The following is a 72,089-nucleotide window of genomic DNA, read 5'->3' on the forward strand; positions in this document are numbered from 1 at the left end:
AAAACTGAGCCCCTTTAGAGCACCAAACGTTTATGCACATTCACATATATGTCCTTATGCATGCAAAATAAGTGTTTTCATCAGGATTTTGGGGAACAATTATTTCAGCACTTAAAGCACCTATTGAGCACATCTTTCAGCACCATGGACAGCTCTATAATAACACTAGTAAACACAAAACACAATACTTGCCTTGTTATAATAAAACATATGTACAAATTGTCATATACCTTTTAAATCAAAACAACAGGTATGTCCACAAGTGCAGGCTGCTGGCTAAATGGCTGGCTGTGACACATTCTCTGGCATCAACGCTGGCATCATTAGACTCAGCAGAAAACGCTGGACATTTTTGATGTATGTCTATGATGTTTCTGTGGGGATCTGCCAGCAAGGTTGAACCTGATGTCAGAAGATTCCAAGGGTTCGTGGAGTCAGAAGTAGGGGTCAGATTCCTCCTGGCACCATTAGATTCAGCAGAACATGCTGATCATTTCGGTACATAATATGCATGTGTTTGATGTGAATTGGGTGCATAAATAACGAAAAACTGCGACCGTTTGGCAGCAAATGTTAAAAACCAAAATGTTTTAGTGTTTTACAGATATTTGTTGGGACTCAGGACACCCAGCTTGAAATGAGGACAATCTCAGGACAAACCGGGACGTCTGGTTGATGCAAGCTTAACACGGGAGTTTGCTTAGGTTTAGTGATCAAAACTACTTAGTTGAGGTTAGGGAAGGGTCATGAGAAACAAACACAGGAACTGAACAAACTAATAATGCTAATGTTAGCAGCTTTATGTTGTAAACGAGATGAACATTGGTCTCGCCTGAGACTGGATTTAAACTCGGGGTGACTGAGTCAAAGTGGTGTTGAGCCCGTCCAGCACTCTGCCTCCCTATGTTTTCACTCTTTATACTCCTGATGATTCACATCATGTAATGTGTTGCATATTCAAACATAAAATGTGCTTTAGAAGTCTTCCATCTGTCCAAACAACTTCTTTTTCAGATAATACTGCTCCTGCTGTGGATTAGTACACATTTACACCATGCTTTGGGTGAATACTCTTTTCTGACTGGCCAGCAGGTGTGCGTTAAAACCGTTAATTACACCCATTGCTCAGCTCAAGCTTATGGTTACCAACAGGTAACCATAGCAACATTAAAAAGTGCAGCTGTCAGAGGTTACTTGTTATCAACTGTGGCAGCGGTTATTACAAGGAAATCAACAATGGAATTTTTTTTTCTGTTGTTTCCTCCTCTTTCCTTTATGTTGTTGGTATAAGTGGGAAAATCATTGAGTAGGTGTGTGTGTAAATAGTTTTAAGGCACGACATGGAGTCAAAGACATGTAGCATTTAACACACACCTACGAATCTGATTATCCCTTACATACATCCCACAGATTCTCCTGTAGAAATCATTGATCAAATGCTATATCATGTAAAATATTGCAATAAAATGTCTCATTACAGTTCAGGTGGACAGTGTTTTAATCAAAGCTGGTTTGTCGGGACATGCACTGAAAAGAAAACAGACTTTTGAGGAAAGTCTTATGGGGGGAAACAACAGACACACAGTACAAGGCCTAGAGATGATAGTTCTTTCATCATAAAAACTGTGAACCGTGCGGTTTGATTCTCTGCTCCATGTGAGAACGCAGTGGGGTCCCCAGCTGTTCCTCATTTAACATCTAAAGTATGACATATGACATGTTTTATTGGATCATTGGCCTCCTGCCTCGGATCTAAAGAGCAGCACCGTCCTCCGAGGGCAGCAGACGCACGAGCCCTGTGATTGACGTTTGTTTTCAAAGCCTTTAGCCGCTAATCTTCACCGGTGCACTTTAGAAAAGGTCAGACACGGCTATGCTAAGTGATGTGTTTGTGTGTGTGTGTGCACGCGCGCATGTGTGCGTGTTGTTCGTGTGTGTTGTATGTTAATGTATGGTTCGTATTCTTTGTGCACCACATATTCTTGCCTGCCTCCTGAGACAGCCTGCCTGGTGGCAATATGAGACACAGAAGAGAGACATAAACATCATTATATATTTATGTCTTCACTTGTTTATTCATTTACAGTGAAATGAAATAACCTTCTCTTTCCCAACCTTGTGCTATACAGCAGAACCTGGCCAGTCTGAATTTCCATTTCAAACAGGTGAAATGTTCTGATGGTGGAAATACATTGGAAAATAGAGTGTCAGTACATATTCAAGACATGACGCATGCGCCGCCATGCCTGCAGGTCTGTACCGCTGTATCAGCGCCCCACTACAGTCTAGGTAGTGGTGTGCAGGCTTCAGCGAAAACATTAAAGGGCTATACAGCATTTGCCACAAATTTCATTCAATATGGCTGTCTGGTGAAGTCTTGTGGAAGATGTTAGAAGATGTTTGGATGAATTGAGTTCTATTACAGCATATATATACACTACAGTGACTAAAGCCTCCACAGATACAGCAAACAGCACAAAGATACAACTCAACAGAAACACAGAGACTTATCGACCAACACAAGGCACAGCTATTTAACGCCATCAGTAACTGAGTGAGCAGTGAAAAAATGAATGAATGAAGTAATGCACTGAGTGTTGAGCTCTTTGATCAGCTTACTGATGTTGCGGTGGCGAGACACTACAGGTGACGGCACAACCTTGTTCACAATACTCACTCAATGGTGGTAGATTACATCAAAAATTCACTAAACACGAGATACACAGAGGGGAAACTGCTACTGATCCTCTTTTTTTTTTGCACAAACCACAGTAACTTGATCAAAGGTCAACTTCTTTTCCAAAAAGTGTAAAAATTAATTTTTATTAATAAAATTACAATTTTCACAGCTGATATTCAAGATTCCTGACTTGATTCTGCTCTTTCATGGGACTCATTGTTCACTCATTTTCCACCAAAGTTGCTTATGGTGTTTTACTTGGCAGCCCTCAAAACAATGACGGTGAATGAAAAAGCAAGACTTTTATCGGTGTTAAGTAAGTGCGCAGGCTTGTGCTGCAAATGTTTAACTGAAGTTGAATCAGGGAGACTACCTGCACCATCTTCACAGCCTCACCCATTGCTTGTCCTCTCTCCACACTAGCCAATCACAGGCTGCCTCATTTTTGATGGGCTCTTTGTATCCTATCAAAGTCAGCTCGTTTCCCACAGCTTCTTTTTTTTCCAACTCCTTTTAAGGCACTCTTTAATATGATACTCTGTAGGATCAGCACTCTGCCTGTCAGTATGCATCATCTAATAAGATCACCTAGTTGTCTAGTTCATCTACTTGTCTTTCTGTATTTATACCTCAATCACTCTGAGCTCATGCTGTCATTTCAGCTGCGGTTCATTCCTTCACCCCACCACCACCATTACCACCAATCTAAAGGCTCCAGTGGGTTACACAGGGGGAAATTCAAATCGCTTTCCTCATGGGAATCGAACTCTCCACCTATTCAAACGGCATCACCGTCCGCAGAGGCCTGTCCCCCAACATCTCTCCTGTCAATAAATGCCCACTTTTATTCTGCAAGGTCTCATTTTGTTCATTCAATTAGTCTCCTGATTGAAATGCTGTGACGGGACTTGGTGATCTTGCCACCAGCATGAGAGGACTCCCTGTGAGTAAAGCGTGCAAGTGCTGATGATTCACTGATCCCATCTGGTTTTCATGAAAAGCAGTGAAAGTTAAAATAGTGACATGTGCAGTAAAAACACATCCACAAGTAATGTAATTACAGTACAGTATGTGGGCACACAGTATCACACACATAGACACACAAGGAAATAAAGGCATCACCCACGCACAGTTAGTGTATATACTGAACACACCTGCTACTGTCTGCAAACGTGTACACACTGCTCCTCGCTGTGTGTTCACACTGCAAACAACATGATCAACAAGCCACTGGAAGTTCACTCAAATGTCTCAAAGCCAGTAACTTTACTGGTTGGTTGGTCGAAGCTGTAAAATAGCATTGGGATGATGTCAATATTTCAATGCAACGTTAGCATCACTGTATATTTCACTCAGGGTGTCTAAAAACTATTTTCCATGTAATGCTGGCTAATCAGTCTCTGTGTGTATGAGATGTAATCTGTGGTTGATTAATCTGGTTTGTAGAGACAGAGCCAGTACCAGTTAGGTCCACCTATCCCAGGGGGGAAAACCAGTGATCAGTGACTGAAGTTGTTCTTCTGTGAACGTCTTAATGGTCTCCAAAAATGTTGTAGGCAAACCTTATCCAATGTAAATTTTGTATTATAACAACAATTATCTAAGAAAAAAAAGATAAATGCCTTTTAATTTTTATTACATTAATAAATTTATAATATGAATGGGAATCCCTGCATGCCAACAGGTATGCAGGCTGTATACAAGGCGTTTCTGGCTTCTACCTCTGAAACTATTGTTTAATCCATGCTAATAATCCATTGCGGGCACAAGGGTAAGAACAAAATTGGCTAGCGCGCATGTGTTGTGAATCTGGTGGTAAATTTTGCATACACAGTTTTGTATGCAAAATAAGAACATTTCTGCACAAACATTAATGAATGGGGCCCAATTCGTTCATGTGCACAGCCATAGACCTTTTTTTCACAGCCATTTTGACAGGAAATTGCATTATTGAGCTTTTGTAAATATAACTTTCTTTATTGTGGACTATGCGCAGACATGCAGACACTAGCTAGCAACAGGTGTTTCGATAGCAGTTGCATTGATTGGTATTGACTGTTTTCCCCTCCGGTGGGCATGGCAGGTGTGATGCATTGTGCTCTGTGTCTGTAATGTGATGGCTCTCTTTTCAACACTACGGATGCTGTCAAGCAGGACAGGTGCGACCTGACAAGCCAACTGATACTTACATATGTAACATTTCTGCATTAAATTGTCTAAAAAAAGACTGGACCTATTTTATATATTTTGTTGAGTGTCCATTGATGTTCGAACCCAGAGAAATTTTCATTTTGTTGCCTGTAAATGAGGGGTTGAGAGACCCCTAGCAGCATAAATTACATTACTGTGTGTTGTTCATAAGCAGAATATAGAGGGGGGCGGCGTCATGGCAAATCTGTGCCTGTTTTAGAGTTTCACCATACAAACCATACACATGGATATCACTGACATTATGTCCTTAATCAGACCAGAGTGGCATGTCAACAAGTTGTGTGCAGCGTGCACAAGCACAATCAACCATCAGCCATCATGAGTGTGTGTTTGCAGAAGCACTGTCTGTTACGCTAAACTACAAACACACACGCACACACACACACAGGTACAGTCCTCCTGGCATGTCAAAATGCAGCTGAATCCCGGTCACAGACGAACAAGGGAGAGACCATTCCCCCTCTGGTCCTCCGTAGCACTTCTTGTCTGCCAGATCCCAGGAAAGGTCCAGATTGTTTCTCATCTTTGTCAGACTCCTAAATGAAGAGTATGAGTCCCCGGCTCTCTTTGCTTCCCTCCGGGCCTTGAAGTGGCAGCTGTTGTGAAAATAGAGTGGGTGCACTGTGGCTCTCAGTGCATTTGGATGGCCTGTCTGTCTGCTTCCCACAGATCCAATGTTACAGCTGAGGTAAGCAGGCTTGTTGTGACTTAGCCTTCTCATGTTTTCCCGCGCTTTGATGGAAATGTCACGGATCAGAGGCCTCCACGGCAATGCAAACCCAACGTACGCATCACTCCTTGCACATGGTCACTGCTGTTGCACAGACACTTGGTTTGGATGATCGATTCCATCCCCTCATTCTCAATTTCCTACTTACTAGGGTGCTCCAGGATTTTTAAAGGGCGTTATCAAATACAAGAGGTTCCAGAAATAATCATAAGCTCTGTCTGCAATATTTACACAAACCCCTGGGACATTCGTATTTCAGTGTGTGAGCAGCATGACAGGACCACCTGTGGTTCACCAGATTGCCTTCATACTGGCATTTTGCAGAGTCTGGACTCACGGACAAGAAAAGTTCCACCAAAAAGGTGACGTTGCTGAAAAGCTGAAAAAGTTGGCACATTTGAGCAGGTTTAGAGGCAATAATGAAAGAGATTGTTCCTATACAGCTTACAACCCGTCAGTGTCAGACAGATTATTGGCATTCACTGTCAAAGGCAGTTAGAAGGCCAGGTTTACAGAAGTTTGTTTACTTCTTGCAATCAATAGTTGACCTAGCCTCAGAGGACATTCATCTGATTGGCTGGAACAACTGAGACACATTTGCACACTTTTCTCCATCTGGATTACAGACAGACAAAACCTGTGAATTCTATTAAAAGTAGGCCGGTATTGAATCCCCACTTTACCTTCTTAAGTATTTTCTTGGTGCTCATACCCTCTGATGATAATTAATTTTAAACACAAGAATTATACAGCCCAACATAGAAGCCACCAATTCATTAAGACTGTAATTAAGCAAAGGACAATGACAGATGTGTGTGTTATAGTACAGTAAATAAGATCATGGACATGATTTAGTTGCAGGCAGGCGCTACATTACATTAATATATGCAGCTGTTCAAAGAACGTGTGTCTCTGTGTTAGCACAATTCCTGTCCTTTTTGTTGCTACAGTTTGGTTTCTGAACTTTTGTGCATGCCAGTTCACATCAGCAGGGTCAGCTGTTCCATTGGCTGCTTGCACTTGACAATATTAGTGAGGTTAAACATGATTTCACACAGTGTTGGAAACTTGAAACTCACTCTCTATAGGTGTGTTGCACATTTCCCACCTAAAAACCCCCAAAGCTACATCAAAGCCAGGCTTGCACACACAGCAGCTGCTCATCTAAAACAGCACAAAAGATAGTTTCATCAGATCCGCTGGTGTGGTAAATGCATTTCCAGAGGCTATGAGCATGAAAATACTTTCAGAATCTAAAGTGATGTTTCAAAAATGTCCAGAGTGACACGTTTAAGACAAGAGGATCATTTACACTGTACAGTACCAGCCAAGTGTGTCTGGTTGGCTCATTAAAAGTAAAGATGTTCACATAAACTTGTACAGTAGTTACATGGCAACATCAGTTTTAACATACAGGATATTTCTTCTTTCTTCTCCAAACTGAGGTAATATGAAATGAACATGCAACAACAACACATAAAATGCGTCTTGGTGTGTTTTCACGTCCAGCTCTGAAACTGAATGTTTTCTGCGAGCTGATCCTGACTCATACTGACATCGACGGCGACGTTTACCCTGTCAGTGGGTAAAGCTGCGCCAATATCATGCCAATCTCCAACCGGCTGCAAGAATTTCCTTGAAGAAGCTGACCAGCGGGGAAGTGGGTTCATGACACAGTCCAGTTCCCGTCCAGCCGGTCAGTATGCTGTCTCCTTGATGATGTTGGTGGAGAGGGTGTGGTTGCTGGAGATGCTGATGGAGTGGCGGGTCAGGGTGCGGCGATGCCTCCTGGGTTTGTGGCGGCAGGGCAGGCAGAAGTAGCGGAGCGTGGAGAAGAAGATCTGGCGGTACGTGGCCGACACCAAGTTGTAGAGTACCGGGTTGATGGCCGAGCTCACATAAAACAGGACGTTGGTCAGCATGTAGAAGTAGTGGTAGAAGTCATACAGGCCGCTGGAGGAGAAATGAAAGACAAGGATCAGTTGTGATGCCCTGGTACCGGCAGCAAACAAATAACTATATCATGCCAGTTGTGTTGTTAGTGTTAATCAGACTACTAGAAACCATGTCTGGGTAGTAATTTCACAAATTGTAACTTGGATGTCACAGAATACTGTTCTGTTTTCCGAGGGGGTAGATTTGATTGGGATCTGGGTGAGATGCCTGATTGGCTTGTTGACAAATTCTCTGATGATGCCTTCACAGTGTGCGGTGAGAAGTAAACAAACACGGCAGCGGCCCTGAGGAGTTGAGATGTTACGGATGGCAAGCTAAATTTGGCTATTTCCTCTGTTCTTGAAAATTGTTACGGCTTCGATAAATTAAAAGAGGAACAATTAGCCAATGTAAAAGTTATGTCAGTGCCTGATGAGGCATTCAGTTAACCTTGTATGACTGGTTTAACTCCGTCCTTCAGCGTGCACTTACAGACACACACAGGCATACACAGCAACGTAACAGCAGAACTCGATGTGAAAAACTTTTCAGTTAATGGAAATAAAAATAAAACTACACTTTAGAAACTAACGAAAATGAACTGAAACGATATTGTGCACTTATAAAACTAACTAAATTCAAATAAAAATATACAGAAAATGTTAGTAGTTTTAGTTTTTGTCAGTTTGGTCAACACAATTTGTCGACGCAACCAGCATGAGGAAGCGTTGGTGCTGATTTTTATTGAGACTGGCACGTTGACATGACTGTGGCTTGACTGCCTTCCCAAAGAGATGTGTTTGGATTGGAGTGCCTATTTTCTGAACTTCTTCAATTTTGGCACTGAACACTCAAACTGATAAAAACTAAACTAAAACTAAACATTTTTAAACAATAAAAACTAAACTGAAATGAGCAAACCCACTCTGGAAACTAACAAACTAAACTGAATTGAAAACAAAAATTAAAAATGAAACAACAAACAAAAATGTAACAACACTGGCACACACACACACACACACACACACACACACACACACACACACACACACACACACACACACACACCTTTGATGTTATACGCTTGTTCAGCCTTTCAACATAGGAAATAATAAACAGTGATAAAAATACAAAGAAGATTAGGCTGGGAAGCGTCTTTGTAAGAGGAGCCGTGCGTGGAAGAGGCTTGAGATGAAGGGAGGTGAGCGGCCGTGTGTTTGTTTTCTAACAGAGAGGCACATGGGAACAGGGTGATCACAGATAAGATGAAAGAGCAAACAGGGATGGAAGAGGAAGCGTGTGGCCAACACAGGGGTTCGTCAAACTTATTCATGTTCGCTGACCCGCAAGCTGGATGTCATTAAGCCGCTGACCCCCATTTTTAGTAATGCTGCCCAGGGGACCCAGATAGGAAATGATATTTTGGTTTGTGCTAAGTGCAAAGTAGTTTAAATGTCATACTTGAATGCTGACAAATGCTTTCAAAGTGATGAGATTAAAATAATGTATTAAAAACAAAACACTTGTGATTATTACATATCTTCATGTACCTTACGTATTTGATGTTTTAATGTATTTTAATTTCGTTCAGGATACATTTTATCCTACTTGATCCTTCAGTTGTCTTTGTTTACATCTTTGTATTGTAAAGCTCTTTGTAACATGAAATGGGGCTGTAGAGATTAAACTTGACATGACCTTTTTTGCATTTTTTGTTCACAGTTGCTCTTGATTTAAATTAAAATGGAATTAAACTATTCCTCATTTTGCTGAGGACGCTCCGGAGGGCTCTTAACGACCCCACTTTAGAAACCGCTGCATGAACGCATCGCTGTGCATTTCATATGCAGGACAGCGAGCAGCGGGAGAGCATCAGGAACCTTGGAGTTGTGCTAATCGTAAACATTCGAGATGCACTCTGGATGTAAAATTGATGATGTGGTCTAAGCGACTCAGCACGCCTTTGCTTCCTCTCTGTGCATCTGTTTGCTCAACAGAGACAAAAATGCATGTCGGGCCGGAGGGGGTTCTTGTTTGCTTGGCTAAAACGGGAACATTTAAAAGGAAAAGGTCATTTGTTTTAAACTGTAGGAACTATATAATGAGATTGGAAATCATGTGTGTCCTCTAAGAAACGCTTGCCTCGCTCCACGCAGCGCCCCACAGGAGCAACTTTAATGTGAGAATTTACGTGTTGAGCAGCGCAGAGACTAAGCAGATTTGCTCAGCCATCCAGAGAGAGTGATGTATGTTGTGAAGAAAAGGTTGTTGACCACGGATTTTACACATACGCTCTTTTTTTGTCATTGCCTTTCTGGTCAATTACCAGTAAAATGTGAGAAGTGTCTTCAAGTTGGCATTGCAGCCTGTTCTTTCCTCATTAATGCTTAGAGGGAGGGAAGAGATAAACCACGTAACCTATGATGGATTTAAATGGCGCCTAAGTCTGACTTATGAAATCCTTGTGGTGCAGATCTAACCTCCAGCTGTGTCCAGTTTTCCCTGACGGCCATTAAAAAACCCTGTGCAACAAATACATTTTGTTCTTATGCAACAAGAACAGCTTCTAATCTGTGATCAGGAACTGCATTGTCTTTTATTTACATTGTATAAGTGAAATGAATTGAATTTCAAACATTTTGTGCAATTGATTGATATGAGAGTTCCCCTCAGGCTGCTGTAGAAGAGGATGAGGAAGAGAGAGATTAAGCCACACAGCAAGAAGGAGAGGGATCACCGGGGATATTACATGTTACATAACACGGGGCGGGATGTGAAGGGCGCGAGGAGAGAGTGGGGAAGACCAGGAGAGGGAGTTTCAGCTGGAGGAAGGACGAGGAGGAGGGTGAAAAATGAGGCTCTAACACTTCAATAGCGGTTGATGTCATTCTGATTAATGTAATGGAGAGAGAGAAAAGAATGGGAAAAGACAAATAACACCCATTGACAACAGATGCTATTCATAGTTGTCAAATACTATTCACACTCTGGGGATACTTCAACTCATCCATCAAGCGGTGAGCTCAAAATCATTCATGTGTCACCTGCAGATCACTTGATGTGCAGCGCGCTCTTCTCAAAAATGAGAAAATGAGAACGTGGAGTGGCTCTAAAGCCGAACGGGAATTATTCCTAAATGATATGTGTGGCAGCTGAGATAGGCTCCAGCGCCCGTGAACATGAATAGAAAACAAGTGGGTATAGAAACTGGATGGATGTTTGGCAGTGTTATGTAGTTAACTGGCAAAATGTCCACAAAATGCTGCATGCAATAAAAATGGCATGATTTGAGCTAGCAGAGTCTGCTTTACCACAGAAAATAAATATTGCTCCTATTATGTTCAAATGTATTAATATATTTAATGTTTGGGGTCAGTTTGACCCCAGCAGTTTAAACCTCCACAAAATTATTATAATTAAAATTGTTACCAAAGTTTGTGTCAGGTACTTGTGCTTCTTTGTTGATGACCTAAATAGCCCTGTGAAGTTTACCCGGTAGTACCCATTAAATTAGGAAAAGTCATTAAATATGTAGCAAAAAAAAAGTGATGTTAATCATTTATTTAGAGACATTAAACATTGAATGGGGTCAAATTGACCCCAAACATAATAGGAGGGTTAAAGGAATGGTTCACCCAATACACAAAAATTATATATCCATGGTGCAGTCCAGCCAGCCAGATAGTTTCTGTGCAATTTGGCAAGATTTCCAATCTGCAATCACCCAAATAAAATGGAGCTGGAGGTTTTTAGTGTAGTTTTGTTTTATTGTGGAGCTCAAACCCCTGTATAATTCACACTCTTTGGAGGCAGACAGATATAATTTCCTTGCTAACGTGCCAGCGATCAGGGAAGATAGAAGCAAACTGGAAACCACGCCAAATTACACAGAAGCTATCTGCATACACAGACTGCACTGAGATTTAGTGGAAAATGTGACCCGAAAGGTAAAAGCCACTCTTGCACCTGTGGGTGACCATGGTGCCTGCTTGTGTTCATTGCTTGACAAATAATTTGGTGATCAGGCGAATTTTCTGAAACTCTCAAGCGGGACAAGCAGAGCAATGATCAAAGAAACTGAACAAGCAGTGAGACTCTGACATGAGGACAGGATAAACAATTATCACGTAAACTAACCGACAACTGACAAACAAGGGCTCGGGTTAGACAGCAGCATGGGGGAGAACATCGATATGTTGTGTCACCGTCTCAATTACAAAATCTGCCAGCAGATCGATCCGTTTAGGGTGGATGAGGATCACTGAAGTGTGCTAGAAGGAAGTCAACTGTATCAGGATGTGTGTGTGTGTGTGTGTGTGTGTGTGTGCATTGCGATGTCTGTCATGTCTCCACACTTGTTAACCCTTACAGATGAGGGAGCATACAATTGAGCAGGACAACAGGGATGGTAGACTGACACGACCTTTTCATTTTATCGACTCAGGTAATGTTGTGTCACATTCCTCCTGCATCCCTCCCCCGCTACACACACACACACACTGACACCTTTTTGTGCACAAACTGGACAGTCTGTGTATTATTCAACGTCAGGCCAAATCAATACACACACATAATACATTGTAGGAGTACAGAGTTAGTCCAGTGGAAAAGTCTTTCTGCTGATAAATAGCAACAGGATGTTACTTTAATCACACACAGTCCGGAAGCAGGCAAGGCAGGAAGACCTGTCACTATAAATCTTCCTTTTTTTGGTTTCAACTCCACCCACCCGCTCCCATGTCATAAATGCCTGACAGAATTGATAGCCTGATGATATCTCGGCAGCAAAGTGGGACAAAGAAAATTGTGAACCCATTCTTATATCCTCATCTTTGAGCGAGAGATCTCATTTTGTTTTGCACCAGATTCAAATCTGCCTTTGAGCATGCAGATCAAACTGTTTTCTAAAATTGCGCCCCCTCTACATCTGAAGTAGGCTTAGCGAAAGTCAGGGATTCTGCCCTTCTATGAGGGCTGAGGAATTGTTTTCTGTTTTTATTATGCCAGATAGTGATGCTACGCTTTGGTGCCTCAGGTGCCTCTAGCAGAAACCTATCAAGAGAATAGCCAAAGACTCAGTTGGTGGCAAAGCCCTCCACTATCCAGCACCGCTGCTGCGAAACAGTCCAATCTGCAATAGTCTCAAATATGATGTTCAATTAAATCCCAAGTCCTTGTGACTTCCTAACCTTACCTAAAGTAGGTAAGTAAATAAATGCATACATACATACATACATACATACATACATACATAAATACACCACCAATATACTATGAAAATATGGCATAAATCACTTATTTTAAAGATGAGTGTTTGCATGCTTATCATTGTAATGAGTAAATTCATTCATTTTGTTGCCTTTTTTTTGTAAATACTGAACTGAAGCTGAATTTTCCTAAACAGTAATTCTTCATGATGAGCATCCTGTTGGCAGGGCATGTAATCATGGCCGTGCTGAATGTAGCAGATGGGTCTATTGTCACTGCCGTGTGCTTGTCAGAGTGACATCTTGGACAGGTTTTCTCCGATTTGGATCAAACTTTGGAGGTTGGTCAGGGCTCGGATCAGAACCTTCCTGTCTCAGTTTGGACAATAGCGAGGACACATTATTGAGCGGGAGGAGAGAATGACAAATAAAGAAAAACAAAAAGTTCAGTTTGGAGGGCCATCTCCTTGCGCAGACCTGTGAGTTTCCTCCCATCTCTAAGCTCCACCAGCTCATTCCTGTCCACATCCAATCACAACCTAACAAGCTCACCTTTAGCCAATCACTTGTATCAGTCAATCAAACTGTAACAGTGATCTCTCCTCCGTCATACAGCTGTCATCTCAGAACCGTGGCCATTTCATGACCCATCTTCACTCCTTCACCACCTCATCTGTGGACACTGGATCCCTCGCCAATCCAGCCAGAGGAATCCATCATGGAGCGCTCCACTCCTCATCAAGATTCAAGATTCCTTTACTGCCATTGCACAAGGTACAATGCCCTGGTCAAAGTGCCAAAGTCAATTTACTCCTTTTTACAATCAATTGAATCGACTTCAAATTCCTCATTCTCTTTCATTCCTATAGTACACCTATAATAATTTTATAATACACCTCTCCTGCTTGAAATACCAATGAGTTACATGCATTATTTCTGAGGAACAAGCCCATCACTGCTCACGACACTAAAGGCCATCCAGAAACTGTGCCTGTGGTGTTTTGATGCCAAGTGGCACAATGGCTCAGTAGACAAAGAGGGGACATCCCTGAATTCAAGCTCGTCTTTCTGATTGATTACACGGGCAAGGAGTTTACAATAGCCTTCATTACTGAGGTAGTTTGGCTTTCTCCTCCTGCGGTTAAATAAAGTTTTTAATACCATTCATTGTGGGAGGAAGAAAGAGGCCTTCCAAGCAACATTCATTTTACTGAAATGGTGTGTTTGATTTAATAAGGGAAACGCGGTGTATAGCTATGCAGGGGCTAATCACTGGAGGAGGAAGACACACAATGAGAGATGGAGGGAGGGAAAGGACGAGAATGAAAAACGAAGGCCAATCTAATCAGGAAGATTTATCTGTCCTGCTCCTTAGTGTCAGACGTGCTTAACGGATGACCCTCTAAACGATGACTTTCGCCAATATTTGTGTGTGTGTGTGTGTGTGTCTTAGCGTGCATATGTGTGTCTGCATGCGTGTCTGAATGCATGTGTGCATATAGCTCGGTGTGTTTCCATCCAGTGGGTGTAAGCCAACTTTAAAAGCCAACTGAAGGTCTTCTGCATGAGACTAGCGTTGAAGAAGAATCGTCACTCACTCAGACCAGTCGCTGACGTAGCAGAACATGAGGCGGCGGGCGTGGTAGGGCAGCCAGCAGACGACGAAGGCGATGACCACTGCTCCTAAAGGAGAGGGGAGGAAGAGATGGCGTCAGAAACATCAACAGAAGCATCAGCGGGGGAAGAAATAAACTGAAAATTACAGCGGGAAATTGTTTTTCCATCGTCTTGAGCCGTCTGCTTTGCCGATTTCCACATAGCATTATGTGTGCCGTGAGCGTAGCACTTAACAAATAAACTGAAACGGATTCAGCCAAATACAGCGAAACACAGTGATCGAGAAAACTGAAGCAAATGTCAACAGGGGAAATTAACGGCTCAGTTTCAAAACAATTTAATGTTGCAGATCCTCCAAACAAGGCACAGTGAGTCATCTGTGGTAAAGCTATCACGCAGCACAATCTGAGTTTTGTTCAAAGCTGTGTGTTGCATTTTAATAGCAAGATGAATTCTCTTCTCTTCCGAGCTTTTGATTTCCTGGTCGTGTCTAACATGGATTTCTCTGAGTCTGACAAGCGCACCACTGAGGACCTGAGCATCATTTCCATATGATGCAACTAACAACTCACAACCAGTTATACAGTTACTTTGGCTCATTAACTTTCTTCAGCATGTAGTCTAAACTCTGCTGTAAACTCTCCTATAAATTACACTCTTATAAGTAACATTCTCTATTACGTTTCCTTGGAAAATTATTGATTTCATTTGTATTACAAAAACCGCTGGGTCAATAAACATGACGTCCACTCAGGAGGAGTGAGTGAAAGTCCTGTGTCAAGTGACAGTTGCTTTTGTTGCTGTTGTTGTTGTTGTTTTTTTGCCACTGAGCACGCTCACATCACTGTCAGAGCATCATCATTTATTCATTGTCAGTGGAGGCTGTCAAAACAAAACATGGACAGCAGCAGCAATGACAGGGAGACGGGAGGCTGCAAATTTAACAGATACATGGGAGGATATCCAAGTCCTTTTTTTTTGCCTTCTGGCCCTCAGCCTTGAGCCGACCAACTGGCACCAATTCCACTGATCTCCACTTCCATCTTCCATTGATGAGGAAGGCTGAATATTGTGGCGCTGATCAAATGAATTAGACACTTTTGAGTTCGAGCAAACAAAAGTAGTTTTCTTGTGAAATATTATCTTGTTATCCCAAGAAATCGTCCTTTTGTTTTCTCGAGATACAGAGATAAATAACCCATTATCACAAGAAAACAAGCTTTGTCATTTCAAGACAATGAAACAATGAAATAATGTAATCCTTATTTTGAAATAACCACATTCCAAAAATAATTGAATGTATGGCCTCTTAGGGTCATACATTCAATATGTGTATATGTCTACCTATGTCTACATCTACATCTATATCTATATCTATATCTACAGATAGATAGATAGGTAGATAGATAATATATGTATATGTTGTATTAACATCACTACAGAAAAAAGAAGAACTGGAAAGCGTGCTTTGTCATCAAATGAAATACTGAAGTGTCATTCTGACCCTGGTATCGATCACCCTTGTATTGATTAGTTCGAACACCTCTGTATTTGGATCCTTGTTATGATTGGATTATACATGACTTCGATGTGACGATGCACTGCCCGTGGAAAGGAGTGAAACTCCTCTGGCAATGAAATTTCAACACCACTTCCAGCCTCTTCTGGCCTGCAGTGTCCAATATATTTTCCTCTGCAAGATTGGATTGAAATTATCTTTGGAAGCACGGGTTCGAGCCACTCTGATGTTCAGATTGATATTCTTTCTGAAATGTAAATCTTTGAAACCTCAGCAGCGGTGGTGTGAAATGTGTTGTTTTTGATTATTTTTGTTCTCTATTGATTGTCCTTTTCCTGTATGTGGTCCGTTGCTATTTAACAAGCAAGGAACTGTTAACACCCATGAGGATGCTGAGTGGATGGATAATGAGTGTGTCAATGCAAGCATCACTGAACGGCCTTACATTGTGTACGACAGAGAATGGAGGACGCTGTCACAGACCCACAGACCAGATGGGGCCCAGTCGATGCGTTCATGTCCTCTGTAGTGGACACTATAGATTTGGAGCGGCATCTTCCAGACTGCCTGCAGACTGCGCTTACTCAGTTGCTTTTGGTTAAATGCTTGATTATAGCATATAATCAAGTAATGGCTACATTTGCAATGCCTCGGGATCTGTTGGTGTTTTCACATGTCTGATGGAAGAGATTCAAGTTTTAGACCTGAAAAATTTATTAAAATATCAAACTTGCAATATGGCCGAGTGCAATATCTAAAACTGCAATTTTGTGATAAAGTTCAAATGTATGAGAACATGCTATTCAAATCAAGTATTATGATGCCACAGAGATGTCCTGGCTGACAGATTGTATTCACCAGACATAAGAAAACATATTGGTAGATTCCCCAGCAAAAAAACTCATCGTCAGTTTAAAAGTCTTTTTTTTTTTTTTTTTTTTTCAGTGAAACTGCAATGTGATTTTTTTAAATTTTAATTTATTTATTTATTTTCAGTACTGTTCAGTTTTAGCTAAATGATGAAAGGCCACATGAAAGTCAGCGGAACAAGGATGTAAGCCTTTTGCACAGTGCACACGTTAGGTTTTAGTAGTTAAAATGAGAGAATGTGCAGAATAAACCAGAAGAAGAATGAGACCAAGAGGGGAATACTCGTCCTGGTCAGCTATTTTCTAAGTCCATTAGACTAAAGTGCTCAGTATTTCTGTGCATTCACCTTGCACCTTATTATACAAATCATTATTATCATTGTTGTCATCATTTTTAAAGTTGAATGGTCTGATGATCAGACAATGCTGTACAGATAAACCTGATGCCTGGTGCAAGTAAGAAGTTGCTGCCTGCACCGTTGGATTAAAGTCCCTTGAGTTTGGTCTTTCCACATCTGTGGCTACTTACCTTCTGTTCTGGCCACTGTCCCCTGCCAATGTAGTACAATTATGCAGCTTACTTATGAACATCACATCGCCTGTTTCCTTCTGTGTCCTTCTCTCTGCACCATCCTTGCCGTCAGTGTAGCAGCACAACAACAGAGGCATTTAAACTGTCAACAGATTGTTAACGGAAATGTTTGCCGCATAATATATACTGTTTTCCATTGAGCTTCATCTCAATACTGGCATACATCGCTCACTGGGGGTATTCTTTGGCGCACAACCCCCAAATCCTGCAGGGCAGCGGCTTATTGGCTAACAGTTGAAGTCTGTGATTGTATCGGGCAGCTCCAAGGTCTAAATGTGAGTTAGTGTGAATGCTAAGCAGGATTTGACTTTTGAAAAAAAAAAAAAAAAAAAGGAAAAAAAGGCATTCATTACCCAACTTAACAAAAACAACAACAAATTAACAAGTGATCTTTCCTGTAATGTCTGCAATGCATTTCATTTTTGGCATCATCGGTTAATTGGATTGCAGTGTCACAGTACAGAGGAAACATGTTAAACTTATGGAAGAGCAACAGCTCAAATATTTGACACAGTGTCAGGGTCTTGTTGTCAACATGACAATTTCCTCCCCACTGCTGCAGGCTCAAATTTAATGAAGACCACAGCTTAGTTAAATAAACTGCTTCCTGACCATAGTCTTGAATGGATCTTAACTGGGAAGCAAACAACCAAAGGCATAGTTTATGTTGTTGTTAAACCTAGGGATACAGTGAAATATATAGGTTTAAATTGAGGATTAAAACTAAGACTGAGTTTGGATGTAAGCAGCCACAGGGGATGGCGGGAGGATGTTGAGGGGCAAATGACCAAGGTCACCTTTTATGTGAATAACAGGATAACCTCATTGGCCCCTTGAGGCACTGCAGCTAATGATATCTAATATTTTTCCACATACCCCGCCATTTGCAGAGACTGAACCAACAAACTTTTGGCTGCACAGAAACTTTTTGAAGTTTGAGACCAATCAGACAGGCTTTTGAAAAGATATTCAGCGATGTCTGTGGCTGGCTGCAGGCAAAACCCACGACTCCAACGTTGCCACAGGCCTGTTCTCAGACTCTAAGGAGATATTATAATAATAATAATGAAAAAAAAATCGTCATTCTCTTGGATTTTTGCTATTTTGAGTCTTTTTTCAGTCTTACAGGAAGCTTATCCGGTGCAACTTGGAAAGGAGCAGTCACTGCATGATAAGCCGGTTACACAACGGTTATCTAACAGATGCTTGAGTGCTAATTTGTATGCCTGTCAGGCCAGATTACATCGAGCTCTCACTTCTTAGATTCTTGATAACATCCTCTTCACGTCTCTCTTCATTACTGCTAAGGTAGTCTTCAAGAGACACTTGGAAATGCTGCTCTCAGTCCCTGTCATCACCAAAGTTCACAACAGTTTACTGAGTAAATGTCAACTACACTTAGTGCCTCTCATTTTCCCCTCTGTGTGTGACACATAGCTCTCACTAACATGACTGAACATTGGCTCTCCGATGGTCTGTCTGTTTAGTACCTTGAACTGTAAATCTCATCAACACACAAACACAAACTGCAAGAAGTAATCAAGAGAGAGAGGATGGGTCCAGAATACTAATGTTCCTGATGTGTTTAAGGACCATCCCTGTGATCTTGTGTGTTTGGATCATTTACTACAATTTACTCACATTTTACACAGCAACATTTTGCAAATTATGTTGGAATCCTAAAGATTTCAGAACATGTAATGAAAATCCCTTGATTTTCAAATATGAGTTTTTGGTTGTAATGTTTCCCCAGGGACTATTTTATGGGCTAGGGACCATATCATTCCACCCAATTTCAAGTCATCAAAACACAACAGTGAAGTTTGAATTTGAATTTGAAGTTTGAATTCAAATTCAAACCTCACTTTTGTGTTTTGATGACTTGAAGTTTCAATGCCTTTATTGTCATTGCATTGAAAAACAATGAGATTGGAGCGCTCCAGTGAGGTGCTTCATGCAACCACATCCATACCATTAAAATACAATAAGACACATTCACATGATCAGATTAACACCATCACACAGTCACACACTGCTTTTAGGAAAATAATGTGTGCGACTTCATTACAGTGAAGAATGTGTGAAGTCTCCAAAAGTTAATTTTCATGTCGTAGTGGAATGAGGGGCAACCAATGACTTTATAAAAGGTTGGAAAAATGATGTAAAATACGAGTGCATGCTTTGGGGAAAGATATTATGCTAAACATGCCAAATCACTGGTATGGTCCTTTAACAGGTGTGTGTGTGTATGTGTGTGTGTGCACGCGTCCATGTGTGTGTGGCGGTAGAGTGCTTGCACGACTCCCACGCAGTCCATCATTAGGCCAGTGGCAGAAAGGGATCTCATTTGTCTGGAGTGTGCTCCAGCATGGCAGCTCTCTCCTCAGCTCTCTGGCCATCGCAATCTATCACTGTCAGTCAGTCCCATGCTGCACCCTCACGCTGACCACCCTGATCAACGCGCGCGCACATGCACACACACTTAAGCGTACACCTTGGCCATTTATCAAAAAGACTTCTGCAAAACCATCGCCACAGCCTTCCACCGTCACCTCTCTTGAAGATGTATGGCTTTAATATGTCTTATCATGGACTTCTAGTAATGACTGAAACCCAGCACAGTCTGAACTCCACCTGCAAACTTTGCCGTGTCATTTTCTAATAAAACATTTGGTACCGTCCCACGGTGCAGCGCAATGGCAAGCAGCTCTGTCTCAATGCAAAAAGGAAGATTGAGGGGGCTAGAGAATTTCAGTGTCCCCACAACCTCCCTCCCCCTGCCTCTGCAAGGTCAAAGCACTTGATCGCTGTGGTTTAAAGTTAACGTTTTGATTCATTTTTTCCTGTATGTGGAGAAGAGCTCCTACCAGTAATCACACTTGACACCCAGACTCATTTCATTTGGGCAAATGGAGTGAGTCCACAGGGTCCTACAGTAATTAAGGAGGATGAAGCACTCCTCTCTTTGGCAGTCTCCCTGTATGATTATAGCTGTTGAAAAAAAAGGGTATGTTTTTACTCAGAAGCCGGCTTTAAATTTTCACAGTATATTCACTTTTCATCCTCACGCTGCTTAGTGTAAAACAGACGTTTTGTTTCCTCAAGAGGTGTAAAACGGTGATGAAGTTTGATAGTGCAACCTACCAACTGTGAGACTTCAGTAATCTCCTAAATTTTATTGCAGGCCACACTGCGACACGGGTCAAATAAACTTAGGTACAACATCAAGTCAAGTCAATGCACAAGAAAACATCATCAGTGTGCGTAATCCATCGCCACTGTAGTAGCAAACTGAAGCTAAGCAAGAATGGAGCCCATCCAAAAGTGACATTGAGGTGTTTGGACAAAAACCAAAGAAGAAGTGGAAGAGGAGAGTGTGGACTCGTCATTTTATTATTTGTTGGAAACCCAAACATTTCATTCTGCTCATTTTACTAGTGGGCGGTTAGTAGATGTGCTGTAGGTTGTAGCAACATTTATCAAACTGTCCAATTTTTTTCCGAGGCTGTCTTTGGTCTCAAGTCCAGGACAGCAGCCCCTCTCACAGAGCGATGCAGGACTGCTGTTTTGGAGCCATGACCAAAGACATCACCAGGTTTCTTTCAATACTGGTCATCATCTGGGACAACCAAAAATCATACTGTCGAGCTGGCTATAGAGGAGTGAAAAGTGTCACTGTTGACTGTGATGACAAGAAAACCCTTGGTGATAAAGGCAGCAATTATCTCTTGAAATACCTAGCTGTTTACAAGAAACAGACTCTGTCATGAGACTGTGTTTTTTTGGACATTTGTGCTTTCCTTGCGGACTCATGTTTATATTTTCTGTTTCCCGACTGTGTCTTATATCAAAGTGCTCTGTTTTAATGATCTAAGTGTATGGTCTGAAGAGCATGGTGCAAGTGCATTCAGGGCATGTCCACGTTCACTTTTGCTATTTTAACAGTGAAAAAAGGGGGGCGGCACCAGGCGCATGGTTCAAAAGGGCTGTATTTAGTCTTAGTCTGTGTTTAGGGTGTAACATGTAATAAACCAAACAGAGTGCCGTCTCTCATTCCCTTAAAAAGCCAAGTGTTCTTGCACCTTGGTGGATTGCGATTATAATGGCACATTTGCCAGGAAAGTAGGAAGTCCCGGGACAAATTGCCAGTTAGTGAGTAACATGAGGCACACCTGGGTCTAACTCCCCCCTCTTATCACAGGGAGTAGTAATAGTTCAATGCCTCTAGTCTCCTGCCTCTCTGTTTGAGCAGGACGCAAAGCAATGGGAATATTTACTTTGGTCTTATTCTTTTATGGTCCAGCACTGTGGAGTAATTATTGTTCTCAAACAGGAGTGAGAGTCCATTAAAGACTGTCCCAAGGCAGTCACAGCACAGCCCAGAGGGACTGCAGAGCCCCTTGTTACAAGGTGGTGTTTCATGTGCTCAAAGGTATTTTGCTTTTTTGCATTATTTTTTACATCATGTTGTAAGTCTTTTAAGACGTCCCTTTGAAGGTGTGCCACGTGTTGTTTTGCCTTTGTTATAATTTGGTTTAGTTTGGCCCCCTTTGCTCTGAGTTTAGGCTGAATTGGTTTAGAAACTGCTCCTTTGTAGGGAGGTAGTTTGGTGCCAAAACTTCAGCAGTTCCTACAGTATAATCTTTTTTGGGTTAGGGTTTGACTTTTTTGGTTGGACTTGGAGTCTTTACACTTACCTGTGTGCATAATGAAGTAGTACTGAGACTGCATTTCCTGGGGTGTAATTCCCTAAATGGCGTTCATATCCTACCCCTTGCAGGCCACACCACATTCAGTTATATTATATATATTCAAGCCTGTCTGCCCGGTCTCCAGTGTTCAGGCCCTCCTGCCCTGCTCCACAGGACAGACTCATTCGAGAGGTGATTAGTCTTGGCTATATCTCTATTGTGGGAAGGTGATGAATTGCAAAAATCCCATCTGACACCGAATTGCCAAATTAGGAAAAAGCTGCAAGACTGGCTGATTGTGAGAAACCTGGGCTCAAATTGGGGCCATTACAAGGGTGACACACGTACACACACAAGTGTAGCAGGAATATCTGAGAGAGAGAGAGAGAGAGAGAGAGGGAGGGAGGGAGGGAGGTGGAGAGAGGGCTGGAACGGGAATCTATGCTCCATTCTGGTCGCCGTCATGGTCTGCAGGGGACGTAATTGATGAATAGAAAACCTGAGGCTTATTATGCCTATACATCACATCTTGGTAATGTGGTGTGATCACAGTTAGAGTATTATTAGAAATCATTTTAAAGTCTTTTTCCATAATAGATTGAAATGGACTGGCATTATCAAAGCAATTGGATTGTCACAAAAGTGCAGCAGGACCGGCCTGGGTAACGACTGCCATGATTGCGGGGTATTAGAACCAAAACTGGACCCATCTGGTGACCACGCTCACCCTAATCCAATAAAGCCCTCCATTGAATCTGTGATATGATAACATAGGTCATTATAATGAACGCTGAATCATTACAAAAACGCATTTTGTGTTTTATTCGAAAACCATGAATGAATGCCAGTGTCAAGCAGAAAAAAAAAAACAACAACATAAAAATCTGGCGGCTACAGCTCTCGACTGTGCAGCAAAGCGTTTACAGTTAATAGGCAGTTTAAAGTGGGAGCTGCCTGATGTGGATGACTGAGTGACAGGGGGAGAAAAGCATAGATGTTACTATTGTTACTGCTATTAATAATCATTTAATCTAATGAGAAAAATGTTTCAAACCCACAGAGGTCAAACTGGCTTGGAGACTGAAACCTAAATGCAGAAAAAAAAAACAAAAAAAAACATCATTAGCCCTTTTCATATTTGCATGCCTTAGCCTCAGGTTAGCCTCACTTCATACTTACTGTTAATGCTTTGTTAAGGAGTCACACTGGAAAATCAAAGCGCACAGTCAATGTCCTGACATTAAAATGGCACTCTTTTGATTGGATAATGAACATTTGATTGCTTGTCAAAACTGTTCTATTCTTACAATGATCCACACTATGCACCTTAACCCTAATTTTTCAGGGATACAGGTCTATATCGTGAATCGGGAGTGGTGTATAGCAATCCCTGGGCTGCGAGCGGGGAAATCCCACATTCTAACGTCCATGTGTGAAACGACTGGTAGCCAAGGACTAATGGCGGTGTTAGCTCAGGGCTGCGCGGGGTGTGAAAAAGGTTATTTTTACCGTGAGTGATTACAGTTTCAAAGATAGATGTCCAAACACACTGACACATAGTAAATACATTACTCACCAGTGTACGTGTGGACAAACACACGTGTACACATTCATTCAGAACACATACGATGCACATGCACACACTCTCTCTTTCACACACACACACACACACATAATGGGCTCTCTTTGAATCAATCTATGTGAACCAGTGGTGCATATCACAAGTGGATACGGCTTGGAAACTGATTTCTGGTCATTTTGTGGCTAGCGGTGGGCGGTGTGCCAGTTGAAAAAAGGGAGGAATTACAGTGCACTCGAAGGGTTTCACAGATTAGACGATTAGTGTGTCGGTGTCATCTACCTGTAATTTTAGCTCTGTGCAGCAATGAATTGACTGATTGTCATGGTTTGTTTCAATGAACGGATGAATCTGTAAACATGCAACCTGTGGACATTCATGTTTACCTGTGAGTGCGCACTATTTAAATCCAAATGCTTGTAAGAGGCTGTTTGGAGGGTCGCTCTATCAAACGAAGCTGTGCAGATCAAATGTGAGCCAAGATTCAGTGACCGCATTGTTGACTCGCCTTGAGTGTTTTGAGAGACATATGGCGGTGCACCATGGAAAAATCATACAACTCATGACTGAGACAGCATTTTCTTTCAACTGGAAAACGAAGAAGTGACTGGCCACCGTGTCACAATGTGTCTATCCAATCTTCCATGTTGACAAGCCGGAGAGCAACTAGCGGTCATAATGGACAAAGCAGCCCATTCTTAAACCAGAGCTCTTGGGGTTTCCAACACGTCTTAATGTGTTTGCCAGGTGGTGCTGGTGTGTGGTCACTTTCGGGAGGAATTCATTCTCAGTAGGTGTGGTGGATCAAAACCAATCAAATCAGAGAAATGCACTCTGCACCGTGGCACTCCAACAATTTCATGATGTCCAGACAGAAGAGCTACTCCCAAAGAGGAAGCTGATGTCCTTGGGCAGGTGATTCAGAACATAGAGCACCTTAAATTCAATTAGCTTGGGAGGAGAAAACACATTTCATCACTCTGGCACTAGGAGAGCTGTTACCCAGCATGAAATGTTTCAGTGACGTCAGATCAAGAGTCAAACACAAGTCAGGGAAAGTTTGGCTGAAGGAGTGATGATCTTGTAACGACTGCCACGTGTGCATGTAAAGGTAGAATGAATGAAAAAAAAAATTGGATTTTATTTTTTAGTTGTGAAGAACCTCTATGAAACACACTCATACGATCAAAGTTAGCCACAAATGTGCTACATGCTTTCCACTTTTTCTAAGGAGTGTGTGCAGAGCTGTGGCAGTTACTGGCTTTTACTCCAATTATGTGACTGTAGCTGTGAAAACAAGCACAATGCAATAACAACTTGGAGTCAGTCACCTCATGAAATGAAATACTTTGTGTCCAGGAAATAATGTAATACCTATAATAACTCTGATTAACGAGTAAAATGCTTTGTAAGTCGCATCACATGAATTGACCTTGGACACATCAGTAGGCTGCTGGTACATTTAGAAATATTTTTTTTAGTTTATACCTAAATTACAAAAGGTTTTCACTCTGTGGTTAGTAGTGTGTGCAGTTTGTGGTTAAATAAGCCATATTTCCTGGAGTAAATCAGGTGCAAGGAGCTATTATAATAATTAGAATAAACTCCTCCTTCATCTCTCTTGCGGACACATCTCAAAATGCATGTTTGCACACCGCTGATTAATCAGAAGTGTTACTTTTTATGTCCAAAAAAGCCATTGGCACCACCATTTAGCAAATCAAAGGGTGTGTGTCCTCGTTGTAGGTTGTACCTCTCCTCCCAGTCAAGTTCGCCAAAGGCTGTCGCCAAAATAGAGCCCTAAGTCCTCTTAGTTACGCTCCGTGACTCACTTTCAAATATGGCCAGGGATGTAGATTATTTACCGAATAACCATCAGTCTAGTTTTTCATTATATGAAATTTTCAGTTAATTATATTGTATTACACTGATGTGAGAGGAGGATAAAGATCAAGTCTTTGTTAAGGTTATATTCTGTCATTTCTGCTTTATTGGAAAGTGACAGTAAAGACATAGGAAAAGACTTTGTGGCAAAGGGCCCGAGCTGGAATCAAACCCAAGGCACTGCAATAACAATATGTGGTACGTACTCTACCATGAGAGCCACTGGGGCACCCTGGTCAAGTCTTGTATGGAGAAAAAGATGGATTTTTTTCCCCTGGAAATAAATCTGTTCATTTTTATTAGTATTGATAATTATTTGGGCCTTTGATGATCATTGACAGGGTTTTTCCATCTTTTGAATCATCACTCTATCATTAAATATGGCTCTTAAACTAAAGCTCTGCCCTTGTGACTGAGGAGGGATGAAAGGATGGAGAGATATGGACAGACAGATGAATATGTCTGGGTGGAGAATTAACTTACTACTCTGGTGCTCAGCTGCAGCGGGAATCACAGATCACTGACAGCTTGATGGAGCGACTGAATAGATGTGTAAGGGCCCTCTTATCTTCAAAGTGTGTGTGTGTGTGTGTGTGTGTGTGTGTGTGTGTTCAAACACTTCAGCTATACTGAAAATGTAGTTTCTTAACAGAAGAGCTACAGCAGAGCTGCTCAAAAGGAAATAATTTCAGTTTTACAGCTGGAGTGAAGATACTGGTGTGATTTGAAACTGGACAACGTAAAGAATCTGCTGATGTCAAGTATGTCATGGGTTGTCAACAAAGATATCTGAATAAAAACGGGTTCTCTGGGCACCCACGGGTCTCACCTTTGCAGACGTGCCCACCTTAAAGTAAACCCATGCAATTTGGGGCACAGACCATGCAGTTTTTATATACAGTATAAATATGTTATTTTGTCCTGTTGTAAAATGGTGAATTTGTGCAGACTGGGGCCTAAACAGCCTTGGAGTTGCAAATATTGGATTTGGCTGGGAAGCTGAGACTCTGAGCCCAATTTTATTCATACGTGATGACTGTAGCCATGTCATTGTGGTGAAACCATTTTTCACCATTTTTTTATGCAATATTAAGTTCAATAAAAAATGTAAATGTATGTTTGATAAACTATATTTTATATTCAGTATTCCCTCAGGTGTCCTGAAGGTGTTTGTGCCTCTGGTTTGAATCTGTTGCTGTGGTCGCTGAGCGAGGGCTTTTGTTCATTATGACTGGGAGGCCAAGACAAAAATCAAGAAAAGGGATTAGTGAATGAAACGTAGCGGCGATACAGCAGAAAACGAGGGGAAAAAAGTGAAAAAGAAGCGAAAACAGAGCGGACAAAATATCATCAGTATGGCATTCCTGTTTCAGACACTGTGTGGTGCTGAGAACCATATTTGATCATCCATTATCTACTTTTAGCAAAGATTTAAGGGCCTTCTCTGTCTTATCATACACATCATTCTCATGTGGTCGCTTGGAGCTGAGTGCTGACGTGAATCTAATGTCAGCTGATGGTAGCTGAGCTTTGTTATCTTGATGGCCGGTGTTCCCCTGTGAGTTAAGCAAAGTTTGACAATCTGACTGATGGAATCCCCTCTGTGTTGGTGTGTGTGCAGACTGAACTTACGGAGAACCAGGACGCCGTGGCGCAGCGACTGAGCGCGGTTCGGCTCCACGGTGACGTTCAGCATGGTGGGGTTGCCTCCGACGATGCAGACGCGGTTGTCTTGCTCCGCCTCCCGGAACATTCGCAGCAGCTGATTGGCTATGACCCCGTTCAGCACCGATATGGCCGCCATGGGAACCACAAAGGACAGGAATGCGTTCACCTGTTTGGGCAGAAGGCAGAGGGCTGGTCAGGGCGGGCCGTTTCTCCTCTCAAGTGCATTCAGCTGCAACCTTTACAACCCCCCTTGATGCTGGTTTAGGATTTTCAGGCACTTTGAAATGGTAATCTCATTTTTTCAGCTTCTCATTTTGTTTGATGCCTTTTTGCCTTCTGCTGAACTTGATTTTGGGCGCCGCTTGTTGTCTGCTCTTGCCAGCCATGGTGGCTCCTGCTACTGCTTACCCAGTTGTTCTGTTTATTTGGAGAAAAATGATGTTCCCACTGAAATAATTCCTGTGAGTTTTTTCCCCAGGGAGGATATGTCTGGCTGCAGGTGTTTGGGACAGCAAATGTGATAGCTTTTGAACGGGGTTCAGGTGATTCGGTGTATGAAAATGTCACAAATTGTTACTTCAAGTGAACCAAAATGACAAATCATGGCAAGAGGGACAGGGAAAAGTGATTAGGGACGGACAGAGAGGGAGATGAAACTGGATATCAAGTGAGAGCTAGGGAAGGACCACAGATGAGGAGGAAAATGAGCCAGGTGGAAATCATGTGGAAAGAAGGGGAAGAGGAAATGAGGAGAATGGAGGTGGGAGAATATAGGCTGGGACAGAGCGAGGCGAGGCACATACAGAGAGAGAAGATTTAACAAGCGACTTAATGCAGCCGCTCTTTCATTACATGAACTCAGCGGACATACAGTACGAAGCATCTGTTCAAAGCCGTGATGAAAGATAGAACGACTTTGCGTTCTTTTTTTATGTAATTCAAAAGTTGCCCAGAAATATTCAGTGAAATTCCATTGTGCGAGTGCCAACTTTGATCATATTCTGAAGGGAAAATTTTGTCCTTATCATTTTCTTCACACTGAGCTGCCTCACTGTTGATAGAACATGAAAGAGAGGGGGAGGAAAGTGAGCAAAGGAGAGTAATGGGAGAGAAGAAAAGAAGAGAGAGAGACAAGGGAGGTGCTGCCGAGCTCCACTTGTGACAGATCACTACCGAACGGAGCTCCTGGATGCATGAAATATGACTGTGTGTATATCTGAGTGTATAGAGTGCGAGAGGCAGAGAGAGTGTGAGCTTGGTGAATGTGTGCACTGTTCATTTGAGGAGATATTTACTCAATTAATTTCACTGAAACAGCTTTTGCATCATTTCCCCCCAGCATTCTTTCTCCACCACCCTCGCACACACACACACACACACACACACACACACACAGGCATGCAGACACACACAGACACAGGCGTGCACAGACGCACAAAGCTGTTGTTATTTCGAGGGATAATCACAGATGAAAAATGTTAATGGATTTAATGAACAGGCTGGGTGACTTGTGAGGGTCCCCTGCCGGCGAGGCAATGATGACTGATTAAAGTTGAAAAGGAGCACAGAACAAAAAACAACAAGGCAAACCCCAGCACGGGTGAAAGATGAAATCCCATCTTGGGCGAAAACAAAACACAAATTAGAGAAAGCAAGCCAAGAACTTGCACAGTTAATGCGGATAATTAGAAGAGGAGTGCAGGGAGATTGAGAAAATGGAAGTGGAAAAGTAAAGTAGCCAACTTTAAAGTGGCTGATTTCGACATTTTATTGCACATTTCATTGCATGTTGCAGGTAAATTAATGTAAATCCCAGTAATTAAGGTCTGAATTGCCATTAGAAGTTTCACGTCACACCAATAAGGAGTACAGGATTTTGAGACACTCCCTTTTCTTATAACAGCTGCGAGCAGGGTTTTATCTGTGTACAGTGTAACACCCTCCTAATGCTGAGATCACACTGTTCTAATTTCACTTCGAGTCAAGCAGGATTTACAGCCACACGCTAAATCACCTGGTTTCTTAACCTGTGGGGTGGGACTGAAAATGGATGGTGGGTCTGTTCCTGATGGCTTCCCACCCTAATGAGAACACCGATATTTTTTAATGAGACTTTAATGAGATACCGCTTTTGCAAGCCAACAAAGCCTAACCTATAGAGTACACAGGCTGTTGAGGTTTAGAAACCTGTGGAGCATGCACAACATAAAACCAAGGCTAAGTTCAAATCCGCCCCAGACCCCTCGCTGCATGTCTCTCTCTGCCCTGTCCTTCTGCTCTTTCTCCACCGTGACTGTCTATTAAAGCAGAAATACCCCAAAAATAATCCTAAAAGAAAAGAATATTCTTGCTGCTCACTAACTGTGCCCAATAAGTAGAAAGTGTGCCTAATAGTGCTGGCCAAAAAATAGATCCTCTGAATCCACGCCATGGTTAAGCATATATAAATTCAATGGGGCATTCAAAATGTGGGTTGCCATGCTTGGTTGATTGCATGATATTTTTGTCACTTACTGCAAATGGTAGCGTTTTTTTATTTTTAGTGAGTCAGGCTCTGCTCTTTTCAGGAGCTTCTCAGGGAGCTTTGTGCACGAGGCCCTCTGCTGGGATCAATACTCCCCTGTATAGTCAATCATATGAACGATGGTGTACAGGATTCAGAGAAAGCAGTAGCATTGTGCTTGAACATAAATCATAGAGAGCCAGCACGAACCAGAGAAGCTTGAAAATGAGCAGGAGGATGTTGCCGTGATGGAGGAAGCCTCAGCAACCAACTCTGGTGTGATGATCGGCAGAGCGAGGACGCAAACTGACAGCTTGGAAAGACGGAGCGAGCTGGTCAGCCAGTGGCCAATCAGCCGACGGTCAGTGAGCCGCTGGTGCCAATCAGCTGATGATCAGTGAGCTGTGCCGATGCTGTCAGCTGAATGTGTGGAACAGCTGATAGCCGATCAGCCGTGATGCGTGCAAGAGTCCATTTCCTGCTTAATTTCACTTTGGCATTGTATTTACACAGCATTTCAACACGGGTCCAGGCTTTTGTATCAGCATCTGTTCAACATCAGAACCTTAGCTGGAGGACATTTCAGCGGCCGGATATTTCAGTGCTTGCCGACTTGAGCCTGGGTCTTCTCTTTGAATACAAAAAGGAAACAAAATGATTTGAAAGCAAAACCAATTTAGCGTCGTCGTCAGTGCCCTGAAATAAATATCATATCATACAGAATGTCAATTTACATTTTGCAATCACAAAAATACAGAGCTATAAAGGAATGTAATCCCTTCACAACAAAGCTTTTCACCCCTCTGTGACGTTAATTTACTCTTTCCTCTCCTTTTTCTGAGCCAGCATCTCATAGGAAAACAATTCAAATAGTTGCCATGTTCCCATGTGAGTGTGTGTGTGTGTGTGTGGACAAACTGTGCACTCTTTAAGGTTTCCATCATGCTGGTGTATGTGCATCAGCATGCTAGACGCACTTCCTCCCTGACACCAGATGATAATATTTTTTCACAGTGACTACATTTTACTTCATCACTGCTCCTCTTTTTGGTGAAATATAGCCACATTTATAACAAATTTGTTATAGGACTTAAAACTCGCATTTCTTTTTCTTTTCTTTTCTTTTCTTTTTTTTTTTAAGATAATTTTCCCGGCATTGCTGCTTTATTTTATGACAGTGACAGAGACAGTGAAGAGAGACAGGACATTTTTATCCTAACCTGTTTCTTGTCAATTTGGAACCGATTCAGGAGCAGCTCCTGAACAGTCCTAGTCCTAGAAAGTCAAATGACTTGCTTACCCCACAGTTATTGTCAGTTGACCTCACTTCAGTCGACTGCCAGCAATTACAGTGCAACTCTATGACACCCAAAGAGGCTTACAAGGCCATCCTATTGTGCCAAACACCAACATGTTTAATTTGCGTGCCCCCAAAAAGTGAGCAAAACATTTTTTTTTTCTTTCGAATTGCCAGCTAACAAGCCCTTTGACATTCACTTGGGCATTTGTTATTGCGGGCATTTCTATAACCGCATTAAAATTCAAGAGCTCATATTAGGTCCGTTGCTCTGGTTGGAAACCCCCAATTCATTCATGATGGCTGCTGTGTCACACTGGAGGCTGTAATGTGATGTATAAATGAGTGTCAGAGGCTATGAGTTTTTGGAGGACTGCCTGAATGCCAAGTGCATCCTCGTGCTGGCCAATGAGGCCTGACCATTAGTGCCACAGTATCATCATCATTACCACCATTAGAGATATTGTAGATGTCCTCTGGCTGTGACTCAGCTGCTGCAGCCAGTTCTGTGTATGTGTGTGTGTGTGTGTGTGTGTGTGTTGTGGTGTTCTTTGCTGCATTCGAACGGGCAAAATGGCAAAAGCCAGTATGATGTGACCCTGGTGGGAGTGCTGGAAGAGGTCAGGACATGAAAGCATATCACTTTTTTTCATTATTATTTTTTTTGTGTGTCAAGTGTGCCCTGACAGCAGCAGCTTTCTGCCTCACGAGTGACTCCGTGCTGGATGAAACTATGCAGAGTGAGGTAGAAAGTCCGGAAAACACAAAATGAAAAGAAATATGAGCTTGAACTCTACCCCTGCAGTAATATTTCACTGCAGAAGGCCTATCTGATGTGGTATGATGTAGTCGGAGTAAATATTCCAGTCTTGCTTTAAAGATTTATATTCATGCTCTGGTGGTCCGAACTTTCCACCAACGGGAAAAAAGCAACACTTGTGCTGGAGGCTGTGCTGGTCGAGTGGAGAGTGAAAATCTGTAACGATCTGAAGCTTATATGAAATCATATCCTGGAAAATAAGGATTTTTACTTTATTTTGTAATTAAAAAAATCAAAAAAGTTAAATAAATGCAAAATAGCAACAAAATAAATATTCAACCATCAGTCACCAAGTGTAAAACAATCAGTGTTCATCACTTTTGTTTTTCTAACGTGACTATGGGGACTATATGGAAATGTCATTGTTCATTCTCAGAATATCCTTTATCAACCTCAGAGCCAGATCACTATTTATTGATTTTAATATCAACATGTCCTTGTTCATTTTCCATATCCATATTGCAGCCAAGGGATCCACATCAGACCATATAGAAAAGACACTTGAGGGAGAGAAAGGGTGAAAAGGGGAGAAATCAAGCATCAGGTGTGAAGCTATTATATTTGAATATCAATGAAGCCACTACCTCCAGAATATTTTCCACCTATCTGCACAGTTAATGAGAATGTTAAATATCTATGACATAGATTCAGATTTGCTGCTGGATCTAGATTCATCCCCTTTTGAAATGTGTGAAATTTTAACATGGAATTGAACAGACACTGGTGGTTTTCCAAATGCGTGTTTCTGCACGCAAGTGTGACTGCAAACACACAGTAATAACACAGTTCAGTGACCACTGTGCAGTGTTTGATGACTAGTTTTACATGGTACTATGATGCTAATTCACTGTTTATTTGTGGCTAAAAGAACACTTCTCTGCAAAACTGTCAGAGAGGAGGCGCATTTAAATGGATTCAGTGTTAAGACGGCGCTAAACACAGATTTTAACTGGCGTGGGTGTGAAGCCAAAGAGTCGGCAACTTGAGACGTGAGCTGACTGCTGAGGGGGCATGTGAGGAGCGAAGAGCTTGCAGCAAACAAACAGGGGCGCTAATGCGGCGCTGAGTCACATGTCGAACCGCTGAGGTTGCCTGCCTGTGGTCATGAACGTTCACCTGGAGCATCTCTTTCACCACAGCAGCTAACTAGGAAAATAAAATCCTCCCTCACCTGGGTCCTCCGGCATAAGGAAACGCCCCAGAGGCTAATTCAGCACCAATAAAAATTCCTCTTGTGTCCTCATGTGCAGTAATACCTTCATAATAACATGCTTTGTCTTATGTTACACTAACAGCTCCTTTAGGAACTAAATAGCCCTCTACTCAATATATGCACACACACAAATGCTGCACACACACATTCTCATACATGCCCACGTATGCACACATGGCACAGACTCTCAGGCAGCGGCTCTTTTGCCAGACAGGGGCTTGAAAAATGAGGGGAAATGAGAAGTCTGATTAATAAATGTTGTTGTACAGTACGTAGCGGGGCAGATCACGCAGGAAGAGAACATGACCCAGGTGACTGGAGATAAATGAGCCTGTGCCAGAACAAGCAATTACTGGAGACATGGGCTAATAAGTTTGAGGTGTTCACGACCGTTCCCACCACAGCCTTCATGTGCGGCTGATTTTTCAATTTTTGTTTAATTTTTGTAATTTTTCTCCTTACATTGGACAGATGGCTGACAGGCAGGCTTAGTAAATGTTTGCATTTTCTTATGCGTGTCCTATTTCTATCAGTCAATCTGGCAGACATCAGGCCTTCTGAGCTATCAATGTTTCTCAGGCTTTCAGCTGGCATGCCATTACTTGCATATTGCGCATAGACGTGCCGGCATATTGCGTATACATGTGCATATGAAAACAGAAGCGCACACACACACACAGTACAAAAAATATCCTCATTATTCAGTGTGAAAAATCTTGTTTTTTCTTCAAACAAGCAAAAGCGGGATGAGATAATTCCCCTTGCTTCCAATGCTAATCAACTTATTATAAGGATTTTTCTTGAATCAAGTTTTACTCTGTTCATACTAGTGCGTTCATCTGTGTTAATGTGCCTTGTTTCAGCCTATTGATGTATTGGAAATGCATCATCTGATGTGCAATTTCACATAAGAAAAAAAAGATTTTAATGCTGAATATGAGACTTAGGATGGAGATTTGTCACAGCGCAAAGAGGCATGCATGTAAGCACACATGTAGACTTATGTGCACAGCTGACACACAAACACACACATGAAAAATGAGTAGAGGCCAAACGCCTCGTCATCCACCTGCACCTGCCTCTTTTGCTGTGTTGTGACCACGGAGCTTCACACCTTTCTCTCTGTCTTTCTTAGTCGCCCCCGCGGAGCTTAGCTTTCACTCTCAATCGCTTTGACGACTCTCACTAGAGATATTAGATGTCTGGTTCGGTGTGAAAAGACCAGCTTTCATGCCTGTGAGCTGTCAGGAGGGAACAGGCAGTGTAAATATTCATCAACCAGCTAGTCTGTGCTGAACTGTTTGCGAGTACCTTGTGTGAGGGGCAGGGGCGCCGTATATGGGGGAAAAGTTAGGACAATTCCAAGAGCCCTTGCCTGACAGGGGCCCCAAAAAATAGGTAAAAACTAATATAAAATTATTAAACCATCATCGAGTAAATATATATATATATATATATATATATATATATATATATATATATATATATATTTTTTTTTTTTTTTTTTTTTTTTTTTTTTTTCATGGGGCCCAAAATTCCTGGCGGCGCCCCTGGTGAGGGGCACCCAGTGACTTTTTATAGCCTGTAGTTGTGATAAATTGGCCACCATCATTAAATGTAATGTGATTAGACTACAATAACTTGCTGTCAGTGGGCGATTTGTTACTTTTTAAAGAACCATACCAGTGATTAAGCATGCTTAGAGTAAAACCGTGTTTTTTGCCGGAAAATAGTTGAAAAACATAGGAAACATTTGCTGAACATAACAAATAATCAGTTCTGAGCTTTAAGAATGGCGACAATTTTGTTTGCCACGGAAACAAAACATGATGGGTGTGGGTGTTTGAAAACGGAGGCATTTTCATTAAATGTTGTGAAATCTTTAGTACACACCATGATTGGAAAAATATAAAAATGTAAAATGTGGGTAAACTGTAGTAAATAGGCCAAACATTCAAAACCAGTGACTTATTATGCCTCTGACATGTGTCCTCCATGTAGGCCCACTTGTTTTGTAACATGACTCTCACACAGTGCAGGGATACAAAACAAGAAAATCTCGGGGAGAGTACCTAATATCTTACCAAAATCATCACTGATTGCAAGATAATTGCGGTTGGAGAGAGGAGGTGGCGAGTGCACAGTGGGGATGTTTTTTGGTTATTTTGCTAACAAGCGAGCTGGCATCTCCCTTCAAACTGCCTACTGCTCGTTATATTACTTTCACTATTGGTGAGTTGTGTTGTATTGTATTGTACTAACAATCTTATCTCCATGGCCCTCCATAGCAACAAGCAATATCGAAAATGGATGGATCAATGGATCAATGGATGGACTTGGGTCGCTTGATGCCTGTAAGCTTGCACTGGACATTCTGGAAAAACAAAATATTGATGTGTAGGCTAAATTATTGTGAATGCTGCTTAATGCTGAAAGCCACGGGCACTCAGAAATGATAGAGAAGAATCACACTGTAGCCGGGCTTGAGGATGAATAAGTGCACCACTCTCTAATGCACACAGTCATTATATTACCAGTTATGTAACTCGTTACCTCCAACAATGCAGAGCACAATAACCACAATACAATCCAGCCAACAACCATGTGCTGCCATCCTGTATATGGAAATAATTAGAGAGAAAAGAGAATTTTCTCCAGGAATAGTGCTGGCAGTGATGCTGGTGCAACACATGATGGCCAAGTGTTGCTGTTTTCCAATTATACTCAAGCACTTGTGACTCAGTTTCTCAATGTGTTGCTTACTGTTCTGACAAAGAACTCATTTGCCGGCCGCCTGCTGCTACTCATCATCATCCGACCAAGTGCAATACACAAAGCAACAGGGCTGTCCTGTTATTATCGTTATTATTATTTATTTATTTATTTATTTTGCACACACTCGCAAGGTCTGAGTGTGTTTTCTTTTTGCAACTGGCAGCAATGTTGTCTGCATGGGATCTTGCAGGATTTTGTCTTTTGAACTGACAAAGGTGAAACAATAAAATAAAAGTAAGAATGCTAATTTTACTAAGTAACTAATAAAAAGATGAAAAATCTTTACAGAAAGTAATATGGCTAGTTTCACATGTTTTGAAGTACCACCGTAACCCCGACACTGCTCCCAACTCCCATCTCCTTCCATAATTTGTCCTCCTTGTCCTCTCTCTCTCTCTCGCTCTCTCTCTCTCTCTCTCTCTCTCTCTCTCCCTCTCTCTCTCATATTTTTTTTTTTTTTTTGTGCGCCCCGGGCAGTTGTGGCGGCACATTATTACAGCTGGCTGTTTTAACTTAACTTCTCTCTGCCCGCAGCCAGAGTATATCGCCAATGCAACCCATTACAAACTTTATAAACTTTAGGTTTTATTACCTCAGTTTGAAGACAACATTTGTCCTGAGACTTTTGGTTCAAGTCTTGATGGGGAGAAATACAAAAAAAAAAGAAAAAAGAAAAAGTGCTTTAAAAGAAAAATTCATCGTAAAACTCAGCTCTAATATATCTGTGAGCTTGGGACAAACATAACTTGAAACAAGAAAGTTAAGAGTGTGTGACATCGAAACACTTTCTGGGGCCGTTCAGTTGACAATGAATGAAAGTTTGGGGTATGGTGTCCCTAAAAGGAACAGTTCACCCAAAACACAAAAAAGATAATGTCACATTGGAAGAAAACTGGCAAACTTTTTCTGTCCGCCACTGAGAAGTATGAATTCAGGATGAATAAATACAGTTGGCCAGGTATCCATGTCATTGTTTTTGGAATGAGCAGTTGCTGTTGAGTTTTTACATGTAAATCTTTGACAGTTTGAGCTCCACAAGACAACAGTCAACCAGCTCTGTTGTATTAGGATGAATGGAGACGGGGAGGATCGCTACAAACTGGAAATTACACTAGAGATAAGTTGTGATTTTTTTCCCTGTTTTTGTATTTTGGGTGCATTATTCCTATATGGCTTGACACAGAATCAAATTTAGATTACAGCCAAAATCCGGGACCAGAAAATGTATCTAAGCCCTGTTTCAACCCCAGGACCTTTCCCCAGGGACGAGGAACTTTTTGAGGAGCTGTCTGTGTTTCAACTGCAGGGACCAGCATCAAACTTTAGCAGAAGGTCCCTGCTTAGGGACATTGTACTTTCCAATAGCTCAGGAATTTTGGGGGCAGGGCTTGCAGGGATGACCGTCGCTGATTGGTCAAACACACAAAGTGCAGCTGCTTCACCTTGTGTACCCCTTCATAACACGAGGAAGTACTCTACTATCAATTTAGACCAGTTTACAATGAGGGGTGGACATTTCTTCATATCTTTGTTTGATAACATTAATGGTAAAGAGAGGCTTTGCTGTCAGCTTCCTGACTCATTTTATAAAGATGCCAAATTAAAAAAAAAAAAAGAGAGAGAGAGCGAGAGAGAGCTGGGGCGATCGAGCTGAGAGCAGACAGCGTGGTGTTGTGGTGCCAGTGAATGAGAGAAATAAAATGCTACTTTCTGACTGTCTGGGAGCAGTTACATTCTAAAACACAAATAAATCTCCATCAAACCCTCAGCAGATGATTTACTGTGGTGACAGACGCTCATGCTCTTACGAGAATCCCCGGTGGAGGCGAGACGTGGGCGGCGTGTAAGATTTCTGTCATCCAATCCATGCTGACTGTCTTCCAGTGAGGCCTAATCTGCACAGACAGCTGTTTAAATCACACAAATATCACACAAATCTATGTGTTTTGAACTTATTAGCGTGTCTGCATTGATTGATCATGGCTCCCAGTCTGTTTCATTACAGGGAGACTCCCCTCGCTCGCCACTGAAATAAAATCAATGAATCAGTACATACAAACACCGCTGATTTCTTCACATGGAGCCGACACGGAAACATTCTTGGTTCATTAAATTTCTGAGATTTAACTGGTTATAGAGACACAAACACATTTGCTCGCTGGAGAAAAACACTGTAAAAAGTGTCAGTAATCGGTCAAAAAGAGGGTTAAAGTGGGTTAAAGATAAAGCAGCTTTTCATACGTCAGCCGGCTGATTTAGTTCCTTAAAAAGTAATCCCTGGGACGACTTTACGCAGGTAATTTGGGTGAAAAACTGCCTTATATGCCTAATAAAATCACTCTAGTGCTGCCTCACTATTTGCAAAATCATTTACTAAAAGTGATGCCAAAAAGCTGTAGAGGAATATATGTGAGCTCAGTATTGGAGTTATCTTTAGGGTTTATATCTTTTTAAATTTGTCAGTAAACTACAAAAGGAAAATACAAGTGTCCATAAGTATAGTTCTGCTTCTGCCCTGTTCTATAGTAACATTCAGCTGAAATATCTTTTTTATGATTAATGTTGTTTACCAAAAGCTCATATAGTATCCTGCTTAGACTGCCATTGCACATTTTGTCATCCTGTCACATTGTTTCTGGACTCTGTAACGCCACGGCGCGGTAACGCAATTTCAGTGACGGCAGCGATTTTTCTGCAAGACCATTAAACATGCTGAGAGCCCTTCAGGAATGCAGTATCCTGTTTATGTTTACGTTCATGTATCTGTACAAGATCTCCATGGTTACATAATTCGTAACACTGGCTCTCCATCTTCCATCTCGCTCTCTTTGTTGTCACTGCCGCCCTTCTCTTCCACTTGCGTGTGCACGTACAATCACTGCAATGGATGTGGCAAAGTAATAAAATGATTGTGCCAAACAGGGAGGTGCAGCATAAAGCCACTTTATCTGAAATGGAAGACGAAAAGCATTAGATTAACTAAAGTGGTGCCGCTGACATGTTCACTCCGCTTCAACCCGTTTTCTCACTGGCAATAATAGATATTCTCAGATCGCGTCGCGCTCCTTCAATTTCATCTCGCTGTCTGTATCTGTTACCGTGCAAATACATTTCCTGTCCGTCCTGTGTGTTCACACACTGCACCACGCCAGCTGAGCAGCACGCCGGCTCACCTCTGCTCTTATGTCCATGTCGATTTGCTTAAAATATTGCCTCTCTAAGATTAGAACGTCATTGATTAACACTAAGTCTAAAAGCATAAAAGGACTAGTGAAGGTGAGAGATATTAAGATTATTATTCAAAGTTTATTAGTGTCTTGATGATGAGTTTGGCCATTTTGAGAATCTCTTTTAAGTATGTGGATTTTGGCATCACTTTCTTTCATTCATCATCAGTGGCTGGAAACGCATGAAGCGTGGGGATTTTAATAATGTTTGCAGCCTTGCACACAATGAACATGAATTGTGATCCAGCAGCATTTATTTTGCATGTGTGCTTGTGTTTATTCTCCCAGCAAGAAGCAAAAAAAAGATTTTAAAAAATGAAATTAAATGTAATGCTGAACCCAAGAAGTCCTTTTTCATTTTGACTGGCACTTGAATGTTTCACTGGGGAACAAAAAATGTAAAACTGGTTGTTGATTGGACGTGAGGATCGTTTAGAAAAAACGAATAAGCACATAACTTATAAGTGAGTAAGCTGATGAGTATGTGTAGATTTAACCATCACATTTTCCTGCTTTTCATAACTCAGTTGTAATCAGGGTCTAAATGGTCCTCACTTCAACTGTCGCAAGACAATTTTACAAAATGCACCTTTAAACAACAAAGGGTTTTCTGATTGTAATCTAATTGTAATTTTTTCAAAAGGTTTAGGAAAAAAACAAAGGAAAAAGATGATGAGACTGGGAAGATGATGGACTGCATTCCCTCTTTTAAATATGTATTCAGTAGAAAAATATCAAAATGTCAAGTACCAATTACCATGACAAAGGATTAGAATTATAACTCTGAAATAATCATACAATAATAATACCATAACCCTCTGAAACCCACTGCTGACCTGCTGCTTTACTATTCATATCCACACAGACAGCGATGCTGCGTACTCCTGGGATTAATCCAAATATTTGCATCATTTGACATTGTTTGGACAAAGAGTTCTGCGCAAGCTGCATACCACATGATGTTTAATACCTGCATATGGCTGCAGAGAGACAATTACTAATACCGGCAGCAGTCTAGTTTCATGTTTGTGTCCACACACTTGGGGTATCTGAGTAAGGCTCTCAAGTGGCTTGGAACGTACATCTACTATTTAACAGGAATTCAACAGTGATTTAACACAGATCTGCTAAGCCTCTGCTAAAACCAAAATCCTCTCATTATGAGTCCCTACCTTTCAGATTCTCATCTTAAAGTAGTTACTGAGATTGTTGTTTTCTTTTTATTTTGGTGACATCTTTGGTGTTTTTTTGTTTGTTTGTTTGTTTTTTGTCACAGCACTGTGTGCCCAGCACTGTGACACTGTTTTTTCCCCTTAGATTTCCCATTGTACAACTTTCTCTAGGTGGCGCTCTTTCTTTTGTCTTTTCAGCCACTGTGAATGTTGCCTCAGATCATCTGTGTTGAGAATTACTCCACCTACAAGAATGTAAGGCCACCTCCAGGGGGCGATGTAGAGCTAAACAGAGTCAGATGAACAGCGGTCAAGGGGACCAGATGCTGGTCTGGTAATTTCACTGGAACTATTAAAAAGCGAGTTATGCAGCCAGTCAATGGCACATAGCTTCAGTGCTAGTGGAAATGTTCTCAAATTGTCATCATTTTACAACCATTAATTTCACATGTGCTTAAAATGATGTTGTCATTATAAATATTGGGCTGTGTAACATTTACAGTGATAGTACAATTACTGGTAAATATTTGGAATCCAATGTAGTGCTCATTTTATAGCGTTGACCCCCACTGACCACCATACAGTCTGCTCTTTTTGGCAAGTGCTCAGCACTGCCTCCGATGGACAAAAAACTGTACTGCACTCGTTTTGTCTGTCTCACAGAAACCGTGGCCACTGCTTGGCTTCGTCTCTGTATAGGTTTTGATATTGCTGCTCATGTTAACTACACAGCACAATTACGCACTGGCTCGATTGATGAAAATGTAAAACGCATCACTCTCTGTGTCTCAGAGGATTTTACACAGGAGAGACCTACCAGACGTGATCAGAACAGCAAATATAAAAGTGTTCATTAACTGGGTACAGATTGAATCACAACAGTGTTCCTTCAATCAGCAACAGACTGTGGCAAAAAGGCTCTGTATAATTACTTTAACGCCAAGCTCACCCTTGTCACTTGCAAAAGTGTAGAAGGAGAGAAAAAAGTCCTCAATTTCCTCATCTTCCTTTCCTTGAGAAGACATCTGGCACAAATGCACAAGCACACAAACTAATAGTTGCTTGTTTGGACCTGGTTCAACTCAGGTAAACTGGACTGGGCAAATCCAAGCTCCACACTCCTCCACTTGGTAATAACTAGGCTGGTAGGGATTTTGCCTCGGAGGCCCGAGCTCCATTTTTCACCTCCGTCCTTCTGCTGCTGCTGCGGGGATGTAAACATAAGAGAGGATCTGTCCTGTCTAGGAGCCAGCGGGGTCTGGATGTATTCCTTTGCAGACGATAGAGTGCACTGGATATAGCCTGGGGAGGATGTTTGAAACAGGCCTGAAAGTCTCTCCATGTGAATCCAGCTGAGACAGTTGCAAGTCAGATCAGTGGAAGGTAATGCTGGGTTTCAACAGAAGCTTCAAGACAACTGGACGCTATTTCAGACAATTATGTGCTGAGGTGAAGTTTCTTGCCAGATAGGGGGTACCTTTTTACGGCCATCTCCACACAATGTGTTTTCATTTACTCAGCGTGGGCTGGCTGCAGCTCCATCCTTCAGTGTGATGCAGTTAAACTTCCCTGCACAACCTTCATCCTCTCGCTGTTAACCAGTAGCAGACTGCACAAGGTCATCTGCTGGAAGTGGAGCTATCAAAAGAACGGAGACTGAATAGAGTGTCAAAAATTTTTTTTTTCTTTGTTTCGGTGATGTTCAATCCCTTATTTTTAGTGAAACAATGTGCATGTCATCCCCTCTCTTTGCTGCGTCGATCCTCTTTCTCTCTAAATAAATTCTCTCTGTATAAATTTCTCTCTACTAAAACAGAAACGCCCAAAAAATAATCTTTAGAAAAACATCAGTCAATCAATACCACAGTCTACTCTGAGACCTTTGTATAGCTTCTGCAAATAAACGAGACTGTAGCTGAAAAGATTTCCAGAGTCAGGGAAACCAGTGGATTGCGCTACAGCAGAAAGTTGAAAGATCGCTTTGCAGCACAAAAGAGAAAGAGCACACTGTTCTTCCAGCTTGAACAGCATGTATGATCTATTGGCTTTCTCAAGAGAGAGAAGACTGAGGACAAGAGAAAGTGGAAGAGAGAGGCTGATGGGAAAAAAAACATTTCCAACATGATTATTCTTCTCACGTGGTACTATGAAGTGAATTTCCTTCTTGAGTAATAAAGTTTAACTTGAACTGAAGTTTGAAGTAACAATACCACCGGCATGACACAGAGGCCATGAGCGGCCTTTAAAATAGTTAGACCAGAACCGGCCCAATTGTAATTTTTGTTACCAAGAACCACCACTTGCATTTTGAAGCTGGCCTGAGGATTGAAGGTGCCAAACAACTTGTACATTTTTAGTTGGTGAGGCAGTAAATGACTTAATTTACATGTAATTTACATGTAATTATCAATCATGTGTCCCTGCTGTGACTGTCCATCTGTCATGGTTTTAGCCAGCTGTGTTCCTGTCTCTCCTCTCCAGGAAAGCTCTGCTGCTACAACCACAGTGATAAGACAGAAAAACTGCAGTTCTGCTCATTTTAACACACAAACTTTGTAGAAAATGCAAATATTCGGCCTACTGTTACAAGTTTACATTGAATTTTCAGGCTCTCGCTCTCTCTCTCTCCTCTGCTTTGGCTTTGGTCAAGACTGTTTCTTGTCATTTTAGACTTACCTCTCCTCTCCGCAGCTGAAACGTTTTGCGTGGTTGTTTTCATCATTCTTTTAAAAAAAAAAAGTGCGTCACACAAGCTTGAGAGCTGAGAAGGTAGGCTGTACCCTCTAGCAGCAAGACAACAGAGACGGAGCTCGGGACGCCTCTCCATGCTCCAGACGCCACTCCTCGTTTGGTCGTTGCTGCAAAACCTCTCACCTCAGAGAGTCAGCGACTTGCCACACGTCAGTTTATAAAAAAAAAAAAAGTTAGCCCGGTACATGCGCCACAGTTCTTTGCTATCACAACAATAAAAATACACATTACAATGGAAGCTGCTACAACCATCCTGCTATCCTGCTATTCTACTCCATTTCATTTCTGTGGAAGAAACACATGGGAGAGGGCACGGTCACAAGGCTTGTCATAACAAGCACATTACCTCTGATACAGATGATCCACTCAGCCTGATGGTGGCACGACAGAGAAGGTCATGTGGCTCCAGTGGCTCTCAAACGTTTTAGCTCAAGACCCCTTGTCTCCGTGGGACGTCCCGACCTGGACTTTGTGAACCGCTGCTTCACCCAATGAGTACGCTGACACTAATTTCAGCTGTCACAACTACCACTATCACTGCTACAGCACATTGGCCTGCTGGTGACTCTGAGGCCACAAGGTCACCCAAACTGACAGACTTTATGCTCCCGGCCATGTGAGTGTTGGCACCAAATCCCATGGCTATCTACCACCCTGATGTGGTGATATTACGCTCTGGACCAACCAACAGACTGGCTGACACGGAGCCACACATGGGAGCCGGCGTGCACGGCGTGCCACTACGATGCAGCTGACCCTTCCTTCTTTACATCACGAGCGTGAACGTGATTTTTTGAAAGGTCATATTAAGCGCTGGATAAAAAAAAATATGCGGAGATAAAGTCCCGAAAGCCCAGATCAAACAAAGCTCCTGACACAAACTGCGATTATCTCTGCCGTGGTCTCATCAGTTTATGGTAATTACACCAAGGTGTTATAATGAATTTTCCATTGATTTGGTGTTGTTTGAAAATACTGCAGGTAGCTTTAAGCTGAAAATGAGCCTTGAAGTTGCGCCGCTCACAAGAATTCAAGAGGACAGGCATAAAAACAACAAACCTCTGAGGCAAGATGATGCCATAAGCGTGATCAAGAGGGCGAGGCATTATCTGAGACACCTTGTTCGCCTCATGCAGGTCAGCCACGTCAACCAGGCTGTTTCTCTTGTTTCTGAGCTCCAGGCCAAATACACACTCTCCATCCTTGAGCCACATGCTGCTGATATCCGTGAAGGAGGGAGCAGATAAAACACTCATGAAGCTTTTCCCAGCAGGAGAGAGAGAATTCAATAATTTAACCAAGATCAACAGTGCTAGAAGTCTCCACAGAAATACAGACATAAACACATGTTAAGAAACCAATTTATCTCAAATGTAAACAGACAGGTACACATGCATGCGCAGGCACACACACACACACACACACACACACACACACATCTGTTGTCGCCATGGGGAGCTGTAATTTCGCCTGCCGGGCTGTCGGAGGGATCACGGCAGCCTCCACATTTCAAGAGCTCTGTTTTTGCAGATGAGCAGGATGATTTGTATGACAAAGGCTGATGAATTAGTGTGTCTGTGTGCTGCATTCCAATGTCACCCTGCTGCACCATGATAATAACAAGAATAACGGTGTGTATGAGCATGTGCATGTGGGAGTGTTTGTGAGTGCTGTGAAGTGGTAAGCTGGGCTCTTATAGTTTACGACACATGTGACTGAAACCTCAGAGGTTACACTCTAACTTGCAGTAACAACATATTATGATCGTCAGAGTCTGGGGTAGTGGATTACAAGTAATCTAATGACAATAATGTAGCATTTGGATTATGCTGAAAAATGGTGAAAATGGCTGGGTTACCTACAATTGTTGGAGGGGAAAATGATCAGGTGATATAGGTTTACATATTTCAAAATGTACATTGTAGATAAATGTAATAACATGATTCAAACTAAGTGGTTTAACCAACTAATCTAATGCGTCTTTCTAGGTAATCCACAAGCAGAAAAAAACAAAGGATTTTCTTCGTCAGCATTACTTTTGAGTATTATTCCTAAAAGTCAGTAACTGTCATTTTTTTTTTTTTTTTTTTTTTGCTATTATAATTTTTTATAACGGGCTATCAGTTTCTGTCACTCATGGCTGTTTGTTGAGGCTAGCAATAGCTAACACTCAAATGGGGGCAGGCTGAATGAACACTGAGGTTACATTTTCATTGGTTTGCTCCTCTCTTACATGTAGAAGTAACTTTTAAGGCCCTTGCACACCAAGTCTGAATTCTTCCTCCCAAATTGTCACAAAAATACATATGACCTCACATTGTGTCAGTCACGTTTAAAAACCAACTCCGAAACATTTGTCCATCATCAAAGTTTTCACAAAACAAGCTTATAAATGGATGAAACAATCTACGACTCTCAAGAAGCTGTAAACACCCACCGTGCACGAAAGAGGCACATTTGCAGCTCAGCCTTTACATACAAGTGGATCTCCTTGGTTCTCTGGCACAGCCTTGAAACAATGAGACACTCGCTCTGCAGAAAAGTGACAAACAGACTGATCACAGGACAGCTGCTGACCAGGATCTGCTCTGTTTGCTGCGGTATTTTGAGGTTGTGCCCTGAGAATGTGAGGATGTGAGGATGTGAGGATGTGAGGATCCAGTTGAAAGGCTGATCACCACAGAAACTGAAATCACCCCAGTCAACATCTGTGGTGATCAACTTGTGCGTACTTTTCCCATGGCACAATTTCATTCACCTATCGACCTCCTTCCTGCTCTTGAACCCTTCTCGGGATTGGATGGAACCAATATTTTCTTTTTGTCTCATATAATGAATTTTGGCAAAGAATAGAAAAATAAAATGCATTGGACTCAGTGTGCAAGGTTTCCGTGCGAAATGCTTGAAAAACAGCATACAAAAAATGGATTTGGTGTGCAGATTCCTTTAATCTCCATGAAAACCCATCATTTGACCATCAGCAAAATCAGTTTTAATGAGAACTTACATATTTTCAATTAAGCTTACTTTAATAGCCATCTCAGCTATTTCCACTGATAAATGGCAGGGAATGAGTGGCAGTGGATGACTGGTAGCCTTCTCTTCGTTGCAGAAAACGACCTCCAACTATGAAGGTTTAACAGTATGCAGGAAGGTCAGTGAAATGAAAAAAAAGCTTTACTGCCTTCATACCTTTTTAGCTCGTGTGTGGTGATTTCAAAAGCTGTTTACAACTTGTGGGAACTGGCCAATCGTTGAGTTTGTCATCTCAGAGAGGCCATGTATGAAAAATAGGATGACCTTCCCCCTGAGCTGAATTGAAACCTGCATGCTCTAGAAAGAAAAAGTGGACTTGAGATGGCCAAATTTAGAGCACTTTTGTGTCTTACAGGAGAAAGGCAAACAACATTACGGAGAAAACCCGCAATCAAAACTGTGTATCAAACCTCACCAAAACATGGTGGAAGTAATTTCCGCCTGGATGATTCATTTCTTTTTTCCAGCACAAACTCATCCTAGTGTGCGCACAGCATGACCCTCAACAACAGAGAGTCCGCTACATAGCGGGAGGCCACTCTGCAACCAACAACACACAAACACACAAGTAAGAGCGGAGGACAACAGCAGCTGTACGCACAGAAAACACAATATAAACACATTTGAAACACATTGACTTGCAATATACTGTACACGCTCCGTTAAAACTGAAATCCTGCAGCTTTGAGTTAACTGAAAAGTTTTCTCTCTCTCACTCGCCGTCTTTGCCTCAGCTTCTCTCTCACTCTGAACAAAGACCTGCGTGATCGTGCCTGCACCTAAAATCCTTCTGTTGCTTTTACTTTGAAAAGATCTCTGAAAGCACTCCTGAGAGCAATGTTTCACCAGATATATATATGCCACTGTTGATACTCATGTCACTGATGATAATTGGAATTTCAGCAGCAACATCAAAGCTGTAACAAAATCATCATTCTGGCATCTTAGAAGCAAAGCTAAAATTACACTCTTTATCCAAGAATCTTTATATCTTAATCTTAAAAAGAAAGCTCATTCATGCTTTCAATTTTTCTAAGGTGGACTACTGGGTTGAGGTTAATGCACTCCCTACTGGCCTCGCCAACAAGAGCATTAGACATTTGCAACTCATTCAAAATGCTGCTGCTGATTTAAAGACCCAACTTATTACCTCTAATATATTTCAGATATGATGGCTGAGTATTAGTCAGATAGGACTGGTTGGTTAGTGGTGCTCTGAGTTCAAACCAAACGTGGTGAACAGCTTTTAGCCTTTGTGCTGCCCGCTGCTCGAATCAGCTCCCCTTTGAGCAAAGACATGCCCCAACTGCAGCCACTTTTAAAACAATGTTAAAGACTGGTCTCTTTAAATGTGTATACAATTGTCTCTACTTTTATTAATCTTATTGTAAATGGTTATTTTTTATTGTTTCTTTTTCCATCTTTTTCCTTATCTTTGCCTGTAAAGCACTTTGAATAACCTCTGTGTATGATAAAGTGCTATAGAAATAAACTTGCCTTGCCTATGCTATTTAGTCTACTGATTGAATGATTGACTAACAGATTGATTGTTATCCTCTCTTTAGGTGGGCTGCATCATTATGATGTCCAATGGTTAGGGTTGGGTTAGGTTTATGGCTTTACAAAACACTATATCTGCAGCATTCAATAAAGTACAGCGAATTATTGATACATTGCATACTGCATATAAATGGATCCATCAATTCATCAAGCAAAGAACAAATTTGAAAACTGCTGAGCAGGATCCAGGCTATCTCACCTTGTTTTAAAAGCTTTTTCGAAAAATCTTGACAAACAAAGACCTCATCCTTGGAGAGCCATTTCAACATATTCTCCTCACCTAACCAAGACACATCATGGTTTTTGCTTGTATTGTTTCAGAAACAATCCCATTGCACAATAAAAAAAAAAAAAAAAACTGTTCATCCTTAATACCACTCCTCTTCAGGTAACCCTTTAAACCTGCACAGCTCAGCTGCAAGGGGCAAAGTTCCATATCACAGCTGAGCAGCTGCTACTTCCTTTTAAATTACATCAAATGTCTGGCTCTGTATAGAAACCCAACTTAATTTGGACATGAGTGCAAAGTTTTAGTCCACACATTTTGTTTCCATCTTTCCACATAACTCACAAGTAGTTTTTGCCTGCTAATATTTATACAGTGCAGTTTGTTTATTTATTGTATGAGCTTTTATTCAAATCACCAGTCCTGCAAATTTTACCAGCGGCAGGAGCTGCGCCCATAACCAAGGTCAGCCACTGTTGTCAAAACAAGTAGAGTGTAAAGGGACCCCCACTCACAGGAGGATGCCTGCTGGATTGCTTTCCACTTTAAGCACCTTAGAAATAAGACTTAACTTACAAGGCATCTTGCTCACACCCATACAGTACATGTATATTAATACACAAGTATCTATAAAGTACTGTGCAGATGTGAGGAGCAATCTGAGTAAAGTTGCTTCCACTTTGTCAGCACAATGAGCATTACACAACGTCATCAGGATAACAGAAAAAATAGAGAATAAAAATATTAATCAGTCTCAGTCCTATGTGACCTCCATAAGATAAGACCCCTCACGGGGAATAATGTTCTTTCACTGCCAGAGAATAATAAATCATCCAGGCTTGTGGATGCCACAGCCTCTAAGAAAGCGTAGGACGCAAACTGGCCTTGGCGCTGCTTCACTTACCTATTGTGCCACATTGATCAATACAAGAAGGAGGCAAGGAGGAGGCGGAAAACACAGTGAAGAAAAGAAGAAATTAGTCACAGAAAAGAAATGCGTGAAAACATGGAAACAGATGGGAAAACAGCCTCACGTCTCAATAGAAGAGAGTAGAAACAAACAGAAGGGAAACTGGCAGTGATGATGATTACGATGATAATGAAAAATGTAAGCAAGCAAACCGATACATTGGATCTGATGTCAACTGTCCACTTGTGCTTTTAAACCACTCCATCTGCAACATCTCACCCATTCATTTCTCAAAACAGCTTCTCATAACCATATAACCACAACCATGAAAGCAAGAACCGTGTTCAGCTTTTTATTCTGAGCATCCACACATCTGTGCTATGTGGCCTGAGCTGTGGCTGATGAGGCCAATGAGAGGGCCCAAGATTGGTTTTCATTTATCTAAACTGGAGAGCAAGACTATTTCTCTCTGAGAGCAGCGAGGGCCGAGAGTTCAGCTCCCCTGACAGGTAGCCTTTTCTTGTTCAAGAAGGCTACTCTGTTCTATTAACAACTGAGTAGATAAGGTGTGTGTGTGTGTGTGTGTGTGTGGGAGACAGAGAGAGAGAGCGAGAGAGGGAGGGAGAGAGAGAGAGAGAGAGAGAGAGAGAGAGAGAGAGAGAGAGACCCTCTCAGTGACTTATTGCTTTAGCCAGTGTTGTTTTCTCTTCCCTGTTTAATAAAATGTCACCTATAATATATAGCATAGGGCAACCTTGCCCAGCTCAGAAAATACCACATCTGTGTGCTCATTCATTCTTACAGTCGACCAGACCGATAATACCCATATTTGGTACCAGCCTGCACTCACACTGCAAAAAACATCCAGCTCAAAAGTTCATCTACACTTCAAATTACTAATTTGTTCTCATAACAAGTATAAAATAAGTCTCCTTTGCTTGTTGTTAGAAACTGCACTGGAAACAGCTGGAATAAACTGATGCAGTTTCTCTCTTTTCTGAAGCGAGTTTTCATCAACAGGTAGTGGTAAGAAACGTGAAACAGCAGTGGACTTCATCTGCGTAAAAAGTGAATCTGCGTTCGTGCGTAAAGCCTTATTTCACGGCACATATGCACTTTCAATTACATGCTACCCCCCACATCCACCTGGAGCACCGTCTTCACGGTGCGTGGAGAGTCGATAATAGCACTTATCTTCGACCTTTTAATCTTCTCCGGTGCGTAAAAAGCAATTGTGGAGACAGCCGCGCGCAAAGCTTTATTATGTTGCGCTTACATTGTAAGACAGGGACAGTTTATCGACACCCACCTGAAGCACCGTCTTCATGGTGACAGGGGAATCGATAGTGGTGCATATCTTCTCTCCATTCATCATCACCTGCCCCATGATGAAGAGCATCGGCGTGGCCAGCGCGAACGACGCCACCCACATGGCGCTGATCAGCTTCTTGGTGCGGCTGCGGGACATGATGCTCTTGGCTTTGAACGGGTGGCAGATGGCCATGTAGCGCTCCACGCTCAGGCTGGCGATGTTGAGAGCCGTGGCGTAGGAGCAGCTGTCCCGGAGGAAGTAGTAGCCCCTGCACACGGCGTCCCCGAACACCCAGGGGTGGTGGAACCAGATGAAGTTGTAGAGCTCGATGGGCATGGAGAGGACCAGGATCAGCAGGTCGGACACGGCGAGGCTGGCCAGGTGGTAGTGCACGGTGCTCTGGAGGTTCTGCAGGGACTTCTTGGTCAGCAAGGTGTACAGGGTGATGGAGTTCCCCAGACTGCCAACTGCGAACAGAGCCACGTAGATAATGGTGACCACCACCTTGGAGTAAATGTCCGTGTTCACCTCCAAATCCTCCTCCTCCGGTCTCGAGCCGGCGGTTCCGTTCTCAACAGGCGACAAGGAGTTATTCCCATGGCCAAAGAGCCTCAGCGCGCCCAGGTCGCGCCCTGTCAGGTTGAAGGGCATGTCCATAATGTTGGCACTCATTACTGAATTATGACTGGAGAAGGACGGTGTGAGCGGTCAGTTTGAGCGCACATTGATTGGATTTCATTTTGACCCGTGCACCAAATGGAGAGGTGGAAAGCTCGTGCGTAAAAAGTGGGTAAAGACAGGAGAGTGTCTCTGCGCTGGGGGATAGAAGCTTTTTATAATTGGCACGGCGGGAGGCGTGCTTGCCATTGGACGTCGTTCTGTGACGCACAGGCATTCAGTGATTGGTGCTGCTGCTCTTGAGTCCATTGACATTTCACCTTGGAGACCAAAAATAAACAAAGTCTGCTTCAAGGACCAACTAAATGGAAGTTTAGCGCACTCCAAAAGAGAGACAGTTTTTATACACCGCTTTATAGGCATGGATGGTTTCTATTTTTGACACCATTTATTGGTACCCTTGACACCAGTAATTGTGTGTGTGTGTGTGTGTGTGTGTGTGTGTGTGTGTCAGTGCAGTATCACTCCTACCTCCCACTCTCTCCTGCACACATACACACCCACCAGTGATAAAAGGAATAATGTAATAATGCTTGCCCACAGCTGGACCTCTACAATTTCAGATTGCATGACAGACAGTGGATATTGCATCTTCTGTGTTAATGACGCAATCAGAAAGTAGAAAAATATTATCACTGGACAGGTTGAATGAAAACGTGAGTCTAATGGTTAGATCATAGCTGCTGCTACTGCTGGGATCAATGTAGCAAAACAGGCACATACATACACACACACTCCATTGCTTTACAGATAGTTTAACACCCAGTGGTACATCAGAGGTTAATGTTCTTTTATATTGTGTTATTTCTTGTAGAGGGTATCTGCCTCGGAGCACATTTATAATCTTATTTATGTTTATCTCATCTATATATTTATATGTATGTGTGTGGCACACAAAATGTGAGCATGTGTGTGTCTGAGTGTGTTATACAAGTGTGTTTATAGTGTGTGTGCCTTACATTGTGTCTCTTGAGTGGTGCTGCTCAGTGGCAATGGCCTACTGGTCACATCCGTCAAATTGTGAGGAAGTGCCCATCTTTTTAAAGTGGAAAATCTCTTAGTTTTTCCGGCCCCGGGGGCCAAATGTCTCTTACATAGCGTGTATCATTTTGACTGGCTGGCTGTCACTGAGGAAAAACACAGATAGCCTTGTTCACATTAACTGTTTGCCCGCCATAGGTTAAGCCTGTGTCCCCCACTTCGAAGGATCAGCGGATGTTGTTGTGCTTGTCTCTGCAGTGTATGTAGCTGCACTGCCCTGTGGTGTGGGATACAGGATGTGTTGTGCTTTTTTCTGCCTGTGGCCTGTGCTTATCATCTTATCCTCTTCCCTCGGGGATGGGAGGGTGGGGGTCTCTTTTCTTAATGGTTTTGTTCAGACCATAAAAAGACAAAATGATACTCTCACTGAGGATTCACCCTCCATTTGTGGTGTACTCAGTATGAGAGATGAGGGTCAGATTTAGATAAAAACTCACTAAATGAGACACACAAAGGGAGCGTTAATCCAGTGTGGGGGCTCCAGTGAGGGGGGCTCCTGACTGGTCAAGTTACGAGTCAGTGCTTCAAGTTTTGGTACAACTTTACAAGAGGACTACCCTTATAAAGGGTTTATGAAAGGTTTAAAATTAGGTGTTATTTTAAACATTTTAGAAATCATTGCTAGTTGCTTAGGTTACTTTACTTCACCTTGCCAATTAGTGAGCCTGCATCGATGGATGAAAACTGCTTTGTACAACTTGATGTTTACTTGGTGTTTGTCCTAATTATAAACCATTCATAAGCCTCAGATCTGCTCCTATGGAAGTTTCAAGGATTATATAGTGGGTCTCTGCTGTATGAATGTGTTTCTGATGATTTTTTGTGAGAGCACAAGCTATGTCTTCATATCAGACAAAACATGTTATCGCCAAAAAGTTATTTTTTTTCTGGAGTAAACAAGAAAATGGGTATTTTCTATTGATGCATATTTATTTTGTTAGGGGTTTGTAACTGCTTAACATGTCTCAGAGCATCATGGAACCACAGGTAGAAGTAACTAATTACACTCGCTCATGTCATTGTCATTGAGTAGAATTTTTTATATTCTTTGAGTGTTTTTTTAATATTAAGGAGTACTAATCCTCTTATCTTTCTATGGGCATCAGCCTGAACAGTGAGCAGATATGAGAGGAGGAATCTGATTTTACTTTGTTAGAGCACTTGTCAGAGTTTCCAGATTTCCAATTAAAAGTCTAGTTTGAACTTTCATCCTGCTTTTGCGCGGAAAAATTCACTTCTAACAAAGTTGTGTCCTCAAAAGTACCTCAGAAACTTTTACACTAAGTACACTTAAAGGATCATACCAGTGATTCTGCCTAGTATCTGTATGGTCATTTTTTTCCCAAAGTAAGCAGTCGAATTTTATAACTCCAATATCATTTTCCCTCCCTTTTATCCAACCATTAGTTTCCATTCATGTCGCTATGATATGAAAATGAACTTTCAGACTTCAAACTTTCTTCCCACCAGTATTCCATCACAGTAATAAAGTCGTGCCCATTAGTTTTCCTAAAAGCAGCAGCACTGTTGTGTTTTCATGACTTGAAATTGGGCGGAGTGAAACGGTCCCTCCACCCTGGAAAATAGTCCCCAGGGAAACATTTGCTTTATAAGCTCTGTGGTTTATGAATGTTGACAACTTTGTTAGTCACAGAAGCAGAACATTATATCGTGGGTGTTTCAACCAAAACCTCATTTATTCATTCAAAGTTTGATTTTATGTTGTGAAACCTTCAGTACCCCAACATGATTGCAACGTAACATGTGAGCAAATTTTAGTAAATGGACCAAACATTCAAAATCTTGTATGATCCTTTAAATTAGCTACTTTTTACTTTTTCTTCATTACACTTTTATAGTAGCACCTCCACTGAAGTAAAAAAAAAAAAAAAAAAAAAAAAAAAAGTGAAGTAGTGATACTTGAGGAGCTGTGAGGGAGTCTCTCAACACATAAATGACATGCAAAAACAAAGAAAATTTGCTTTCAGCACTCAGTTTTCACATAACAGTGATGACATAAACTAAATGTTCCTTTGTTTAGGGGACTTGACATCTGCTATCTAATCTGGATGCCTCATTTGCAGTCATCTCCAGAGTAGCTCGCAGCCAGCAGGCCTGCTTCTACTGATGTGAAGCAAAGATCCAGACTTAAGGGGGCATGAGAAAAAGGCAAACTACCAATTAAATGACACACAAACACAACCTGGTTTTACACATTTATCCGTAAACTCTTCAGTTCTGCTTTATTGTTGTGTGTGTGAGGGGTTTTATTATCTAATAAAAGCACATAAAAACCAACTATCGCACTTTGTTATCATTCATGTTGCAGAAACTTTGTTACCGAACTCATCAGCCTGCTTATTTTGGCCAAGCCTCTCTAGTCCAGTAATTGCAATTGCAAATTGCAAGAGAAGCAAACTCAACTGATTTTGTATCCTCAGTTTGTCCTGAGTGAGGGAAAAAAAGTCCCAGGAAATCCCATTGGTGGAAAGTTTTGAAAATCACCTATTTATGACCACATATTACCAAAAAACACTGTTTTTAACACACAGGGGAAAGGGTTCAGAATTTTACTTTCAGATATCACTATAAAAATTCACAAGTTGATTGCACACACAAAGACAAGAAAAAAAGTCAATTACAAGTTCTTTGAATTATTCTGTTTACACATGCATATCACACATTATCTGATTGGATATGCGCTAATAAGGAATATCAGGAATAAATGCCAGAACAGATATTTAACCAGTGAATTAAAAGGTTACTATTTATATAGTAACCTTTTAATTCACTGTAATGTAGTAACCTTTTAATTCAAGGTTACTATATAAATAGTAACCTTTTAATTCACTGTTTAAATGTCTCTTCTGGCATTTATTCCTTATATTCCTATTAGTGCATATCCAATCAGATAATGTGTGATATGCATGTGTATACAGAATAATTCAAAGAACTTGTAATTGACTTTTTTTCTTGTCTTTGTGTGTGTAATCAACTTGTGAATTTTTATAGTGATATCTGAAAGTAAATTTTGAACCCCTTTCCCCTGTGTGTTAAAAACAGTGTTTTTGGTAATTTGTGGTCATAAATAGGTAATTTTCAAAACTTTCCACCAATGGGATTCCTTGGGACTTTTTTTCCCTCACTCAGGACAAACTGAGGATACAAAATCAGTTGAGTTTGCTTCTCTTGCAATTTGTCCTAGGTTTTTTCATAAAATGACTGGACTACTCTGCTAATAGTGAACGTATCTTTTTACAAAGCTTCAAAAGTAGCATCAGCTTCTCCACTGAGTGAGGATTCGTGTGCCATCTGCCTCATGAAGGAGAAAGTGTGTTCTGTAGATATGCTGTCTGGGAAGAGCAGATACCAACTTTGGCCAGCAGAACGGGTCCTCATGAGCATTTCATCATTGTTATATCAGCCAATTTAGAGGCATGCTCAAGTCATTTTGCATGTAGAGAAGACAGTAAGTGCTCTTCAATGGACATTCAATCTCAGGGTCCGGCTGGGCATCTTGGTGCATGCGGGGGCATCTCTGAGATCTGAAGACATCAGGGGCCAACCTTGTGATGCAATATATATAACAACACAGAGATAGTGATATGATACAACATTGAGAGACAGAGGTCAGTGCTCTGAGGAAGACACACCTTGAGCCGAAACGTCAGCTTCTATCTGATGTGTTATGATTTTGTGTTATGATTTTTCATAAAGCTTGCTCCTGTGGCACAGTGTGTAAGTTACAGTTTACTGGTCTGGAACAATTATTACAGCACTTACAGCCAAAAGTTCCCACACAAAATTCATTCACAAACATCGTCCGTAGACTTTTGATCAGACTGGCTCAATACATTCTGCCAGACAACGCCTCATGTTGCATATGAAAAACAGAATGTTAGTAACATATGTAGGTATCATTTATTGGGCCTATGCATTGTTCATTCTGCTGAAAAAATAACTACTAGGCCAATATAAGGATTTCCTTTTTAGAAATCAAATCACTCTGTTACACATCACAGCAAATAGAAACATCAACAATGAGGCATATGGCTCTATCAGAGGCAGAATATTTAGCCTTTTATTTACTGAAAGGCTTTGGATGGACATGCACACATACTGTGGATGGAATACATTTTTATAATAAATAGGGGGCTATCGTTGTAAAAAAAATATGAAGATAACATACATCCATAAGGAAAAAAAATGCATTTATGTAATTTGCTGAGCACAGATTCACTTTAAGCTTCACAATCTCAGATACACAAATAAGCACGCATCGTCGCAGAGGAGGCGAGAAGGAGATGTGAGGAGAGGGGAGACGATTAAGCACAAAACAGAGAAATGAGAAGAGGGGAGTGTGCCAGAGCGCTTGTTTTGCTCTTTTGTGCACCACTTTATAACGTCGCCGATGCGCCAAAGAAAAGAAAGAAGCATTCTAGGCTGGCAGTACAATTTGCCCAGGCCTAACGACGCCGCTGGGTGCATGCATATGTGAAGTCACTGCTATACGTTCCTCTGTAAGGCCTTGCTGAGAAAAACATTACCACTATTTTCGTCTTTGTATTATACAGCAATCCAGTGTTTGCATAGTTTGACTGACTCTCCCAAAGGCCCTGCAGGCCCTCGGTCTCCTCTGTGCAGAGACGGCTGCAGAGCGTTTTGGAACGGAAAGAGACCGGCTACTGGAGAAGAGCAGAAAAAAGTTGAAGTCGTTACAGTCATGCTGTAGAAACAAATGATGCTTTTCGAATTGTTTTGGAGTTGTGTCACTGTTTCTTCTTTCTCTTTCTCTGCCTCTTCTTTTCTTTTGTTCAGCTGTTTCTCTCAGTTTTCGAGGTGACATTATGGAATTTGTTGATTGTATTTCTATATGCTCTGGCTTGGTTCTCCTTTAATAAAGAGATTATTTGCTCCAGTGGGACAAACCAGGGTAAATGTAGGTGTAAAAAGCGTACCTGAGTTTTTCTTTTACACATTTTCATTAAAGACATTTCACGTATTGCTACTTTTTGGTCTGAGAACACACACTTTTTTGTTGGAAAGTGTAGTGTCTAGATAGTATTTACATTTAAGTTTTCCTCAAATCATGTGTGCAGCACCTTATTAGGTCTTTGCTCTTAATTGAGACACACCCATATCCCATTTAGCTCATCCACACCTCCTGTGTGGGTCTGTCCTCCCTGTAAATAGACGTGTGTCATTTTTGTTTGGCACGACACTAATGATGATCTATGGATCAAAACATATGTCTTTCTAACTTCACCGGCCACGTTTTCCACGTCTTTGAGCATGGTAACAGATAAATAAACTCTGATTTTTGGAATACAGCCTCTGTCAATGAGGTTTTTTTTTTCCAGGAGAGTGCAGTGTGTGCCTGTTCCTATGAAAATCATTTGATCTGTACAGAGGTAAAAAGAAAAAAAAAAAAAAAGGCACCCACCACCAAGTTATTGTGTTAAGCCCTTAGGAGGGTGCAGCAGTATTTTATGGACTTCACTGTATTAGTGCCATGAAGCTCTGATTAACTGAGTCACCATTCAAGATAAATGCCCTAGTTAGTTCACTACCAGTATAGATCTTACCTAAGCAATTCTTAACAAGATTCAGTGCAGTTCAATCCACTGATCTGTGTGCAACAGGAACACAACTGAAGTTTTTGAATCATAAAAGTTGCTGGACATCCACATTTGTTTAAAGAATATTCAAATCCAGTACTAACAATTATAGCCTGCTTGTCTAACGCTTCAATTCCACACTTTCATAACGTGCAGTGAAGGTTTTTGGTTCTTATTATTAATATTTTTCTCTATACAATCTGTTACCCTGTGTAGAAGTCCTCCAGTCCATATGACCACATAGGACGTCTGTCCCGACTGTCTAATCCCACCCACAGGAGCGTTTCCTGAGCGAGAGCTAATGAACTAGCCACTAAAAACACTTGGCAAAGGTTAGGAAAAGGTTGTTGTTAAAGTCGGGAAAAGGTCAAGGTTAAGGTTACGAAATTTGAGGTAACATTAGCTGGCTAATTTCAGTGAATGTTAACTACCTAAAAGCGAACACTGCTCTAGTTTGGATTTGAGCTCAGGTCATCTGACTGAAACCTGTTTCATGCAGATTTTGTTGTTTCCTTCATACTACACCACAGTGTTGCTATCTACAGGACCGCCAGAGGTCTCTTACCTGGAAAATGCAACTATAGGTCATAACAAGCCTTTGTACAAACACAGTATGGAGTTGATTTTTTCTGGAGGACAGCCTGTCTTTAAATAGCAGAGGTGGAGCGCGGGGTTTGATTTCCACTGAGACCACACGGACTGAATATGCATCACCTCCAGCACACCGCTGGATAACAGCTGTACCAGTAAATTGCATACTGTACTGTAGTAACTTGGGCAGGATAAGTGGGCATGCACTCCCGCCATAAATTGCAAAGCATCAAACAGAGGGGTTGTTAGGAGGAGATTTATTCAGTTGAATAAAAGAGGGTTTGAAGGGGCGAGAGAATACAAAGGGAATAGTTGACTGTCTGAAAAACGTGGAAAATAAATCACCATTCTCATCTTCATCCTCTGCTCTCTGTTTTTTTAATCTTTCTCTGATGCACTCCACCTATTCTGGTTTTTCTGTGACTGTGATTAACATTTGCCACCGGAGAGAACATTTCCTACTGTGCCGGCTCCGCCTGCCACAGCATCTGCATTTGCATATGTTTGGCTTCCCAAATGTCATTTTCAAAAATACTTTACTACATCAAAGAAGTTTGAAATGGCAGTTCAATCTTATGCTGTCACACAATGATATGGAGGTATGTTTGTTCATTTACATGAAACCAATATGTTATAAAACTACGCGTATACCGTGCTTTGTGTGTGATGTTGACTTTGAATAAAGACACACAACAAAGGCTTTTCGTTGGCAATGCCGAATGACAGATAGTGTACTGGGAGGAGGATTGCCTTGTACACCATGCCCTGCACGCCTGAGGCGAAAAACAAATTTCATTTGATGAGAAAAGCCTAATTGCCTTGCTAAACGGAAAAGACTGAACTTTCATAAACACCCAAATGCACACACACACACACACACACACACAGTCCCGATTCCTGCGCTCAACAAAGTGGAATATTTTGCCACATTAATTATGTGACATCCTCTGAAAGAAGTTAACCCCCCCCCCCCCCTTAAAGGCAATGGGCTGTTTAATCAAGGCCAGATGAAGAAAGACACAAGAGGAGACATTTGGTACGTGGGGACCAGCTTTCCTGCCAAATCCACAGCTGATCAAAGCCTCATCTTTTTTTATAGCAGCTTTTTGCATTCAGGATAAGCTTTTGTAATCGTCGGAGATGATATCTGGCTGATGTTGATTTATTATGTATGCAACAGTCTCACAATGGCCTGTGAGTGTGTGCTGTGACGGTCCAAACACCGAGCCTCCTTTCCCAGAAGCCAGTGACCTCCAGGCTCCATTTAAATGCCAGGAAAACAAGTCCGATAATAGCCCATTCATCCGTCTGCTACTGTCCACGAGGAGTCCGTCTAACTGAGACCGAACAGGATGCCCAGGGCCTGCTACAATCTATTTATCACCAAGAGGAGTGGCTCATTGCAAGCAGAGATCAGCACAATGCACCGAACATGCAAGATTCCTGCGCTCTCTCTCTCTCTCTGTCTCTCAGGCAGGCTGAGCCATAAGGAAATTGCAAAGTATCCAGGGCTCAGCAAGAGCGTGAAATCGTGCGAGTGCATTTCATCACGTTTTAAGAGACAACCTTGATCTTAGACCTGACAACAAAAGCCAGGCAAAGTCATTTGTGAGTCTGCTGCATTATTGTCTCCTCTCGGGGAAATGATGAGCCAGCCGCTGATATGCTGCTCCCTGTACAAGGCCTCAAAAAAAAAAAAAAAAAAAAAAAAAAAAAAAACACCCCGATGACATTTCAGCTTTCGGAAAGGTTTCACTACATGAATGATTAACCAGCCGCTGTTTGGTGGGCGAATTCCTCTAAGGACATGATGAGTACTGTGGCGAGAGCTCCCGCGGTGAAATTGTACCAAATTACACCTCATAAGAAGCCTCCTCTCTCCCCCGCGGTGCCTTTCTCCCTTCATCTTACTGATGCGCCCACTAGCACAGGTGCGTGTGTGATCTGAATAAGGTGTTTTATATTCCACACAGGGAACACCCAAAAGGCTGCGGGCTATTGATTCAAGATGACAGGGAAACTGAATGGGCCTGAGCAGCCGGGGGATTTATAGAGAAGTGTCAGAGTTCAAATGGACTCACATGGGAAGATCAGGGTTAAGGGTCAATTGTTAGGATACACTTTGGCAGAGCAGGAAATATTCTTATGTAAATATTACTGATCCCAGCAGGCTGCTAATTTGTTTGGACAGATTCTTGGAGGCACAAGAAATTATAAAGGGGGTCAGGGTGGTAAGAGGACCTTTAGTGGGTGTCTCCACTTTTTATTGAACTTTAATGGACAGCTCATGCCAGGTTAGCTGTAGAGCATGTTTTTTGTAATAAGTCTAGACAAAGGCATTGCCCAGGACAACGGGTGGTAATAACCAGTGGATATTTTCCCCAATCCATTTTCTCTGATTACAGACACTGTCAAGTACACTCAGTCCAGGCAAAATGTACGAATCATTCGGAATTGCATAAAGGCACCAAAATGATTAGACATGTACAGTTTGCTGTTGGGAACAATGTGTGAATTGCACTGATCGCAAAAACGGTGCCAATTGGCCATGACAGCCATTTTGCTCTCCATCATTACCACTAAATGGATATTCTTTAATATCTGCTTATCTGAGCATGAAAAGATCTGGATTGGGGTATATATTCCTGCCTTATGATGGTCAGGGAACACAATAGAGCTGAGAAATATGTCATTAAGGGATCATCATTAATGACAAATTGGTTTTGTGTGTAACATGGCTTATTCCTGGCCTATTCTGCTGCACTAACTAGCCTTTTGAGAAAGAAGGCTGCAAGCAGGTACAAAAGTGCCTTTGAATACTATAGTCTTTAAGAGATGCTCGCCTCTGAAGTGCCTCTAAATGTTTTCATAGATTGCTCTGGGTTGTTATGCAGTTTGCTGTGTCTGAACCATAAGTGTTGTAGAGAAAGAGCACCTCACGACCACTTATAGAGGTTTTTATGAAGTGAGCACAATCAAGCTTCAGGTAAGCACAAATCATTATAGAAATGAAGATACTGACAAGTAGAATAATGGTGTGACACTATTGATTTCTTAGATGATTTTTATTGATTCTGATGTAGTGATACTGTCTTTTATTTTTCCGACTCGTTTGAAAAAGTTTTCTAATGTGAATAAGTTTTATGTTAAAAACCTTACAGAAATATGAATCAAAATGTTTTAGATGCCCAAATGGAACCAAAGTTGTAGCCGTCTAAACTTAAACCTTAAATGAGAATCATTTACAGTTTTTCTCAGTTTCTAAAACACTAAACTCCATTCTCTGAACCAAATCCTCAGTGGTCTAAACTCATTTTTTCCAATTTTTTTTTTCCCATTTTTTCCAACACTCTTTTGGCCAAACCTTAAACACTGTTCAGGTGCTTGGACACAATTTGCAAAACTCATCTGCTCTTTTTTGCTAAACCCTAAACAATATTCTCCGTCACTAAACACATTTCACACTGTCATACACTTGTGTTGCAAAACTGTAAACACTGACAGCTAAATGTGAACACAACTCCAGCACAGCTGTCACCTTTTACACACAACAACTCAAAATTGAGCACACATGCTTCTAATGATGTGATCAGACCAATTGGGCCGGATAAAGTGCACAGGTGGCATCCATCTACAGTGGACAGAAACATACAGGCTCTGTCCCAATTCAAAGGTTGTACGCTACCTAGTTCGTATTTGTAGGCTGCTTACATCACGGCGGCGCAACAAGTGCTGTCCCAATTCAATTTTACCGCGCGGGATCCTGCAAATGCAGCCGACAGATCCAGCCTATTTTTGACTAATTTGCAGGAAACACCTCCACGATGCTTTTCAGCCGACATTACAGCCTACTTCCCAGGGTACCTTTCGGTCCAGTTGAATTGCTGGAATTACAGTATTTCTCAATTGCTAAAACACTAAACCCTCTTGTCTGAACCAAATACACAGTGCTCTGAACCCATTTATTGAATCGGTCATCCTTTTGGCAGAACCTTAAGCACTTTTCGCAGAGTTAGACACAACTTGCAGACATATTCTCAGCCACTAAAACACATTTTGCACTTCTTTGACAAGTTTATACACATTTTCTCACTGTTATGCACCTGTGTTGCATAATTGTGAGCACAGGGAGCAAAAGTCAAACAAGTAAAGCACTGGTGTCACTGGTTGAACACAACAACTCAAAATTGATCACACTTGTGGCTCATGATGTGAGGGAACATATATAAGCAAGTTCAGAGAGCACTGCTTTGTGAGGCCCTACAATGGATAGATATCTGAGAGGAGGAGTTCGTGTGAGAGGAGGTCGAGATGGTCGAGGTGGTCAAGGAGGTCGAGGAGGTCGAGGTGGTCAGTGAAGACAAAGAACCGTAATATCTGATGAAATCAGAGCTACTGTGATTGACCATGTTCTTGTCCATGGTATGAGCATGAGGGAGGCCGGACAAAGGGTACAACCAAACATCAGTAGATTCACTGTGTCCACCATAATCCGAAGATTTAGAGAAGAGAACAGGTAATTACCTTTTTTGACATTATAGTATGTATATGTTGGCAGCAATTACTGTATGACTATACTATATACTGTACCACAGTATACTGTAAGTAAATATATGTTTCAATACATCACTGTGCCAATGTACTGTAGTATTGTAATGGAGGGTTAGGCTAACTGTTTGTAGGCCTAGTATTCCATGTATATTTTTGTACTTCATTTTTACGTAGGCTTACTGTATACAAGTGCTAAATGCACAAGATTTTTGTTTGTTTTTGTACTGTGCAAGTGCTACGTGTAAATACAGAAGATTTCTGTTTTTTGTACTTTTTTTTTATACTATGTACAAGTGCTAAAAGCAGGGTTTTTTGTTTTGCAACATGCATTTAGCCTACAGTGAACAATAAACATTTATTTCTACAGCTTCATGTCCTGAGCATTGTGTTTTCTATTTTTCTATGTAGTGTTTAGTGACTGCTCAGTAGTTTTTACAGTTTTTCTCAATTGCTAACACATATTTCTCGAAAGTTGCTCTCCTTTTCTCTAAACTGTGAACACAAAACCCAATTTTCAAGCTACATTTACAAAACCTCAGACTCCTCTTGCAAAACCAAACTTTCACCTCAAAGTTCAATCTGTGTTCAAAACTGAACTACGTTGTCAAATTGTGCCCCGAATCAATCAAAATTAAAAACACTACTGAACAGTCACTAAACACTACATAGAAAACACAATGCTCAGGACATGAAGCTGTAGAAATAAATGTTTATTGTTCACTGTAGGCTAAATGTATGTTGCAAAACAAACCTGTGCATTTAGCACTTGTATATAGTAAAAAAAAAAAAAAATGTACAAAAAACAGAAATCTTGTGCATTTACACGTGGCACTTGCACAGTACAAAAACAAACAGAAATCTTGTGCATTTAGCACTTGTATACAGTAAGCCTACGTAAAAATAAAGTACAAAAATGGGGGGTGAACAGTGAACATCTCCTTACATTTCTGGGTGGTCTGCGGGATATTTTGGCTGCACGTGAGCAGCTGGATCAGCAAGCACTTCATCCTGTATATGTCATAGTTTGGGACAATGTGAGCTTTCACCGTTCTGTCCTGATACACAAGTGGTTAACCAACAGCCAGCGCTTCTTACAGGTTTTCCTTCCACCTTACTGCCCCTTCCTGAAGCCAGCAGAGGAGTTTTTCTCTGCGTGGCGGTGGAAGGTCTATGACCGACAGCCCTATACCAGGGAAAATTTAATTGAGGCAATGGAACATGCTGGTGATGGCATAACTGTGGTGTCTTGTCAAGGCTGGGTTCAGCACACCAGAGGTTGTCTGGCAAGGGAAAATATTGCCTGAGACGTGGATGGAGTCCGCAGACCCCCAACAAAGGCATGATGTTGGAGAATGAATCTCAGTGACTTTGATTAGTGTTTAGTGTTTGATTATTGTAGTCTAGATATTGCTTTGACTGCAATATTATTTTGCTAAATGCATTTACAATAAACATTTTCTGTTAACTACATGTCCTGGATGCTGTGTCCTAAATTATTTGATGTAGTGTCTGATGAATGCTCTGTGGTGACTATATTTTTTACTTGCCGTGTGTATGATCTGAACACAGTGTTTGGTTTTGAACACAGGATAACTGGTTTTGAGGTGATAGTTTGATTTTGATCGAAAAGTCTGCGGTTTTGTGAATGTAGTTTGAGTTTTTGGATTTGTGTTTAAGGTTTTGAGAAAATGGGTGGAGGTTTCAAGAAGTGTGATTTAGCAGTTGGGGAAAAAATGTAACCATCCTCAATCATACTGCAATACATCGTTTTGTTTTGTTTTTTACCAAAACTTTTTAAAGCCCACCTCATCTCATTTTTCATCATTTTTAAAGTACAAACTTGCAGTGTCAAACCTGGAGAGGGAGGAAATTAAACGCTGGTATCTTCCAGCTATGCTGACTATGTGCAGACATTGACAGGAACAATGTAAAATGGAGGGTCAACCTAGACCATTTGTCAAAACAACCAAATTCCCAGTATCATCATCTCACTAAAACCTGGAACAAAGTTATTTTACTTGCCTTAACTATTATCTATCCTTTCTAACTGAGGAGCACGTGTCCATGTCAGGGGCTTGTCAGTTATCCTTCTGCTGTGAAAGAATGTAATCTTCACATAAGCTGAGCCTCCCTCATGTGTGATGTCTCAGAGTGTGTGAGAGCTGGCACGGATTACACCAAGGAACACTGAGATGGAGCGCAGGATTTCCTTCAGAATAATAATCTCGCTATTGATTGCTGTGCTATTGATAATACATGAAAGTAACCCATCGCTGCCCCAGTGCCTGACGGATTCTCAAGCAAAACAATTCCAAGATTTTTTAATGTGCATGTAGTAATGAAGCTCAGCAACATAACTGAAGCCATCTGCTCTTTATATATTTTAATATTAGGCTGTGAGTAGCACCATTTTTCCTTGTGCAAAGGACAGAAAAAAACTCTTATGTATGAGTGCGGTGATTGTTCTTAATGGCTTTTGTAGGGCTGTGCAATCATGAGCAAAAGCATGCACACACACAAACTCACACCGCCAGGCCAAAGGGGCTCAAATGTTTTTGTTCTGTGATGTTGTGACCCATGAAGAACAATGACACCGTGCAGAAAAGACAACAATAAATGATAAAGTCACAAAGAGTGGCAAAAGGTGTAAAGTGGTGGGACATCATCACAACTAATTAAATCTAGTGGGCTTTATTTTTGTTTTGCTTTTTTCTTCTTTTGTTTGCTTTGTTTGCCCTTTGCTTGTAGATGAAACATGGAACAGAACTCAAGCATGCACGAACACACACACACACACACACACAAACACACACACACACACACTTCATTTATCAGCTTGCCCGTCTGCACAAATGTTGAAAGATGCTGAAATGCCGAGGCAAAGCTTTTTTATTAAATAAAAAAATGTGAGCCTAATGGTCTCAGAGTCAAGCTAGTGTCTAATGTGCCACACAACTGCATGCATTAACGGTTGCTTTCTGGGAAAAAATGTTTTAGCACACTGTGGAATAAATGAGCCCCATGAGTATTCTGTGCCATTAGGAAAACCACCTATATTAATATATTCAAACAAGGACTATACAGTGTTTTATGCGCTCCAGCAGGCCGAAGCAAGGCTCTTAGAATTTCACCATTACACAGTGCCTGTGCTCTTGATCTTCTGATCTTGCATCATACTGTTAGATAAGAGATAATAGGTCTAATGGTCTCCACAACGGTGAGGTAAATGTTACCATTTGCTATTCGATAGGCATTTAGCTGCCACTCAGAGCCACAGACGTCACACCACTGCCAGTGGACACGTCTGGCCAACAACTACTTTGCAACTGCTACAATATATAACTGATGGATCTAACCATGACGCTTTCGGGTTTTACCTCCAGCAATGTTTTCAAGGATCACGTCAAGACATGTGAGCGAGATACAGCACTCAGGTCTCAGGATTAAAAATAAATTAAAACTAGTTAAAAACCAGCTAAAACACTCTAAAAACATCAATAACAGGCTAAAACATCAATACGCTTGGTTGGAGGATGCATTTATAAATGATGTCTCCAACCATGTTCTGAAATGATCCAGGGCTGAGGGCACTGCTTCTGAATGTATCATTAAGTTGGCAGTTAGAGAATCTGTGATTTTTTTTGTGTGTGTATCTGTGCTTGGGGAAAACAATTGTGCAAGTTTAAATCTAAATCATCATACAACAAAAGGATGTAATTCGTCACAGAGGATGTGTTGTCTACTTAAAACATGCTGGATTTGATTCTCCTTTTAAGTCTACAATGGAACTAAAATGGAACTACATCAGTTGATACAGCCATTTAAAAAAATAGAAACGCATAAACTAATACTTTACTCTCAAATTAGCTCATGTAACAACTTCAGTATATTCAGTGCAACAGCTGCTGGTATATGCATCGTTCATTAAATTCACTTTTACAGCCTTCTAGTAAACATGAACTAACTCTGGCTTTATAAATTCCAGTGAACACCATAGAGGTCTCCAGTTTGGTCATGACCTGTGACAGTGCTTTATGTTTATAAAATATCTTTGTCAAATTTACCCTGCACTCCCATCTGTCTTTTCACTTTCATAAACTGCAGCACAACTGCATAGGTTCATCCCACAACAAAGAGGGTAATTTAACAGTGTTGATGTGTGCTTTTATGCTACGTACTGAGCGATAAGAACCGCCTATAAGTTAATAGGGATTCTTCAGCTCGTGGTGTCTCTTGCAGTTCTGAGTAATGGAGCAGTCATGAGTAATGCTTGAGCCAATCAATCTGAGCTCTGGTCCTCACCGTCAGCCAGCAGGGCCCTCCCTCTGTCGCGGCAGATGGACATAAAGAGCCGACTCGCAAATCTGAACAGCTTTTTTTTTATTGTATTTATTTATTTAATCATTTACTTAAGCCCTTTTATAATGTGTTTTTTATGGACACAAGACATGGAAGAGAAGGAAGAGCCTGTACTGTACCTTCTCATCTAATGGTCACCAGTTGCTTACAATGAGCAAAAGAAGACTTCAATTAAAATGAACAAGAAGTCCTCCAACCCATGCAACCACATAGGTCATTTGTTCTAACTCTCTATTACGACCAAGCAAGATATAGCTTGCTTGCCAACTATATAGATTTTATTATAACAAACAATTAAAATTGTGTCAGAATTGCGATAAATGTGCAGAAACACCAATTACAGGCTGTTATTATCACAAATATGACACTTAACTATTTGGGACCTGCAAGAGGCAACAGATGCGTTGATCTATGGCCCGATTTTCTCAGTGTCTTTTAAAAATTTCGGGTTCCAGTGGAAAACGGGGGAGCTTTAATTATACACTTCAAATAAGGCCAATTTAATGTGAATGCATGAGACAACAGTTTCATAATAAAAATACAATCAACAGACCGCTGAAAGGATGCTTGAGTGCTTTCATTATAATTTCATTAGCTCAGCAGGTCTTTGTATTTCACAGACGTGGGAGAACACTGCAATAATGAACGTCCATGTCCAGCCTGTCTTGTTAAGTTGCAGAGTGCTCTCATGATACTATTGATTCACTAATTTGGAATACTGAAGCCGCAGGAAAACAAACCACAGACACACACGTACACACACACATGCACACAAACACACAGACACACTCGTGCACACACCTCATTCATAGACCAAACTGTCAACCTCATTTGTGGGTCACAACACAGGCACATGAGAGACAAAAGGTTACCGTCATGAACCACCACCTTACATGGTAACTGCTTCCTGTTTTTTGTTTTTTTTAAACGAGCAGCAATCTTGCAGAGAGAAGCCTGTTTCTTCTTCTTCATTTACAAGTGTACAAATGGCCATCCACACTGCAACATGTATGATGCATTATCCATCTGTGTGAGCCCTGTGATGGACCGGCAACAGCTCCCCAGGACCCTGAAAAGCAATAAGTGCGTAGAGCCGTAGTTGTCAAAGTGAGGTCTGGGGACCATCAGGGGTCCTTGAAGAGCTTCCAGGGGGTCCTCAATCAAAATGAGAAATAGGTCAATGTCATTATAATTTGATTCATTAGAGATTGTTAGAATACAAAAAATGTATGAATGATTATTTAAACATGCTCTCTGAATGTCATTACGTTGAATCTGTTTGTCAGTGTTCAAGTAACATCAAAATAATTTATTAATCAGCACAAATTAAAAAAAAAAAAAAAAAATCATTTCAGGGTCCATAGGACAAATTCAATTCAACTGGGTGTCCATGGCTTAATGAAAGGTATGGAAAATGAATATATCATTAAATCATCATATATGATATCATATATCATCATCACCTCAGACGCCCCAGCAGAACACCTCCTGCTCATGTTCACAGGCACAAGAAAAGGATTTCTCTGAGGCAGAGGTGGAAGTGATAATGAGTAATGTTCGACGGTATGTGAGATTAGCTGCAGACTCTGACTTATGCCCATACCGTACACCTACACCCCCACACATCTACCATAAGTGTCATAAGTCACTGAGGTTGTGGTCACAGACAAGATTTTGAAGACTGGGGATCTTGTAGGGTCACAATTTGCAAGACTACAACTAGATTCCTTTTGCGACTGACTGACAAATATTGTAGGAATATCATAGTGGTGCTTCCTCAGGTAATCCATAAGGGGTGACTTATAAGAAATACTGGTAGAACACAAATGCTTCAGCCTAACCCAAGCTGATGAAAGGTTGCTGTTCCTTTTTCTGTTCCAAACCCCCTGATAGTTCATATCCATCATACAGTCTTTGTGTCTGCAGTTACCCAACAAAAAGGAATATGTTACTTACACAATGAAGTGTGTGTGTGTGTGTGTGTGTGTGTATGTGTGTGTGTGTGTGTGTGTGTGTGTGTGTGTGTGTGAATGTCTGGGTTAACTTGCCTACTGGTGTGTGAAGGTACAGAGTCTAAAAACAGTCCTGGTTATTATGGATGCAGCGGCATAACATGACAGCTGGAGGATGGCGGGAGCCTTCATGAACATTACACACACACACACACACATGTGAACACACACAAACAAGACTCGCTCACCAAGACTTGACATGTTCTCGTGCCTCCCCAGACTCCCAGCCATCTTTACTATCTATCTGGCTTGCTGCATCCTGTTTGGTGCTGGAGAGAGCACACCTGTTAGTTGCTCACAATATTCCTGTCATTGAACTTCACTATTTGCATGAGCAAAGACTAAAGACTTTGGGTAATGTTAAACATGTTTGATTTAATCAGAAGTCAGACTGAGTTTTATGACCACCTCACACCATACAATTGAGACAGGAGTGCACCCCAATTCTTGCAAAACTCTTGCAAATTGTTTGAGAGTCGTTCCATGTAAGGCTGGCATTAGGCAAAACACACACACACACACACACACACACACACACAATCAAATGCATGATCCCTCCAGACTGCCACCTGGATGAAATAAAAATGCTGTGGCAAATCTTCACAGCTGTTCCAGAGGTCAAAAAGAGATGATCTGATATGAAGCTTGAATAAAATAATGAAATAAAGTCGTTGATAAAAACAAAACTAAACAAAACAAAAAGTTAGCAGCATGTAGGCAAAATATCGACACCACTGGAGGAGGCACAAACATTTGATACCATTTCTAAAATGGATGAGTGCCCAGCTCATTGATTACTGTTGAGGTGTGTTTGTCTGGGATCCAGAGGGGGGCAGCGGCTTTTTCTGGAGTGTCATCGACACAGAGAGGCACCCGTCCTGTGTGGGAGGTACGCCTAAATGTTACAATGCTGTGTTTCTCCAAAGAATAGTCTATATGCCCCCCTGCCTCTCCTTTGTGCTCGTGATTTTTATATGTAGATGTTTTTTTAATCACATGTTTTTTAATCCCAGCTCCTGCAGTTGATGCGCAGCCCTATGCATTAATCAGCTGCAGTCAGGTGCTGAAGGCAGACTTGTTGTATCAGCACGCTGAAGAATTAGATCTGCCTCATCAGATAGTCATCGTCACTCTGCACAAATGTCAGCTCAGCGCAAGCCTGGATTCTCAGCACTTTGGCCCCAGGCAAATTAAGAAAAAGTAAAAGTAAAACAATGCTGGCATTATCCTTTTAATATAACTAACAGGTTATTTTGCCGAGACACTTAAGAAAATCATTTTCTGATTTTCTTTAACATTTCAACATTTTAGGATGAAATATGGTAAAACTAGGTAGTTCCATACTTGAAAAAAAAAAAAAAAAAAAAAAATCAAGTTTACACCATTTGCGAGTGCTCTCAGGTTGTCATAAATTTCCCTTGAACTTCCAAACAAGTCAGGCTCCTGAAAAACTCCAATGCAATTCTCATGTGTAGATGTCATTATGAAGGGAATACAGAAAGAAGCATCTGCATGTTGCTTGATAAATGATGATATGTGCAAATTTTCCTTCCTTTGATTCAGTTTCTTTCATGAATGTGAACACTTTATTGCAACAAGTGGGACAGCAGAATCTTTGTCACTTGTCTAAAAGCCAGTGTATATGTTATATACATAGAGAATGAATGAAGATTTGAAGTGCATGGTAACCCTATGGCTTTGTAACCCCACAACATGTTTAAATTTTCATGGCTTTACAAAATGGAAGATTTTGGTCATACTTCCAGGTTTTAGGGTTGCAGAATTATAAACACTCAAATAACTATAATGTCTTGTGCTACAACACTTCGGTCAAGGCACACACACTGAACGCACGCTGAAGGCTGACTGGTGAATGGGGACGTGTCCTGCCAGAGACACCCCAAAACAAAAAAAAAAAAAAAAAAAAAAAAAAACATTTTCTGGAATTTTCCCGGCTTTATGTAAAAGACAAAAATTCCAGCTCCATGGATTACATGGATTATGTCCTTTTTCCATGGACCTCGGTGGTTAAAAACTCCACACTCTGAGGGTGAGGAAGTTTTACAGGTCAAATCTTGTTTTAGGGTTAACTGTTACTTTAAATATTATAGAAAGTATGAGGCCCTCTCTCTGTGCAATTAGTTAAATGATATACACAGAACTGAGCCCATCTGTCTTTATATATTTATTTATTTATTTATTTTAGTTTTTGGGTTGCTTCCAAAATAATAAATGTTCCCCAAGGCATGAAGGGGGTGGCACACATACTAATGCGTGTGCTTGTCATTCTGTCTTCAGTCTGAAAAAAAAAGTCCTATTGAAAACAAGCTATAGTAAATTAAAAAGTAACATGGTTATGTTACATTATGAGTGAAGGCCATCTGAATCCTCTCAAGGGAAATAAGCCAGGTCCTTTTTGACTGGGCTGTTGACAGAGCAAAGGTTTATTGATTCTTATATTTCAACACTGGATTGTTTTTGTTGGCGAGGGATCCAGTCTTGTGTACAAGATCATTTATAGGTTAAGCTGCTTGTTTCGGAGACGGAACAGTTGGCAGGAAAGCACAGAAACACACACACACACACACACACACATGCACTCAAGCAAAACTCAATGATTGTATTCAGTCTCTTTTTTTCTAACGGTAAGTGTGTGTTGAAAACTGTTCAACTTCCCCAAAATCAAATATCATTTGTGTTTTTTTTTTTCCTCTCATGTATTTGTTTTGCAGCTCAGCGGTTTAACTGAATGCTTCAAGGAGTATTGATCAGACTTTTCTGACCCGTGTGTGTGTACTTTAAAGCTGACACTGTGTGCATGCACAATGTGATTTCCTCGTCTTGCTGATGTTCCTGCAACAACAAAATGAATGTTGCCCCATCGTGCCAACAAACCAATCATATTTGACTGGCTGCTATGACCTCACAAGATTGCATCTTTGTTGGAAAAGCCGGCTACACATGCAGCAGAACGGCAGCATTCAAAATAATACAGAAAAGCCTAAAAAACAGATTTTATGAAGCCCTGCAGTGGTAATCATTTTTCACGGAATATTCACCTTTTTTCACTTTTATTTCACTTACATTTTTAAAAGTTTAAAGACTCATGACTGTCTGTGGAGCTATGTGCATGCATGAGTGCATGTGTACATACATGCATGGTTTAATTTATGACCATATTAATGCTGCACAATGGATGCTTTACCAAGAAGAGGCCTTAATTTCCCATTTTAATTTATTTTGACATCTACACTG

The 72,089-nt window shown here is 41.3% G+C and overlaps 1 protein-coding gene across 1 annotated transcript; it reads right to left on the reverse strand.

Moving 5' to 3' along the window:
• Positions 1 to 7,318: 7,318 nt before the first annotated feature.
• On the reverse strand, positions 7,319 to 50,641 carry ntsr1 (neurotensin receptor 1 (high affinity)). The gene is made up of 4 exons (XM_030056210.1): positions 49,982 to 50,641; positions 27,147 to 27,348; positions 14,362 to 14,446; positions 7,319 to 7,574 (listed from the first exon to the last, which is right to left on the reverse strand). Exons 1-4 carry the CDS (start codon positions 50,639 to 50,641, stop codon positions 7,319 to 7,321), a joined length of 1,203 nt encoding a protein of 400 aa, XP_029912070.1.
• Between the last annotated feature and the right edge of the window lie 21,448 nt (positions 50,642 to 72,089).

This window comes from Myripristis murdjan, chromosome 7 (genome assembly GCF_902150065.1).
Source record: "Myripristis murdjan chromosome 7, fMyrMur1.1, whole genome shotgun sequence".
Lineage (NCBI taxonomy): Eukaryota > Metazoa > Chordata > Actinopteri > Holocentriformes > Holocentridae > Myripristis > Myripristis murdjan.

Bases quoted from the DNA above. Each gene is read 5' to 3' on its own strand.
- ntsr1 (XM_030056210.1), bottom strand. From the start codon at position 50,641: ATGGACATGCCCTTCAACCTGACAGGGCGCGACCTGGGCGCGCTGAGG. The intron at 27,349-49,981 runs GTGGGTGTCGAT...CTGCCCAAACAG, and splicing joins CCATGAAGACGGTGCTTCAG to GTGAACGCATTCCTGTCCTT. The intron at 14,447-27,146 runs GTAAGTTCAGTC...CCTCTCCTTTAG, and splicing joins CCACGGCGTCCTGGTTCTCC to GAGCAGTGGTCATCGCCTTC.